We start from the raw sequence: 63,287 nt of genomic DNA on the forward strand, positions 1-63,287 counted from the left end.
CCTGTTCACCTTCTGCTCGGTTAGAGGATGTGCATTTCTATCTCCTTCCCAGAAGCGATCAGTGTTACGGATGGAAGACCCAGGTAAAAAAATATCCTCAGCACAAGAGGGAATGGAAAGTCTCTGGCTCTGACTCTGACAGGAGAGCCTGGCTTAAAGTTTATAAAGGTGATTGAATTTAACTTGCTTTTTTCCAAGGAGGAGAGAGACAAGCCAGAGTGGCCGAGGGGCCCAAGGCGAGGGGCCTGGTTTTGCGTCTCTGCTGTAAAGAGGAGCCTTTCTGCTCTGCCCCTGGGCCCAGCCTTCCCGGCATGGATTCCCCCCCGGGAGGCCAGATTGTGGATTTCTTTTACACGTGTGTGGAATTGACAGCTGCTAACCCTTCCAGTGTTGCGTTCCTGTTGTGACCAATCCATTAAGCACCCTATTACTTTTAATCTTTAAAGAATTAAAGTTTATTTTTTTTAAAAAGAATGTTCCCCATTTGCCAGCAGGGGCACAAATCCCCTGAAGTTTGCTAGAGCCTAAGAAGAGTTCTAGATGGCCTGACCTCTGCTGATATTTTTTTTGTAATACTCTTGCCAAACCTTCAGAGATTCAACTGGAATTGAAATCATATTTCAGCACACTGATACCTTAAAAGAAGTGAAAAATAGCAGAAGTGTATAGTCTTTTATGCAGTAAACAGCAAACTTAGAGGAAATTTTCATTTATTTAACAAATTGTTGTTGAACACCTACTGTTTGTCAAATGCTAAGAATATAAAAAGGGAACAAGTCCTGCCCTCAACTTGTGCAAAGTCTGTTTGGGAAAACGATTATGCAGCTGTTGAAAATCCTGCTTTCAAAGAATTTGGGAGTCCAGTGTGGCACTGGATACCAATTACACTTCAGCACATAAAAGATCAGAATAACATTCTTCCAAATGTTAAAACAGAGTATTTCTGAATTGTAGAATTGCAAGGTCATTTCCTTTATAGTTTTCAACATTTCCTACAGTTTCTAGGGCGAGTTGCACGATTTTGATAATTAGGAGGGCAAAAAGGTGTCATTAAGAAGTGATTGCACCTGATTAGCTACAGCCCTGCTCTCTGTTGTCTGCTGATCCTCTGCCTTTGGCAAGAGATGAATTTCATGAGCCTGGAAGCCCTGCCAGGAAAAGTGCAATTAACCAGCATGAATCCGCCCTGGGGCCTGGCCAGCCGGGGCTGGAGGGAGGGAAGGTGCACAGAAGCCCATCTGGAGAGGGGCTGCGTGGTTTCTCAGGGACGCTCTAAAACTGAGCTGTGCACACCGATGGCGTCCCAGAGCCCTAACCAAAGGTTAATCGCTGGTGCTGGACTGCAAGCCCAAACGCTGTCCGGACTCTGGGGCCGTGTGCCCACCGTGAAGTGCGAGGAAAAGCGGCTGGCCAGGAGAGCTCAGGGGATCTGCATCCCCGGAGTCGCCAGGGAGAGCATCACACTTCCCTCCAAACAACCATCAGGCTGCCTGCTTGGGGTCCAGGTTTCTGCCAGAAAGCGTTTGAGATGAAGTACCTCCTGCTGTATGTCTAGCGCCTTTCCACTCTGACCAGTAACATTTACATCGCCAGGGGGAAATGCAGAAGCTCAGGACCTTGGCCAGATGGGCTGAATCAGAATGCTAACGAATCCCCAGGTGACTCAAGAGCTCACTGAGTGCATAGCAGGGCTAACTCACCTGTCAGGTGGTTGAACCTGCAGGGAGCCTTGTGGGCAGCTCACCTTCAATCAGGTGGGCTAGACTAGAAGCTTCTGAGACCAGGCCAGGGCAGTTGGAGAAAGCTCGGATTAGGGTCTTGCTTATGCCGTTTAGGGCAAAGTAGGCCCAATAATAGCCTATTCAAGGGCAACCTTCTCTAGGAATGTGGGGCTTAGTGGCTAATCCCTCCCTGTCCCTCACAGGGTCCCTGGAGCTCGGTAGGAAGCAGAAGATATTATTTTCATTTTCCAGATGGTTTTGTGGGGGTTGGGAGGAGGGAGCTGGGATGTGGCCAGCCTAATGAGAAAGCTCAGAGCCTCCTTTGTCTGAGGTGCCAGCTGGCTCTCAGGCAGATCTGCAGGCTGCGTCCAGGCACACCATCATTCCAGCCCTCCAGTTGGGCTGCTGGGTTTTCTCCGGGCCGAAGCCCTGCACTGGGGCTGCTCACAGGTATAGAGACACCCCGGGCATTTTCTGAGGGGTGGTGATGGTTTCAAATCTATTATATGTAAACTGGCTGAAATGTTGTAGTCTTTGTAAAATATTTACATTACAAATGAATGTTTAAAACACATACACTGTGAATGTAAATTTAACATTGTATTAGTTTGCTAGGGCTGCCATAACAAAGTACCACAGACTTGGTAGGCAGTGGAGGGAAAGAGGCCACACAGAGAGGTGATCTCTGAATTCGGCTGTGAAGAGTGAACAGAAAAGACAAGTAGGGTGCAGGCCTCAGAGCTGCCCCCAGCCCCTCTCTGCCATGTGAAGGGAAAGCCTGGTGGGAGGTGCCTGCTCTAGCTTAGTCACTGAGGGTGGGATCTGTGATGGATTAAGCACCAGGGCATTGTAAAGACTAGGCCAGGTCTGGAGAGTGGCAGGAAAACAATGAAATATTAAGTATCTCCCCACTATGGCCCCCACCTCCCTCTGAAAGGGGCTGATGGCTGACTCGCAGGCCCTTTGCCGCAGGTGAGGAATGTGACAGAGGAGAGCAAGATCTGGCCTCAGACTCGAAAAGCCTAGTATCACCGCCCCCCCCCCCCCTCAAGGACAGGACTCTGGATCTAGCCAAAGTATTCAGGTTATGGGGGGTTCGATGAGAGGGTGGTTTCCTCTGGACACAACAAAAAAGGATTCCTAAAGGGCAGGGGAAGGGAGGAGGGAGGAAAAGCCAAGACAGTGTAGGAATGGTGGCTCCTATGGTGTGAGGGGAATATACTCTGCTCTGAGCCTGGACGGAGCCCGGGAGGCCCCAGAGAGGAATATCTGGTGCGGTGTGTTCAGACAGAGGTTCTCCTCCTGGTGTGGTTCAGAGCTGAGCGAGCTCCTTCCTGAGACAGCCACAGTAGTGGCAGCCAAGCTTCAGCCTTAAGGGGCCATGACTTTGAAGGGTATTGATGTCTCACTGGGCGTGGGGGGCAGGGTCTGTGTGGTAGGCTGAATTTCAGAATCCCTTCCCTCCCCTGCGCCATTCTCCCATCCCCTGGTTATACAAGGAAACACCTTTTAGTACGTATGGCTGGGCAGGGATTTCGCAGGTAGAATTAAGGTCACTAATCAGCTGACCTAAAATAGGGACATCAGCCTGAATACCCAGGTGGGCCCAATGGAGCAGCAGAAGGGGGAGGCGGAGTCTCGAGACGCAGCAGGAGAAGCCAGAGGTCTTCCAAGTGTGAGGAGGCTTTGCTGCCCCGTAGCTGGAGCTGAGGGGCCCTTGTGTGTGCAGGGGCCAGAGAGAGACCTCTAGGAGCAAAGGGTGACCTGGGCGGACAGCCAGCAAGGGAACGGGACCTCAGTCCCTCGGCTACGAAGAACTGAATTGGACCAGAAGCCTGATGATCTTGGAAGACCACAGAAGTCCTGCTCAGCTGGCACCTGGTTTTAGCCCCGTGAGACCCGTTAGACTTCTGACCCACAGAAACCGTGAGCTAGTATCTCTGTGTTGTTTTAAGCTGCTAAGTTTGTGGTCATTTGTTACCTTAACAACAGAAAATTTTGGGATGGTGCACCTGAGGTTGTGCAGGGCACAAAGTAAGTGACAATAGGTGACACCCTATGGACACATGGGCAACCAGAAGACACTGAAGACGCCATCAAAGCTCGGACAGTTCGGGGGGATGGGCAAATTCCAAACTGAGGCCACGTTTCTGCTAAGTCAGTGGCGTGGGGATAAAAAAAAAAAAATCAGTGATAGGAAAGGTTTGTTTTCTGAGCACCTGAATTTGTGGCCTGAAATTGGGACCCACTTCAGGAACGTTTATAGAGATCTCATATTCGTGGAGTTAGAATGAAGGTTTCCTAAACGCTGAGAACTTCTCTGTCCACATCAGTATTTTAAAGGAAAGGAGTAGGAGAGAGAGACAGAAAAGACAGCGCTTCGAGGCGGCCTCACCCGACCCACACCTGTGCCTGGGAACCTCCCAGCAGCCCAGGTGCTCCTGTGTAACTGCTCTCCTGCTGGGGAAGCACGGGGTGGGGTTTGGGGGGCTTGTCTGTTGTATAGGGGGATCCCCAAACTTCCCAGCTCCTGCTCTGCCTGGCTTCCCAGCTGGGAAAGAGCAGGGGGTCCTCTCCCACAGCCTGAGCACACCTGGGGGCAGCCCCTGAGTGAGGTGTGAGGAGAGGGAGGGGCAGGATTGGTGGTTGCCAGAGGGGGGGGGGGTGGGGAGGATGAAATCGGTGAAGGGGGGTCAAAAGGTGCAAACTTCTAGCTATAAAATAAGTGGGTATGGGATGTAATGTACAGCATGGTGACTGTAGTTAACAAGAGTATTACTTGTTTGAAAGTTGCTAGGCGAGTAAATCTTAAGAGTGCTCACCACAAAAACACTTGTAACCGTATGTAGTGACGATGGTAACTAGACTTATTGTGGTGATCATTTCACAATATATACAAATGTTGAATCACGTTTCACACCTGAAATAATATATTCATATATGCAATGTAAAAGTAATAGTGATGGGGAGTGCTGACCGCCTTCCTGTGGGTGACCAGGGTGCCAGGGGCTCTGAGGCGAATGCTGCGCACGGCTCTGCTGAGGCTCCCACGGCCATCGACCCACCTTAGGTCCTCTTAGGGCCCAGTCTGCTGGGCACCTGGATCTCTGGGAGCCCTCGGAACCTCCTGGGGGAGGGAAGCATGTAAAGTCCTGTGTTGTACGTATGGGTCAGGAGGCAAGCCCCATGGTCAGATGAACTCTGCGCAAATCCTGGCTTTCCTCCTTATTCGTTGGGTGAAATTGCTTCTTAACCTCTCTGGGCGGTAGTTTCCTCATTTGTAAAATGGGCGAGTAAGAGTATTTTCTTTTTTGCTTGGTTGTAAGGCTTGACGTAGATAACCCATGTGAAGGGCATGCACAAGAACCCTTCCCCAGGGCGAGATTTTACGTTTGATAAGCTTCTAAGATCCTCTGTGAGGTGTTCTATCAATAGAGAGAAGAATGCCTGTTTCCTAGGCGTCAACATGTGCTCCTGTTTGGTGATATTTGTAGTTCTGGGCTGCCCATCATCTACCCCTCACTTCCTAAAGGCACCTGTCACTTCCCCTTGGGGACCCCACTCCTGGGTGTGGCCATGTTGGAGGCAGTGTCCTCGCCCTTTAGAGCCCAAAGGGGCCAGATCCTCCCCTCCCTGCACTACTGGGGGCGGGCAGTTAAACGCTGTCCTGAACATTGTCTCTGATCTCTCTTTCTGGACTTCTGTCAGGTAGATATTGATATTCTAATTGGTCTTTTTTTTTTGTCTCCCATTTTCTATCTAAATGTATACACACTTTAATAGCTGATAGCTCAATTGTGAAAATGAAATGTGAAATGTGTTTTAATAAACACTGCCTTTATAATTACTCAAAGTGTGTGTATACATTTTTGGGGGACACCCACCCTATATTTATTTTGTTTACTGGGTCGGGTCCTCTATCTTCCAGAGTTTCTGGTGAATTTATTATTTTAGCTATCAGAATCCTAACTCCCACGAGCTTTTTTTCTGTTTTCTGATGATTCCTTTCCCTCCCTAAATACAGCCTTCTGTTCTTGTTTATGGATGCATATTGTCTTAGTCCGTCTGGGCTGCTAACACCAAGTACCATGGACTGGGTGGCTCATAAACAGCAGAAATGTGTTGCTCACCGTTCTGGAGGCTGGGACGTCCAAGGTCAAGGCGCCAGCATAGTCGCCTCCGGTGAGGACCCTCCTCCTGGCTCATAGCCGGTCCTTTCTCTCTGTGTCCGCACTCGGTGAAAGAGGCAGGGGCTTTCTTTCTTTTTTTTACAAGGCACAAATCCTGTTGATGGGGGCTCCACTCTCATGACCCAAGTACTTCCCAAAGGCCTCACCTTCTAAGACCATCTCACCTTTGGGGGTTAGAATTTCAACGTATGATTTTTAGGGGGAAGGCACAAGTATTCATATCTTCTTATATTTCATGGGGAATATTACTTATGGGGTTTTTTATTTCTTTTAAGTATTCCTCTAATCCCTTTATGGCCTCTCCCCTCTGAAGTGCTTTTATTCTGCTTGGTTGGTCCGTCACCTTTTAAAATGAAGCACTAAAAAGCAAATTGAGGCTCCCTGGATATTCCTACCTTACCACCCCTTAATTTACAGCAGTCATGATGTTGCTTTCTCTGTTCCCCTTCTTTCTGCTGACTATTATAACACTTTCCATTGTTTGATATGTTCCATTATGTTACTGACTATATTAACTTATAATTTCCCAATTGGCTTGAAAATTTTTTATTTTCACTTTGAGAGTATGTTTATGAGAGCCGGGTCAGTGAAACAGGAAGGGCTTAGGACAGAAGACGCAACAGGAGAGCCTGGGTGGGGCTGCTTTGGCGTCCAGATGGCTTAGAGCAGTGGTTCTCAACCTTGGCTGCACATTAGAATCACCTGGGAATCTTTTTAAAATCCTGATTTCTGGGCCTCATCCTCTGGAAATTCTGTTTCTTTGTTATGGGGTGGGGCCACAACATTAGTAACAAAGAAACAGAATTTCCAGAGGATGAGGCCCAGAAATCAGGATTTTAAAAAGATTCCCAGGTGATTCTAATGTGCAGCCAAGGTTGAGAACCACTGGCTTATATGAAAGGAACGAACCAAGGTGGGGCTGCTGGCTCACCAGAAAAAGGGCCTTGGAGACCGGTTCAGGGGTTTTGCTGCCTGCTCTTCCCCTAATTGCAAGTCCCATGGTGGCCCCAGGTTTTTGTGTTTTTTTAAAGAACGTGCCCTAGAGAAGGGCACACTCCAAAGAGGGCACACCTAACTTCCCAATTGTTTAGCTGGGCATTCAGTTTTTCCTCTTTTTCTCTGAGAGGTGAGTTTGCTAGACTGTCTTTCCACATATGGCTTTCATTTCCATCTACCCACTGACTTGGAATCTGGGAATGGAATTATCAGGTCAGGGGCTTGTGGGTACTTTCATCACTCTTCCCTGTGTGCTGCCAAATCTCTTTCTAAAGGTAGTGCGTGCAGGCCCAGTGTCAGCAGAACAAATGAGCACAATCCTTGGAGCACGTGATTTTTGAGTCTTTATGGTTGCGAGCTTCAAAAGTACAAAATAGCACTCATTATTGTTTTAATCTCATCCTTGTTTAAATTCCTTTTTCTTGTGTCACTGGTGAGGTTGAACACTCTTGCGTGTGGAACTGTAAAAGTGTAGCCTGGGGGAACATGAGGACGTGGAAAGGGACTTCCAGACTCCACGGCAGCCTGTTCTGTGGTGGTGTGTTGGCGGCGGTTCCTATCCCGTGCGCCAGGGGCTGGAGTCGGTTGACTCCCTGAAATTATATGCAAAAATTTGGGGCCGTATGCACATGGGTAAGGGGAGGGTTCTTGGCTTTCTTCACAATCTCACAAGAATCTGGGTCTACACAGGCTAAGTCATGTGGTGGGAGATTTCTGCCCTGGATAAGAAAAGGGCAGTCCAAGAAGGCCTGGAGGGAGACCTCCTTTGTTTGAAATCTCATTCTGCCTCTTGTCAGCTCTGTGATCTCGGGCAATCTGTGAACCTCTCTGTGCTGAGGATGGTAACAGGGCAGCTAGTTCATGGGGTTGGTGTGGGGATTCAATGAGTTCATACAGATGAAGCACTTTTAATAGTGCCTGGCACATAGTAAATGTTTAATTAATGTCTGTTATTAAAAACTATTAATAATTAGAACCTCCCAAGGATAGGGTAGGCTACCTCATGGAGTAGTGAGTTTCCTGTCGCTTATTGTTTGTGAAATGGATGCAAACTGCCAGGGAGACTCCTGAGAGGATCCCTGAATCGGGAGGGAGTTTCTGTGAATGAAGTTTTCCCTTTGGCAGGTGGCAAGGGTGAGGCCACCAATCCTCACTTAATGAGCCAGCCGCCTCCACAGGGCGACAGCTGCGCTCGCTGCAGTGGCGCTGCACTTATCAGCAAGCAGGCTGCTTCGAGAGCGTGCTCCTGGCACCCTCTCCTGAAGATGCAGAAGAATCATTTGGGACAAGCAAGTGCAGTTTCTGCGCCATTATGTGTGGAGAGAAGGGGTGGGGCGGGGCGCTGGGAGCAGAGGTTACCTGCTTCCCTTGGCTTCTCTGATGAGCAGATGTAACGAGTACCTATCAAGGTCTGTGGGCTTTTCTACCACTATTCCCTTATTGTTCTTGTTTTCTTTTTACTCATTGGATTCTGGGCTATTCATAGCGGGCAGTGGCTGCCGGATATGGATGTCTTTGGGGTGGTTGGTTCAGAGAGAAGTTGGAAATGTCCGAGTCTCTGTGTGTGTGCTCACGAGCACAGGGCATCCGTTCAAACATCAGATTCCCGAGCTCTGGAGTAAAATCTGCGTGGGCCAGTGCTGAGGGGGGTTCACTTCTGCTTTGTTTACCCAGAAGCAGACCCTGCGATAAGCATTGTAACTTGTATACGTGGAAGGAACCCTTGGTAGGGGAGTGGAGATCAAGGCAGAGATGGGAGGCAATGACACTGAGGCCATCAGCTGGGGGTGATTACAGTACATGGCTCAGGGCATTCCCACAAGGTGAGGGGCTGGTTCAGGACATGGCTGGGGGCTACTTGGGCAGAAAAAGTGGCCTCAGGCCCAGAGACCCTCTGAACAAAGAACTGCAGGTGCCGGCAGTTTGACATCAGTGAGTGACAAAGGGTAAGAAATGGACAGGCCACCCAGAGCATCGGCGACAGTATTTTTTGTGGGAATGAGTTTCCCTGCTGTGAGCAAGGCCATGTGTGTACTGGGAAGCAAGATGGAGCCCAGTGAGGTCTTCAGGTCCTCTGTGTGGAGTTGTTGGGTCTGCCCTGGCCGGTGTGGCTCAGTTGGAGCTTCCCATGCACCAGAGGTCCTGGGTTCAATTCCGTGTATGGGAGGCAACTGATCTATGTGTATCTCTTTCCCCCCTCCCCCCTCCTCCTTCCTTCCTTTCTAAAAAAAAAAAATAAAAGTTGTTGGGTCTTGTCCTTCATCAAGGCCACTGGCCAAGGAGGCTTTTGAAGGAGAGCAGTCATCTCAGGCCTGCCGTGCACAACTGATGACAATTTCTGTAGGATGATTTCAGAGCCAGGGACACGGGCTTTGAGTCTTGCCTCTGCAACTCGTAAAATAGGTGTTATTGGCCAGCCCCTTTACCATCCTGCGCCGCAGTTTCTTTAGTTACAAAGGGAATCCTCTTGCTCCCCGGCCCCTTCCCTGCCCTTACAGGGTGTTGTCAGGATCGGAGGTGATGTGCACAAGTGGACCGCTCTCCAAGTCTAGACATTACTATTATTGTTAGTCTTCTTTCCTCCTGTCCTTGTTGGCAATGTGATCTTTTTTTTTGGGGGGGGGGGGTCCAGTGCTTGAGGTGGAGGGCCCTGTGGTGGAGCCTAATACATGCACACCAGGGTCTCCTTTGTCCTGGGGCAAAAGTGGGGCCCACCTGCCTCCACTCTGCTTTCTGTGGGAGGGGCTGGCATGAAGGTTTGGCCCGCACCCTGGTTCAGCTGAGCGTGAGTAGTGGGGGAGGGGAGAGGATTGAGGCTGGGTTACTTATCCCCTGGGTTCCTTCTCCGTGGGGCTTTGCAGGATGGCTGTACCCCTCTACCCAAGGCCACAGCTTTGCAGGATGGCCCTCACTGCACCCCGACCCTCTTCAGGAAGATTGACACTCTTTCCACTTGCTCAGGGATGGTGGGAACAGCTCCCCTCTTGTGCTTGGTGGGTGAGGGGAAGGGGAATGTAGTTTCCTGAAACCTGCCCTCACCTTCATAACTAGCCCCTTTGTTAAACTCTTCTCCATCACCCAATTTGAGCCCCCCCCCCACACCCCCATCTCTTGTTCATGGAGTTAGGACTCCTGGATTAGAGTCCAGGCCCTGCCACTCACTAGCTGTGGGACTAGGGACAAGTTACCTAACAGCTCGTCAGCCAGAAGAGTAGAGTCCAACCTTTCCATTGCTCCCTGTAGAAAGCCGTGGGCGTGTGGAGTGGAGGGTCTCGGACTCAGGCCCTGAGAGGGGCCAGGCAGGAGACGCTGAGGAGAAGGGGGCTTGGGCGTGTAAATGACATAGCAGCCTGCAAGGTTCCTGTGCAGGAATGCAGAGAGTGTGGCCAGAGCCTTTGATTTTTTTTTTTTAAGAGAAGCTGGAAATACAGATTTTTATGTGAACTTTGCCAAGTTTTAAATGTTTGTTCAAGTTAGCAAAACAAACAGAAACCCAACAAGAATGAGAACACTGTGCAGACCAAACGGTTTCTGACTCAACTTCTGTCCAGCCCCCATGCTGGCCTGGGAAGCTGCTCTCTGGCCTGGAAAATTGTTCCTCCCGGTGGGACATTAGGACAAGGCCTGTTGTGACCCAGCTGAAAAGTGTCAGGATTGGCCAGGTGGCTCCGCTGGCTGGAGCATTGTCCCTGACATCAAAAGGTTTCGGGTTAGATCCCGGTCGGGGCACGTACCTAGGTTGTGGGTTTGATCTCCCCGGTCTGGTCATGTATGAGAGGCAACCGAGCAATGTCTCCCCTCTCCCCACCCCCCGCCCCTCATTTTCTCTCTTCCTCCCCCCAACCCCTTCCTCTGTCTCTAAAAAAATAAAAATCAATAAACACATCCTTGGGTGGTGATAAAAAAAAAAACACAAACCCAAACTCTCAGGATTAAGTAGGTGGGGGTTCTAATAGACAAATGCTTTATAAATAGAGTCAGAGAGAAGGGTATCTAGAGGTCCAATTTTAAATTCTTTAAAAAAATATATTTTCATTGATTTCAAAGAGGAAAGGAGAGGAAGAAAGAGATAGAAACATCAGTGATGAATCATTGATCAGCTGCCTCCTGCATGCCCCCTACTGGGGCATGTGCCCTTGACTGGAATTGAACCTGGGACCCTTCAGTCTGCAGGCCGATGCTCTATCCACTGAGCTGAACTGGCTAGGGCTAGAGGTCCAATTTTAAAATAAGTGGTACTTTTGCAGTTACGACCAGTATTAGAATGAAAATAGTTTTCACTCACACAGAAGCCTGGCCTAAGTGTACCCTTTTGGATCCCTCACATGGCCCAACACAATGCCTGGCACAGAGTAATTGCTTAGTGTGTGTTTGATGAATGAATGATGAACCGATAGATGAATAGCTCTATGCTTGGTCTCACAGAAGACTGTCATGTGAATTTAGGTTGAGGGGCAAGGAAAGAGCCTGCTCTAGGCAATTCCTAAAGAAAATGAAGTTTCATGTTACAGCCAAAGGGGCCTGCTCTGGCGTCACTTGTTATGGCCAAAACTCAGGCCCTGGTTCCAGAACTCAGTCCCTGGTCGGGCACCACTTGTGCCGCGCCAGCACAGCCAAGGGTGATCCTGAGTGGGGGGGTGAAAGGATTGAGAAAAGACAGACAAGAGAATGAAAGCTGGGTCTCGGTGGGACGCTGCTCCCTGATGAGGAGACAGCGCCAGCGCCCACAAGCCGTGTCTTTATTTTATAGCAGATGCCATGAGGCAAAGTAGGGGCGTGATCACGTTGTTTACAGCATTCTTGTGAGTTCCAACCTCATTCAACTACATGCACCTGAACTCTAGCACAAGGCACGTGGGGCCAAGTGTTCAGACCATAGGTTCAAGCTTACAACCACAGCCGTTGGCTATAATTGTGCTGGGAGGGCCCTGCCCTCCAGCTGGGACTTGCACGTGGCAATGAGAGGACCCTGTCCTTTCATTAGTCCGAGGCTTAAACCTGGCCAAAACACCGTAACCGTGCTCCACAGTTTCAGTGTTCATTCAGAGAATAATTCACAATAATTCAAATTAGGTTGTTTTGTGGGTGGTTGTTTTTTGGTTAGTTGTATGTTTTGGTAAATAACAGTTCTTAAGCACAGAACCATTAGCAGTTAGCTAGGAGTAGAGGAAGTGTTTTACTTTTCATAAACTTTAGAAGTCATCTCAGCTAAAGGAGAGCAGCTTGTTCAGAATAGGGCTATTTTTCTTTTCTCATTAAACTTTATTTTAATGGACCTCAAAATTCTGTGACAGATTTTTGGTTGTTTCCATTAAGAGGTACTGATTTTGAAAACTAATAACTTTAAAACTCCCCCCCACACAAAAAAAACCCCAAATGGTCCACAAAACATTCTCCTTTCTGAAGATTTTCAATGCATTGAAATCAATAACCAGTCTTTTACTATTAAACAATCAATTGAGACAACCAGTTGTAGATTGTTCTTCATTACTGATTAAGACTGGGGTGGGCCATAGCCGGTTTGACTGAGTGGATAGTGTGTCAGCCCACGGACTGAAGGGTCCTGGATTCGAGGCTGATTGTAGGTTTGATCCCCTGCCCTGAGGGTGTGTGTGGGAGGCAACCAATTGATGTCCACATCGATGTTTTTCTGTATGTCTCTCCCTTCTACTCTTTCTAAAAAAGCAATGGGAGAATATCCTCAGGTGAGGATTAACAACAACAAGACGGGTGGAAGGTGTTGGGAATAACATTCATTTAACCTTCTTGGTGACTTTGAGAATAGGGCTATTTTTAAGGGATTGCTGCCCCCTACTGGATTCCTTGGAGAATTTGAAGCCGTCTGCTATTGGTCTTGTGCCTTGGTTTTTCGAATCAACATACAGTATACTTGATTGAGGGGCTGAGGGTGGGGCATGCAGATGAATATTGCATAGTCCTAATCCTCCAGGAGCTCATAGAAACTACAGGACTGAAGGGACTTTTGAGATGTTATTTCTCAACCCCTGATCCTCAGAATTCTGGTGGGAGCAGATGGACTTGTGTGAGGATAACTCATTAAAATATACTAGTGGAAAAAAATATATTTATACTAGTGAAGAAACTTTTCAATGAAAATTTTCTTTCTATACATTTGTTTTAGACATTGGCAATCTGCTGTGGTTTACTCTAGGGCAGTGATGGTGAACCTATGACACGCGTGTCAGAGGTGACACGCGAACTCATTTTTTTGGGTGATTTTTCTTTGTTAAATGGCATTTAAATATATAAAATAAATATCAAAAATATAAGTCTTTGTTTTACTATGGTTGCAAATATCAAAAAATTTCTATATGTGACACGGTACCAGAGTTAAGTTAGGGTTTTTCAAAATGCTGACACGCCGAGCTCAAAAGGTTCACCATCAGTCTCTAGGGGGTGCTATAAAATAAGCAATTAATATTTAGAAAAAAATCCCAAAATGTGGCAACAGATGCTCACACTTGGACAACTCTTGTTTTGTGGACACATATGCTCCTGACAGTGATTTTCTATTGTGTTTTATGATGTGTAAATTTGATGTTATTTAGTGACTTAAACTTAGTGAAGGGGAGACTTGTGCGCTGAGCACAGGTTAGATAGAGTGAAATGAATCCTTTTCCCAGGGTACTTTGCACTGGAGCTGTGACTCTTCCTGGCAGTGTTGGGAGGGACCGAGCTCTGCCATCCATCTGGAGCACTCAGCTGTGGAGTTTATTATTTTAAACAATCATTTTTTAACTTTTTTCCTATCCATCTCCTCCCCCCACCCCCCTCTCACACAACTATCAGCTTGTTCTCTATATCTATGGGTCTGTTTCTATTTTTGTTTTGCTTATTTGTTTTTTAAAAAATATTCTACACCTTAGTGAAATACAGTGTTTGTCTTTCTCTGACTTATTTCACTTAGCATAATACCCTCTAGGTCCATCTATTTTGTTGCAATGAAGATGGTGATGCAGGAGATCAAATGTCCTGAATACGCCTGTAGGCTTTACACGTGAGGGGGGTGTGTCCTGAAATCCTCCATATCTCGTACTGGCCATGCATATGCCATTGTATTTTCTGACTACTGAAATTATAAAACTGTGGTGAGAGTGTTTATCCTTTATGATTTAAGATATTTCCAGGAATTTTGGAATAGGAGACAATATTACTACCCAGCAATATTCTTTGAAACAAAATTCTTAAAGAATTTATAAAAATTGGCTTGAATCTTTGCCTTACAGATGGAATGGAAGAAAGGCTAGTACACAAATTAGGCAAGTTTCTCCCCTGTATATATAGCGATGCTACTGATATTACCATAGTTAAGCATATGTTGGGAGCAGCTTTTTAAATTGTAGGCAGGCTTATGTGATCCATCCACACTAATGTCCTTGTTATTTGAGGCGTTTATCGATGCAGTCAACATTTACTGGATATCTACCACATTCCAGGTACAGTCACCCCTCTGTATCCACAAATTCTGCATCTGTAAATTCAATCAAGTCAATCAACCACAGATTTAAAGTATGGGGGCAGGGGAGGAGGTGGGAGGAGGAGGGAGGAAGGAGAGTTACATTGTTGCTGTTGTGTCCTATGTAGTTAGGTCTATGATGGTTGGGTCTGTACTGAACATGTAGGCATTTTTTCTTGTCATTAATCCTTAATACGTTGCATTAGGTATTATATAAGTAATATAGAGATGATTTACATTATGCAAATATTTTGCAATTTTATTTAAGGGACTTGAGCATCTGCAGATTTGGGAATCTACAGGGAGTCCTGAAATCAATCCCCAGTGGATACCAAAGGATGGCTATACTGTTAGGCATTTGGGTCTGATTGTCCTTTATGCCAATAAGCTTATGTCCCACTAGGGGGAGCCAAATATACATATAAATAAGCATAACTGTTGCCCGTGCGGGGATAGAAGTCGCTGTGGAGGTGTGTGTGGAGGAGGGTATCAGAAAGAATTAGGCCCCAGGACTGGTCAGGAAGAATCTTCATAGGGAAGGTGCCTCTGAACACATTTCCGGGTAAGGAGGCTGCTGAGGTGAGCATGGAACTGTTAGGTTTTTGTGTGATGCCAACTGGAGTGACCGAAAATGAGATCTTTGGCCCTGGCCTTGTTTCCCGCACATGCTCAGTCTTGTTGACTGACCTGGTCTGAGGAACAAAGATCCCCCTGCAGGTTCAACGTGGATGCCTCAGGACAACATACCTGTGGCCCAGGCTTTGATGGTGTGTAAGTGATATCTGAGTAACAGTTTTTAGAAATCATCTCTTCTTTATTGCTACGTTCATATAAAAAGTTTGATACATTTGGGGAGGTAAAAGAAAGCCACAGTGTATATAAAGAAAGTTGTGGGAAGTTAAAAAAAATATGGCTTTAGTGTTTGGAAAAGCAGTTATGAGTTGCTCCTTGGGTTTACTTATCCAGGCGATCGAAATTCTGGGTTTGGAACTCTTGGAAGTCCTCTGGGATGGTGTCTGCGAACAAAAACAGGCACAGGGGGTTAGAGCAGGTCCTTACACAGGAATGCTGCCCCACCTCACCCAGCGCAGGCGGCCTGTAGGGGCCCCAGCAGCCATTTCCTACTTTAGGCTGCTTGGGGGACCATTGCCTCGAAGCCCAGGAGGGCTCATTCACAGGCTGAAAGAAAATCAGCAGGCAGAGTAAATGCTGAGTCTGATTATGTTTGAGCTGTATGCAAATAAAGGCTGCCTGAAAATCAAACCTCAAACCCTATGCCAAGAAGTTAAATTCCATGGGTCTCAATGTCCTCATCTATCAAATAGGAAAAATGAGGTCTACCTTTTACTTCAGTTACAGGGACGACCAGGTTTTAATGAATATGTGGCATAAATGTTGGACTTCTGGGAGGAAAGTGTGCTATAAGAATGAGGTGGCATTAATTGATTACTTCTAGTGATACTGTGCAGTAACAAGAATGTACGTTACCATTGCAGCGATACTTCAGGTTGGACCAAATGATGTTTTCTTGGGAGAAGCAGAAGACGCCGAGCCGGCCTCCTCGCATGGTGGTGTCTATGGTGACTCCAGAGTCAGCCACCAACTCGGAGCCTTCATAGAATCGCACCCTGTGGACAACACAGCAGAGCAGACCCATGAGGCTCAAACCAAGGTGAGGTGACGTGCCCATCCTGAGGCCGGGGCCCCCTCTTCTTGGACAGGCGCATCTTCGCTCTGTTTCCTATTCTGTTTTTCACAGACCTGGATTGTGCCCTAGCTGTTCCCCCTTCCCTACTAGATGGGAAGCTCCAGGAGGTCAGGGACCACGTCTTCCCAACTTGTCTCTCCAAAGGCCTAACAAGACACTGGGCACAGAGTCCCACTCAATGGGTACTTGTTAGTCAGTCACAGAGAAACCACAATATGACCCAGGACCAAGAAGTTCTGTGGCTTCATTGTTCTGAGAGTTACCTTGGCTAGTTGCCATGCCTAAGAAAAGCTGCTTTTCCTTAGGTCTGATTTATTTCTTTGGTGGCACCTCAGAGCAATGACTTTCATTAGGAGTGACACTCCCTACAGCAGGGCTTTAGAAATTTGGCTGTCACTGTGGCATTAATGAAGCCAGGGTTGCTGGGTGGCTTACAAGGCCCTGGAGAGAGCAATCAACACTTGTCCTTCATTCGAGAGGACACGTAGGTAGGTGAGGAGCCTGTTTAATCATTACCGGGGCCTAGATTCTAACTCCCTTTTACTTGTGAACATGTATTCTCTGCCCTGTTTTGATACAGGGATGGGCAAAAGTTGGTTTACAGTTACTAATAATTAATAATACAAGAATAAACTGTTCCGTGCACTCACAACTGTAAACCTACTTTTTGCCTGCCCTGTGTGCACTGAATTTTCCAGGGTAAGTTGAGAAACTGTTGAGTAAAAAAAAGCTGTTCAAAAACAAACTCATGGCCCTAGCTGGTTTGGCTCAGTGGATAGAGCGTCGGCCTGTGGACTGAAGGGTCCCGGGTTTGATTCTGGTCAAGGGCACATGCCCAGATTGTGGGCTCAATCCCCAGTAAGGGGCATGCAGGAGGCAGCCGATCAATGATTCTCTCATCATTGATGTTTCTCTCCTTCTCCCTTCCTCTCTGAAATCAATAAAAATATATTTAAAAAAACAAGCAAAAAACCAAACTCATGGATACAGAATAAACTGATGGTTGTGGGACAAAAAGACGAAGGGATTAAGAAGTATAGATCCAAGGTGGAGAGTAGTTACAGTTACAAAATACTAGTAGTTACAAGGATGTAAAGTACAAAATAGGGAATATCGTCAATAATATTGTAATAACCATGTATGGTGTAATTGGGTACTAGGCTTATGGGGAGCTCCCTTCGTAAATTATAGAAATGTCTAACCACTATACTATACACCTATGTTATACTATGCTACCTTCACAGTGATTCTAGGGATGGGTGCAAGCATTTACATGATTTGGTTATAAAGTATTTTTAAAGTGTTTCTCTATTGTTAGGGATCAAATTGCCTTTCTAAAACTATATGTGCAGGTTATGTTTTCTATGATTCCATTTGAGACAGAAGAGGGGGTTAAAAATGTGTTATAAAAAAGGGGCCTTGGACTTAACAGGGCTGAGAACAAGACCATGTTACTGTGAGACAAACAGTACATTCTACGTGAGGTCTCGAAGAATTAGCCTCATGATTTCCTTTTCCCCACTAGGCTGCCGTATCAGGAGCCTGTAATCCATGCCGCTTCGTAAACACACTGCATAAGCTGGAGGAACGAGAAAGTGAGTACACTGTCTAAATTCCACAGCTATAGTCCTAAGCCATCCTCGCTTCTGAGAATAGTTTTTAGTTTGTTTTAAAAATAGCCATATAGGGAAATAAGGCAGATTACATTGACTTACATAAAGACTGGTGCATGCCGCGTGTGGAACATGCCAGGTGCTGGTAGACTAAGATGAAATAAGACACAGGCACAGCCCTCGTGGAGCTTATGTCCAGGAGGAAAGACAGACTCTAAGGGACTCACTGCAGTGTGAAATATTCACGAGTAAGTGATCACACAGGGCGCAGGGGATCACGGGAGGTGTGGATGGAGACTCAGCCACACGGGTCAGCCTGAGTCCTCCTCCCCGCTCCTTTTGTGAGCCATAGCCCAAGGTCTCAGAAACCCTGGTCTGCGATGCAGAATGAGGGTGTGCTTTGCGTCCGGCGCAAGGTGAGATGGGTCGTCCGCCTACCTGATGTAGCCCACCTGGGGCCTGTGCTGCAGGAACCAGCGGTAGGACACCTTGTCCTTCCAACCCACGTTCCTGGAGTCCTTCCACAGCAGCCTGACCTGGTCGCTGGTGTCCCCAGTGTGCCACAGGGAATTTCGGAGATGCTCCCCTGGACCTGTCTGAGACTTAACAGCCTGGACAATGACAGGGGCAGGGTTTTAGAACAGAACACACAGGCCACCCTCCCTGGATCTGTGGGGTGGTGATGAGGCAGGGAGTTAGTTCATGGTTACAATCTGGCTGCCTTGGATTTGGACAAAAGCATAAATTCTGTAGATGCCATTTCTACTGAGGTGATCCTTGCCCTTTAATAACCAGCACTGGCTAATATTCCACTAACCCATCCCATATTTTTCCTGCTATACATCCACTGCTCCCCACATTTGCTCCAAGAAGGTTCTGAAATACACCTTTTCTCCAGCAGGAGGGAGAGGCAGCTCTCAGCCCTCCTGTATAAAGTTGGCCCCATCGAGGAAACAGCTTCCAACAGTGTGCCTGAGATGTACCCCCAAATCTTCTCCACCTCTTGGATCCTACTAGGACTGATGGTCTCACCGCTAGAGCCACCCAGAAGTTAGAAGGTAGCTTGTACATAGGAATGAAGGCAAGGACCCGGGTGGACTCTACTGTTCTCTGACTTGAACACTAGCAAGAATGCAACCATTGCCACATGGGAGACGATGGAATTTAAGAGGGCGAGGGCACAGGATTGAGATGAGTGACTTCACCCATACCTTAAGCTGAATGCCAGGTTCTGCAACAGCCCGGAACGGGGTGGCCTGCCAGTACGTCTGCTCTGTCTGCTTCCACATGACCACGTAGAAGCTGGAGCTGTCCTGGTAACCAAAGATGAAGCCGGCATAGTCATCATCCGTCTGGGTATTGACGTGGAAGGTCCCTTCGAAGTCAACTCCATTAAAAGCCGTGTATCCTGTAGAGATCAGAATACAATTAGAAAAGCAGACAAAGCCACACGGGTAGCTGGGAAGAATGAATTCTACACAAGTGGTACTGAAGGCCCTGGACATACCGACTGCCAGCCCGGGGTCGCTGTTCATGGTCTGCACAATCTCCATGCCCTGCGGAGAGAGTTGAAGGAGTGAGGCGCATTCTTCAAAGGGGCAGAGCGAGCCCCGAACCTCAGGCATCGGGGGTGAGCAGCGGTCAGCGACGTCTGACCCCCATGTAAAGATTGCATTATCTGAGGGGTTGTTCTTCCTTGTTTGGGCTCAAAGCCGAATAGAAATAATTTTGCTAAAACTGTCACTTAAGCTGACTCAATAAAGCCTTAATTGGAGAACATACACTTCTAATGAATGTCTTGCTGGGTGGTGTTGGAAAATCTAAGCCTCCATGTGCCTTCCTTCTTAGTTACACGGGGAGGCAGTCTCCTGGAGAAATCAGGAGCTTGGCTGTGGGGTCAGACTGCCTGGGTCCCCATTCAGCAATCTCAGCCTCTTACCTGCAGTGCTACCACGAGCGATCAAGCTTTACAAGCCTTGATCTCATCATCTGTACAATGGGGCTAGTGAAGCGCTTTGTCATAGGGCTACTGTGAGGAGTAACTGTGACGTGGAATGTGCCTGGCTCGCAGTCAGCACTCTCTGAACATTACTTACTACCCTCAGGGGGCCTGTGTCTGTGTTCAGGCAAAGCTGAGACATTGGCAACCATGCGACCCACCTGGTTCAGGACCACCCAGTTGGGATCGATCTGGGCGTCCCCTTCAGGGTCCAGGACCACGGTCTGGTAGGCCCTGAAGTCGGTCAGGGTGACCTCAGCATTCTCCGGGCAGACGTCGATCCGATCGATGACCTTGTCCTGGTCAAAGTCTGACTCACAGAGGTCTCCCACGCCGTCACCTGAGCGGGTTGGAAGAGGGGAAGGGGAACTTGTAAGGCCTGCACCCACCATCACTCCTGAAGAGAAGGGGGGCTGGACAAGGAACAGAAGCGAGCCCAAGGTCCACCCCAGGACAGGGCTTTCAACCCAGTGGGAAAGGAGGCCTTGACATCAGCCACGTCTGAGCCTGCCCTGGCCCACCCTGTAGTCCTGGTGAACCCAGGTGAACCCACTGTATGTGACCAAAAGAAGTACCTGGGGACTCAGTGAAGGGGAACTGTTCAAAATGGGCCTCACAAGAAACCCTGGGTGTCCTCTGAAACAGTGGGGTTCACCACCTGGTGGGTCTTAAGCCTGACCCTACATAAGCAAATGCCTATAGAACAGTGATGGCGAACCTTTTGAGCTCGGCGTGTCAGCATTTTGAAAAACCCTAACTTAACTCTGGTGCCGTGTCACATATAGAAATTTTTTTATATTTGCAACCATAGTAAAACAAAGACTTATATTTTTGATATTTATATGCCATTTAACAAAGAAAAATCAACCAAAAAAATGAGTTCGAGTGTCACCTCTGACACGTGTGTCATAGGTTCGCCATCACTGCTATAGAACTTACTACACTACACAACTCTCTACACTATAACGTATGAAAAGCATGGAAATTGTTACCAACATTTATCTCTAAGACCATGGTGGTTCTGAGGCTGAATCTGGCCCATAGTATGTTTTGTTCAGCTGATGGTACTAAAATATAGGAATCTGCATGGCTGTGGATGGGTGGGCCCTCACGGCTCACCACAGTCCTCACCGCTGTCTCATTTCTGGCTTAGTGCACACCTTTCCTTATTGGCTTGGCCCTTGCAGACATCTGAGTTTGTGACCCCACCTAAGCCACAGGCTGCTGTGCCTTCTCTCCTCCTTTTCTGTGACTCCCGGCGAGGGGAGTGAGATGGCGGAGCAGCTTTCCAGGCTCCTTGAGCGGGAGCATGTGGCTGCTCCCCGCCCACGTGCTCTCCTCCTAGGGCTCCTCAGAATTGCATAGCAGCGTTTCTCTGACAGTTGGAGAATGGTATCTACCAGACGTCTACTGTCCACACAAGCTGTGGCTACTCAGAGAAGCTGGTGCCCTGGGAGAGGTGTGCCACCTTGTGCCTGGCCGAAGGGAGCCCAGAGTCCCATGCAGTCCTGGGCTGAGCCCACTTACTGTTGCTGTCCTCCTGGGCTGGGTTGGGGACCAGCCGGCAGTTGTCCGGTCCAGGGGGCACCAGGTCTGGAATGCCGTCATTGTCATCATCATCATCACACTCGTCACCGATTCCATCCTTATCAGTGTCCAGCTGGGAACTGTTAATGACGGTGGGGCAGTTGTCTGTGCTGTCCTGGTGCCCGTCTCCGTCACTGTGGGAGGAAAGAAAGGCAGTTGGAGTCACAGGGCAGCGAGGGTCCAGCTGTCAGGAGGGAGAGTCTGGGTTGGGGGTTTTAGCCAGGCCTGGTCTTTGACCAGACACATGTGTCCTTAGATGAGGCTGCCTGTAGGCCTCAGAGACCATTTCCCACCTCCTCCACCTGATAAATAATAGATCACTTCCTAGGCAAGAAATAAGGGCCAAGTTTGTGATCTTGTGCTGAGATGCTCCTATCAGTTCCTGGAGGCTACGAGCTGATCCAGGACTGAGAGAATGTGCCAAGGGAACAGAGTGAGGGGTGGTCAGCTCCCAGACTGCTCAGCTCCTTAGCAGCATGTGGGCCCCAGGCAGGGTACTGGACCCCTCTATGGCTCAGTGCCTCATCTGTAAAATGGGAATAATAACAGAGCCTCCTTCATAAGGCTGTTATGAAGATTAAATGATTAGAATTTTGCATATTCAATTTTAATATAGGAAAAAAACTCTTCTAAGTACTTGGTCTTAGGGAGCCCTACAATGTTTTCTTTTCTATTACTCTCCACCGTCCCTGGCCAGTAGACCCAAGAAGGATCAGATGTGAATGGCAAAGGAAATAGGGAGCCCCTTCCTGAGAGGGGAGCATGGGGCTCGGCTCAGTCCTGGTCTACAGCACTTCTCAGAGCCCTCTCTCTCTGCCCACCTGATCTCCCTTCCAGGCCTAGTGCCCTGTCCCCAGAGCTTTCCCTGCTTGACAGAGACACCCCATGGCTATCCTGGATCAGAGCACATAACTCCTTTCACCTGGCTCCACCCAGGGCCTGTCTTGGGCTGGGAACTGTCCCTATCTCGTCCAGGATGGGACAGGGGAGGGAAGCCAGGGACCAGTCTATGGCCTTCAGGCCAGGCTTCCCAGCTGAGACCCAAAGAAAGTGAGGCCAACCTGGGCAAGCAGGAGATGACACAGCTCACATGGTGGGATTCCTGTGCAGGTAGCAGGGCTGCTTTTAAAATCATAAGACAGACTATTTCCATTAGCAGCCATTCTATGTAGCCCCAAACATTTTCATGCAAAAATGTTCCTAGCCTCCTCCCCAAGGTTCAGAATTGTGGGGATTAAAATGTAGCAGAATGAGTCATTTAGTTTATGCAAATATCTAGAGGCTGGTGGGACAGGATATTCTAGAAATTATTTAGATGGCACTCAGAGTGCAGGATGACCTGCAACAGGGAACATTCCTGACATCATTTAGGGAAGTTATCAGGGTACCAGTTCCACCTTCCACCCAAAAGCGGACACGTCCTATGTCAGGCTGTCTCTGACTTGCCTCTCCTCGTGCTGTGATAATAACAGCCACCTTTTCCGCAGGGCACCTGAGGACCAGCACTGTGTCGGGAGCTTTACCTTCATTCTCTCATTTCACCATAACCTTCGAGAGACAATTATCTCTCCTTTGCAGATGGAGAAGTTGAGACTCAGAGACTGAGCAGTACGTTTAAGTTCTGGTAGCCAGTGTGTGCTGTGTAGCAAGGACACTGAGCACAGGGCGAAGATGGGACTTTACAGGAACTGACCCTGAGCAAGGTCCGCCTGTAGGGCCACCTCTGGGGAGAGGTTGAGAGGGAAGCTATGTTTCCTCCTGCTCTGCCTTTTGGAGTCCTCTCCCTGCCCTGCCGCCTGTGCCATGCTTCCCCGTGGAGATGGGAGGGGTTAGAGCCTGCTTCTGCAGGAGCCGCTAGGGCAGAGCTGCACATGTCTGCATTTTTGGTGATGTTTCTGCAGTATCTGCTCCAGCCCTTGACCTAGAACTCAAACCATGTGGGGCCAGCAGGGTTGACAAAATTCATCTACAGTGAATAGTTCCACTCAAATAAGGGAAGTGGAATGAAAAATTCCAAGGGCGATGAAAACAGCAACAACAACAAACACAGTGGTCCCGCAGCAAACAGACAGCTTTCTATTTTGGGATGTGGGTGAAGCTCTCCAGAGCCGAGAGAATATAATAGTAGAAGAACTAATATCTATTGAGTGCTATCTATGTAACAGAAACTGTAATGTGCACTTTTCGCAAAGTAATCATCATAGTAGTCCTATGAGCTACATGCTATTGTCATCCCCATTTTACTAGTATAGATGAGAAAATTGGGGTGCAAGAGATTAGGTAACTTGCCTAAGTTTGTAAGTGAAGGGTTGGGATTATCTCTAGCTGTGTCACTCTGGAGCCCATCTTTGAAGTATGATACTAGACTGCCTCTCCTGTAATAAACTTTCCCTTGCTAGAGTGCCTAGTGGCACTCCTGATACTATCCCCCCCCCCCAATACAGAACTTTCAAGGAGGTGAGGTGACCCTGACCAGGGTCGGGGCTACTGTCCCACTGGCAGCTCCATCGACCCAGAGAGACCCCAAAGCAGCAGAAAGCTCTGAAGGAGAAACTCTCCAGATGTTTCCTCTGGCCCTGTGCAGCTGGGAGAGGCACCATACCTGTCCTGATTGGTGTCACAGGAATCCCCAACCAGATCGTTGTCCACATCAGACTGCAAAGAGAACAGAACATGTTATTTATCCCTGGGCCTGTGTGCACAGAATGTTCCAGAGAAGGCAGACCTGGCCCATCATCACTGGGTCTCAGGATTATTTCTCTGGAATCAGGACAGTGCAAAACTGCAAAAGGACAACACCATATTGGTGTAGGCACAATGCAGAATTTTCAGAAAAGCTTCCAAAATATCAGGCTCCACGGATGGGCTGCCTACACACCAGATGAGCTGATCAGAAAAGGGCGCCGGGGCCGCCCGGTGGCAGGTGGAGACGCGGAGCCCTGGCATGGGTCGGAAGGGAGCCAGCCATAGGCACGGGGACAAGGCAAACGGGCTTTGCTTTGCTTCTGTAGTTTGGAATTGAGCCAGAGTGAAAGCCGAGTCACAGAGGGCAACAATGACTCCCCTCTCTCAGGCTTTAAAATACATGACACATCACCCCCAATTATCCAGACAGGAAGGAGGAGTGGGAAGGGAGACAGCACGTCACTGACTGAACTTAGTCTGAAATGTCCATACACAGTCGGTGCAAGGGTTTGGGGACTAAGGGGACACGAGGTTTCCCATGGTTAATTTCCAAGTTATGGTTTGGGTGTCATTAAACTCATAATCCAACCTCATAGGCACCCTACAGCCTGTGAGATTCGTCCAGAGGGGCTCAGATCTCCTGTAATGGTCTTCCTGTCCCCTCCAGGCCCAAGTATGCAACTCGCCACCTCTGCTCTGGTAGGCATATGGCAACAGCAAAGAACTGAGCTGCTGGGCTCTGCTACTTGTTCGAGACACTGGTCTTACAGGCATCTTTGCATAGGGGCGTTCAGCCAAGAGTTCAAGTTCCCCTATTGTCCCACTGACCTGGTTAGGGTTGCTGACATCAGGACAACTGTCACAGGCATCCCCCACGCCATCGCCATCCCTGTCCTGTTGGTCACGATTGGGAACTCTCTGGCAGTTGTCCAGAATGTTTTTTATTCCTACGAGAAAGGAACGCTTCTCTGAGTCAGGCGAACAGCACAGACAGGTCTGGAACACGCACTTCCAGGGGCTGCAGAGGTCAGGCCTTCACAGGTATGTGGTGAGTGACTTCTGCCTGGGCCATCCTCGGAGAGCCACCACTTTCCCAGCAGCTGTCTGGAGGTAAGGTCAAAGGATGGAGTGTGTGTGCATGCGTGTGTGCGTGTGCGCGTGTGTAGGACAGTGGGGAGTGGGGAAAGGTATAATCTGGAAGACAGATAAAGGTATAATCTGGAAGACAGATACCCTACAACAGGAACCATTTGGATATTTATAACATCTGCCAGCCATACAAAATTATCAACTTAAAAATCAGCCTGCTAGCCCTAGCCAGTTTTGCTCAATAGATACAGCATCAGCCCTGGGATGGAAGGGTTCTGGGTTCGATTCCAGTCAAAGGCACATATTTTGGTTGCAGGCTTAATCCCCGGCCCCATTCAGGGGCATGTGCAGGAGGCAACTAATTGATGTGTCTCCCTTACATCGATGTTTCACTGTCTCTCCCATTGCCTTCCACTCTCTCTAAAAATCAATGGAAAAATATCCTGGGGTGAGGATTAAGAACAACAAAAAAATTTAGCCTGCTATATTTGGTCAAACGTTTAATTAACTCACCCCTAATGCCTCGGCAGGGTCAGCCACATTATTTAACAGGCCTTAAACAGCCTGTGGGCCGGAGGTTCCCTACCCCTGCCCTACAAAGACACAGCCCTGACAAGACACTGCTAGAAGTACTTCCTACAAGGTTTCCGGCAATGATACAGAGTTCCAGAAACACCCAGGTTCTTAAATAGGGGCGTGGGCTGTGGAGTCTCCTCCCACAGACACCAGTGGACTTTGGGTCCCCAGATGCAGGCTGCATGGAACCACCACTAGGAAGAAACCCTCCTAGTCAGAAATTCTCTTCCTGCTCCTCAAAGACAACAGGGCAAAAGGACCAGAGTCCCAAGTACGATACAAAACGAGCCAAACCCACCGTCTCCATCCATGTCATCATCGCAGGCGTCCCCTCTTCCATCCCCATCAGTGTCTTTCTGGTCGTTATTTAGGATATCCCGGCAGTTGTCACAGGCATCCCCAAAGATATCTTGGTCGCTGTTTCTTTGGTCCACGTTGTGAGTCAGGACACAGTTATCCTACAGGATCGGAAGACCGAACACTTACTCCGACTGTTACTGCTTCCCTGCCGTGTACTTGGTTCTGTGGTGGATGCTGGCCAGCCTCCACCTCATGGTCATGAGCTGTCAGAACTTGGGAGGCCCAACTTTGTCAGTTTTATATTTTAAACATTTGATGATCTTAGAATAAAAAGTTGCAGTGCTGTGGGAATGCAGCGTGGAAACTAACATTTGGGATGATTAATAGAAATGGTTCAAGGGCTTTCTTCCATCATCCCTGGCATGTGGCAATTCACAGGCCCTCCCCACAAAGCAGGTACCTGCTCGTTCAGAATCCCGTCGCCATCAGCATCCTCATCACAAGCATCGCCAATGCCATCTCCGTCTGCATCTTCTTGGCCAGAGTTTGGCACGTACTTGCAGTTGTCCTAAGGGGGAAACACAGCTCAGAGAGACATCTACAAATGTCTTTTTTAAAGCTTTATTGAGGATAATTGACAAAACTGAAGATATTTAAAGTGTACAATGTGATGATTTGCATACATAACATATTGTGAAAGGATTCCCCCATTGAATTAACAGATCCATCACCTCACATATTTCCCCCTTCTTTTGCTGAGAACATTCAAGTTCTACTCTCTTAGCAAATTTCAACTCTATAATAGTGTGATCAACTATAGTCACTATATTAAACCTTAGATCCTCTGACCTTATTTATCTTATAACTGAAAGTCTGTACCCTTTTACCAACTTCTCCCTATTTTCCACATCACCCGTCTACATCTGTTTTAAACTAAATCTCAGGACAACTGTGGCTGCCTGACTTTATTACTGATCGCTGTTTTGTTACAGCTGAGAAGTAGCTCCTGGAACAATGCAAATTTCAATGGAACCGACAGAACCTCTCCCCTGTATCAGTCATGGCGAGCGAGAGAGAGAGAGAGAGAGCGAGCGAGAGAGAGAGAGAGAGAGAGAGAGAGAGAGAGAGAGAGAGAGAGAGAGAGATTCCTGTTTGCCCCCCGTACCTTCTTGCAGTTCCTTGCAGAGCATGGCAGTTCTTCGTCTGGGTAACTGTCAATGTCCACATCCTTCCCACAGAAGTAGCCATCGCCAGCCCATCCGACTCCGCACTGTGAAGGGAAAGCCTGTCAGAGGCCTGGGAAGCGGAGCCTGGCGGGAGGCTGGTGGCTGACAAGAGCCTCTGCTCCCGTGTGCACCTCCCCAGAGTGGGGCCCAGAGCCAGACAGCCTTGTTGGGAAGGATTTTAAAACGATTAAATTGTTTTTTCAATTGTCTAATGGTTCAAAATTCAATAGGTGCGAAGGGGCTACAGTGTAACTTCCCCTCCTGTTCCCTTAGCTCAGGCAAGCAAGGTAATCGGTTCCCAAGCGCACGCCGAGAGACAGGCTACGCACAGACAAGCAAATGCACATCATTCTTTTCCTCTATCCCCTCACACAACTGGTAGCATATATATATATATATATATATATATATATATATATATATATATATATATATGCCATTCTGCATCTTGATTTTTTAAAAGTTAACATTATATCTTGTAGGTCTTTCCATACCACTTCATGTAGAGTTGTCTTTTTTAAAAATGGCAACAGATATATCATACATAAGGTGGTATGCATGTGCCTCAATCAATTCAACCAGTGCTCTACTGGTGGGTGTTAGGTTTTAAACACTTTTTTAGATGGAAAATTATGCTGCAACAAGTAATTCTAGTATGCGTGCTGTTCTACACTGGTTTCTTAGTGTGAAATTCCTGGTTCAAAGGTGTCTGTAATTTTGAGTTACTGTGAAAAGTTCTCCATATGACTGTCCAATTTCTTTTCTCAGGGGAAACGTGGCACTTTCCTTATCCTTCGTGAACCACAGTCCTCTCTCTGAATCTAAGTCTTCTAGATCAGTTTCCACCAGAGGAGGGACCTCCTGAGGTGCTTGGCCTCTGCTTATACCCTTTTACCAGGAGGTTTCCAGAGGCACAGTGCTGGGTCTGTGTGTCGTTCACTACTTCCCTGGAAAAGTCTACCCAAGTATCCCGGCCACCACCAGCCACCGAGAGCAAGCCTCCCTGTCAGCAGAACGGGCATTAAAACGCCAGTCCTTCCATACCAGACCCTACAGCCACTGTCTCCAATTGTTACGATGTTGCTGCAAGGTCTCTGTTATCCCATTCACACAAGCAGCAACCAGGCTCAGAGTGGTTCGGTCCCTTGCTCAGGGCCTCAGAGCTGGGACTTGAACCCAAGCCCAGGGTCTTCTGCCATGTATATTTGGTTAACAGGCACTTTGAGTTCTTCCTCTGATAGTCCACAGCCAAACCAAGGAGAGAAGAAATCATTCCGTAAGTGGTGTCCTGGGTATGAGATGGTACCTGGGAGCTCAGCCCAAGCAGGCTGGGCGCCCATGGGAGGGGCAGACAGAAGAACATGGGAGAAGGGACCTGGAAAACCACCGGGAGCTAGAGGGGCAGGGAGAGGAAAGAAGTCTGAGGAACAGCGTCAGGGCCAAGGGAAAAGAAACTTCACATGAGTAAATGCTACATTTCCTGGCCTCGCTAATCAAAATAAGGTGATTTAAGACCCGTGACTGCCTAAGCAGCAGCCTGCCTGTTCTCAATCATCTGCACTCTCCTTCTGCGACCAGAGATTTAAGGCAGGTTTCCAAAACCCCCTCCCGCAGCTCCCCTATGTCTGCTCAGTTGCTTCCGCGGGGCCTTCAGAAGGCCTGAAAAGCTCAGTTGTGGGGTATGGTCCTTGACTCATTTTAATGAAGAAGAAATTTCCTCTAGGAACAAATATATTTTTAATGAGCTATTTTCTGGCAGATTAAATTATTTTAGTAGTCACACCAAGTGTATTAATCTTTTACCATCTGTCATTGTGCCTTATTACAAATTCAAAAACATATTAAGAGCCCGATCACCCACCACCCCAGGGAAATTGTTAATTTGTTCACAGAAAACGAGGATTTAAATATAGATATACACTTCCCTCTCGATGATGATAATCGCGCCCAATCAGTGGGAACTGGGGAAACTGGTTTTCCCCCCTGACCCGGCTTGTTCCTTCATCAGCACTTTGTATTGCCAGAGAGAGCTGATGGCATCATATTTATTTCTTCAACTTAGTTTTGAATCTTCTCATTTCTCCTATTTGAAAAGTGGTAGAAAATTTTGGGGGCTCAAGGAAGTCAAGTTTGAGGTATAGAGAAGAGGGAAGAAGTCTCCGAGATCCATCCTGCCCCTCGGACGTGCTCACTGTGAATGTCAGGCTCAGGGTCGCCTGCCAGGGCCTGGCTCACTGCAAAGGGAGGAGGAGGTGAGCGGCTGAACATGGCTGATGTCTCAGTGCCTAGAATCCCCAAGACTCTGGAGCCTGAGGTTTGGGAGTGGACGACAGGAACAAGCCTTCCTCACCAAGGGCCCAGGACACCAGCGTGGCACGAAACTCACGTCAGGCTGAGACTGCCCTGCCCTGCCCAGCCGCCACCTCCCCGGATCGGCTCCAGGGTTGGGAAACACGCAGGAAGGCGAGTGACCTCCACTGGGCTAGTCCCGCACCTGGTGAAGGTAGACACAGAGAATGGCTCTGTCCCCACCTTCCCCCTCCCCCGGGGGAGACAGGCGGTTTCCCTCTGAGGGTTTACAGCAGCCCACGACCTCGCCCTGCCACCCACCCCTTGGGCCAGATTTTGAAAGTGGATGTCTTAAGGGTGAGGACAGTTAGAAATGACAGCAGGAGGCTCAGAAGTTATACACAGAAATCACCAGGGCAGTAGATGGAAGGGAGGGAAGGAGGCTCCTTGGCCTCCTGCTGCTCATTTCTCAGGCCTTCCACAGCGGTGCTTGGGAGCGGGGGCTCCGCCACTGAGCTGCCCAAGGGGGTAGTGTCAATCCACGGCCAACGGGGAGAGAAGAGGCAGCTGCTGGTTAGAGGAGCTTCCCATTGCTCCTCACAAACTCAGCTGACCCTCCTACTATTACATTCTATGTTGATCTTGATGGAAATGTTTCCATGTTTGAGTACTTTTGCCCTGAAGCAAGTAGAAACAAACCAGGGTGGTGTTTAAAACAGAGGAAGGTAAAATGGTAAAGCAAGTGACAAACAACTTACCACGCACGTCACATCCCCCTGCCTCTCCTCGATGCACTGCGCGTTCACGCTGCAAGGGTTCAGCTCTGGGTTTCTGCAGTTTCGCTCCGGTTTGCATCCCCTCGTCTGGTCACCAGTGTACCCGGGTTTACAAGGCCCACAGCGATAAGATCCCTGAACGGAGCAAAGATAAGATGATGAGCCAGGAGCTCAGAACTGTGAGCAAAGAAAGGGACTGTGATTGTGTTTACTTTCACGTGTACTCAATGGTGCCTGGATTAAGGGAGACCCATGCTGTCTCTCTGCTTGCGTGTATGTCTTGTAAGATGGCGGGAATATTGGGGAAGACGTCACCAGATTGGAAGCTGCAGCAGGCCCTGTCGGCCTGAAGGAATAGAACCACCACTCTGACTGCGGGGGAAGGGAGAAGGGCTGAAAGTTCCATCATGTTCTGGGAGGTGAAGTTAGAGTTTGCTCTGGGACAAGGGAGATGGTTTGATTAAAATACAAAAACAATAATATTTGTCATTAATATTTATCTAAAAGCCCAACACTGCAACTTTGGCAGAAGAGTAAAAAAACAAGTTTGGCAGTCATAAAATTATACTTATAAAATCACTTTACATATTGAAAACTGTTTTTCAGCACAAACTCATTTGCCAATCAAATAAGTTATGCCCATATGTTCTATGTGTGTTTTGGGGTTATGATTTATAAACATACACTTGGTTTAATAACTGGTCTGCTTTGATCACATCAGCCATGAAAAATACTTACCAAAGTGTTAGTGCATATAGAGTTGAGAACACACGCTCCATTTCGACACTCATCAATATCAGTGCAGACCTAGTGCAGAAGGATTTAAAGAGACGTTCCTTTAAGTAGAAATGCAAATAAATTTTGCTGTGTTTTGATACTTGTCTGAAGTGAAGACAGGAAATTTCAGGCAGAATGGAAATCGGGGTGCCATTTTAGCCATCCCCCTGTGTTTGTATCAGTCTGTACTTAACCTAATTTTAAGTGATAGTTGCCTACTTGGTATTTAAAGTGGTTCCACAACCCTTTTAGTCAGGAAATTTTTCCTTTCTCCTGCTTGGGACTCAATGTACTTCTACCTCAGAATTTTTGGAAAATTCTCAGCTTCCCTCTGCTCCTATTCCTTCTACTCTTTCTTTTCTTCTTCCTTTTTTTTTTTTTTTTAAATCTTACCCGAGGGTATTTTTTTCCATTGATCATTTAGAACCTTTTTTCTGCCAAGGGCCATTTTTCACATTTAGTAGTATAACATCTTTCATTCATGGGCCATACAAAATTATCAACTTAAAAATTAGCCTGCTATATTTGGTCAAACATTTAATTAACTCACCCCTAATGCCTTGGCAGGGCCAGACCAAATGATTTCTATGGCCTTATACAGCCCATAGGCCGGATGTTCCCCACCCATTTTAGAGAGAGTGGAAGGTAGGGAGGAGGGGGAGTGGGAGAGAGACATCTACGTGAGAGAGACACATCGACTGGTTGCCTCCCTCATACTCCCCAGCTCAGCCTGTAACCCAGGTACATGCCCTTGACTGGAACTTGAACCCAAGACCCTTCAGTCCCTGGGCTGACGCTCTAATCACTGAGCCAAACCAGCCAGGGCCTTCTACTCTTTCATTAGAACTACAACTAAATAAATATTGGACTTTCTCATTAATCTCTTCTTTTAACTCAACCTCTCGTTCATATTTTCCACATCTTTATTTCTCTGTGCAGCATTCTGGCTAATTTCCTGAGTTCCACCTTTGAAATCTATAAACTCCCTATTAGTTGTCTTGCTCGTCTATTAAGTTTTTAATGCCAATGGTTATCTTTTTCATTGAATAAATTTTATTTGGCTATTTCTCAAATGTGCGTACCCCCCCTCCCCCCATTGCTCTATTATTTAATATGGTGTCTACTGCTTCCTTTTTTCTTTATCCTTTTGAACTTATATTTATCACATTTTCCCATGGTAGCATCTTCATATAAATTCCCATTGTTGTTTATGAGCACATCCTCAGTGGCCCTGCCTCTGCCTGTGGGTGTTCCACTGGCCCTGAGTTTGGAGTCTCTTCACAAAGTGGTGTGGCTTTGGTATTAGCCAGGGCTCTGGGGATTTTACTGCCCCAGAGCTGGTTTTCATGTTAATGTTTGGCTTGTATATCTGTATTTTATGTGTGCAACACAGGTGTGGAGCTCACAACTGTATGTGATATAAGCTTGGAGCTTTGATTTGTTGTGGAAAGTTTTCATTTGTGTTAACTTTGTCCCCAAACTACCATCAGGCTTCCTTGCTGATTTGGGGGGCTTGGAAAGTTTTCACATCTCCTTGTAACGGGGAACATAGCTCTCTGAGGCTCCTGGCTTTGTTCAGGGTTGTTAGATCTTCCTATGGTTCAAGACTACATCTACTGTACTCTTGTAGGTGCTAAAACCCCAGACCCCCACCCCTGGGACCTCTACCCAGTGCTACCTCCCATGAGCTGCTGTGACATTAGCTTCCACCCATAGCTCTGGTTTTGAGTTCCCTCTTCGTTTCTAGAACCTGGGAACATTTCTTATTACTTCTTTTGATATTGGTGATGCATTAAAATTTCTTGTTAAATTTTATCAAGGTGACTCCCTTCTACTTCAGTTCAATCTACCACATTGCTGGAAATCTACTGGGAAGTGCTCCTGAATAGCTTACATAAAGCACCTTCTATTTCTTTTTGTCTATTTTCCTTGGTTTAGTTCTGGAGATTCTGTCTTTGGAGGAGAGGAAGGAAAACTCCGGGTCATTACTCTAATGGCTTGTTGTCATTCCTATCTGTCTGGCTTGCCTCCCCTTTTCTACTCTAAAAAAATGATGCCCTCTGGAATCCCTTGATAGGCAGCTAGGAGATAATGAACCTGCCCTTCTTTAAAGCTAATAACTTCCCTAAGGTAGTAAAATATATTTATAGACCAGCCATTTTTAAGGGCTGAAAACATCAAAAAGAATTTCACAGTCAGCCAGTTAAATAATGACCAGGATATAGAGCATTTGGAAATAAATGGAGACTGTCACAAAGTATCCAAATGCTTAGGGCAATTTATAGCTTATATAAGAAGAAGCAGGGGTGAGGGGTGGGGAGGTGGGGGTGGGGGAGTTTTCTCAGGGAATTATTTCTACTCTTGAAATCCTCTCATCTCTAAAACAGCTTCTGATCATGGCCATCTTCAGAACTACCTCATTCACTGTTTCTCTAGTGATGCTCTGTCATCCCAATTTAAGAGTTTCCTCCCTACTAAACTTTACAAACGTACTCAGAAATGAGTTAGTAAATGCCTAATTTGCTCACTGGCCCCAGGAGATTCGACATGGCATCGCCTGCTCAAGGAGGTAAAGGCTTATACAGAAGGAGGTAGGAACCAACCAGGGTTTCTCGGTTGGCAATTAGGGTAGAAATGAACGTCAGCCCACCTGTTTATTTGACTTAGCAAAGCTGATCCCCACACCCTGCACCATGGACCCTGTGAAGCCCACCGGGCAGGCGTCACATCTGAAGCCGGGAGCTAAGTTCACGCAGCGCACACCCGGGTAGCAGGGATGGTATCTGCACTGGAGAGAAAAAAAATTCAAAGTCATTAGTCCCATGGAGAAAACACTCTCACACTTCCATTTATCTACCTGCACAGCTTGTTTATTCATTTAACTACCAGTTTTTGGTGATCAGAATGGTAAAAGGAAATAAAGGCTTCCAATGTCATCGTTACCCTAGGAATCCCTGACTCACACAATCTGGAGTTGTTTTGCTGGGTTACAGAATAATGCACAGCCAACTGGAAAGGGTCTTAATGTTAATCCCTCCGCTTCCCAGGGTCAAGTCCCTGATATTCTAACTTGGAATTTACAGATCAATGAAAGGACAGTGCTCTCAGACCACTTGATGGCTGGCTGTTAGGTGAGTCCAAAGGCGCTATTGAACCAACTACTCAAAAGAAAAGACCCTGAAAACACAAAGCTAGGGTAACTGTTTCCTCAGTTGGATGTGATCCATCAGAGTCTGGGCCTGTCTCTGCACCCTAGCAAGCCCATGGCAGTTCCCAGGCCCTTGGAGTCTAGGAGATTTTTTTTTTTAACCAGTTCAACTAATGTAAAAAACATGACCACTTCTGGCCCTTTCAAAAGGAGAAATTTCCAGCTCACGGATAAAAACCAGATGCAGTTCTGTGAACTGTGTACAGATGTTTCTGCAATTGAGGGATTACTAGAGGCCATCTTAATTGCTTACTACCTGGGGCGGTAATCAGTGGAGCTACCACAAACCTACAAGGGGGTGGTGTGTGTGTGTGTGTGCCTAAGGTCCTTGCATGTTCCTCACCCCCTCCACGTCTCCTTCTGACCTTCCTCTGGCTGCTGGGAGGGGAAAGCACATTCTGATGGCAGCCTTGCTGCACTACTTGGGGACTAGACTACTGACTGGCTAGTCATGATCTTGCAACAGTCTGCATCGGCAGATCTGGCAGCCATCCAACCAGCCGATATTTGTTGTGTGGGTCTTTCTGGCTCCATCCCTGGCACTTTTGGTTACTCACAGGTTATGGGGCCTCAACAGGTCTCGTTGGTTTGAGACTCCCCTCTGCTTTTCTATTTTAGGAAGTTTGAAGAAATCAGTTGCAACCTCTGGAATATACCCTTACACAGATCTCCCCCCTTCCACATTTGCAAAAGTGCAGAAAAAAATCACAAGTATAACACAGACTGTTTAAGAAAAACAATCAATGTTAGAGTATAAAGCCGAAATCTCAGTATTGTAGCAACATGGACAACGAGAAGAACTGGAGACACAGAGAGATGTATTACGAACACGGCCACAACCATGTGTCATGCCTCCTTCCTCCCACTGCTCATAGTGGCTCATGGTCTCGAAGGACTCATCAGGAAATAGTTTTTAAGTGGCCTGGAGGACAACCCAAGTCATCCCTTAGTCATCAGCCTGGCTTCTTTTTCCATTAGCTGCATGGTGTGCAAGGTATTTAGGGAGCCTCTACCCTGCGCAGTTGAACTCTTACCTCATCAATGTCAGAGCAGGTGATCCCATTTCCTGTGTAGCCCTCGGGGCAGGGCCCACACTGAAAGCCATCTCTGGTGTTGGTACATCGGACTCCGCGGAAACACGAGTTGGAGTCACACAGGCGCACTGGGGGTGCTGGGGGTGCAGGGGGTGCCTGGGGCACCAGTGTGTTTGGGGTTGGAGACTGCAAGCTAAGAGGACCTAGAAGAAAAACAATAGGCTTATTCACCACCAGGGAACATAACTGACACAAAATAAAATTTGGTTTTTCAATGAAGTTCTCTTCCCTCCACCTCTGTGCCAAACCTCCAGAAACTGCAGCCAATGTTGCCTCACCCCAGCTTGGGCCCTTCATCAGTCTGCATCTGCTCGTCCAGCTCAGAATGAGCCAGTTACTAGAAAAGCACTTACCGCAAGCCTGGCATTCGGCTATGGTGTTTCGCAAAAATGATGTTTCCTTGACCTTTAGAAATGGGAAGAGGAAAATAAAAGATTGAAAAGGAGCACCTGATACACAATCCAGGAATGAAAGAATCCATGTGTAGCAAGCTGTTAAATACTTCTTAAAGTAGTTCTAAAGTAACCCTTGATGGCTCCCCCTCTGCCTGGAGCCCTGGTGTGTTTAGCACATGGTTGCCCCCCATTTCCAGAGCCTTGGTGTCAGAGTCCCAGGGTGGTGGGCTGCGTGGGCCGGGCTGCACGAGCCTGGCTGCAGGTCTGCCCGCTGCCGTGCTGTAAGCCTGCACACAAGCTCACACACAGAGCTTCTCGGGGCTTTTCTGATGGTATGTCTTGGTTGTTACCTGCTGTCTCAGAAGATCCTTCACCTCTCCCAAGAGCTGGTTTAGTTGTGTCATTTGCCCCAAGAACTGTCGATTAAAGTCTCCTATAGCAACAACGAAAGGTAAGGAGCATTCAGCCAGTGACAGCCATTTCTACAGTCACTCAAAAGCAAATGATTTCCCAGAGAACAATCATGACAAAATTCTAGGGTGTAGGAATTTAACTTGGTGTAATTCATCTCAAAAATAATGGTCATGATGCCACTGGAGACTTCAAAATCCATGTGAGTTATAAAAATAAAAAAAAAGAGCAATGAAAATATTCCTTGCCCTGGATTTTGGCCGAAGAGCCTGATTTCTGGAGATACCTCCCGTAGGACCGCTTTGTGGACAGCCCACCCTTTGGTGACGGGACCCAGCCCATTCGGGGGCATGGGGGTTTGTCTGTGTTGAAGAAGGTATGCAAAGTGCCCAAGAGCCCACACCTGTGCTCGCGGTGGCCAGTGGCTCGCTCTGCTGCAGGAAGCAGTCTTGCAGGCTGGCCACCTGGAACAGCGAGCCTCTCACCACCAGCTTCAGCTCTTCCAAGAAATCCTGGAGAAAAATCAGATTCATACCACACAGTGCTAGTGCATTCAAAGCCAATGTGTCTGCATATTCACACAACTTTCATAACAGACTAGCCCTGTATACTTGGACCCTGACATCTTATGTAATGTTGTGGGTTTGCATTTTTCCTAAATCCTGCCAGCCCTATCCTTTTCACTGAAGCAACTTTGAACTTCCGCCAGGAGCTGAGGAAAATGCTGACATTCAACTTGGCCTCAGAGTTCATGAAAGTGGCTCTGAGAAGAAGACAGGCTTTTTCCTTCACGGTAAACAGTTATTTTGAGGAGCCGCTTAAGAATTATCTGGAATTTGTTTATGAAGTTTAGACTGTAATAAATATTTTACTTATTCATTCCGATTTTAAAGAGTATTGTTTTTAGAATGTCCTGGCGTCAGGTTTTAGAACAGTCTCGGATTTTGTTGGCTTATGAAAATGAATAGACAGTATATTCTATGATTATTAGGTAGTTGACATCATATTTTCACTTTACTGGTTCATGTCAATCATTCATTGTTAGTTACAAAGCCAGTTTCCTCACTCCTTTATTTTGTAACTTACTCATATCCATTATTATATCTATATATGACAGAGAAATGTTATATTATCTGCAAATGTAAAGTTATCATTTTTATTTTAAAAATGAGTATGCTAAGGATTTGCAGGGGAATTCTACTTTTTAAAGCTAAGTTAAGATGTATTCAACATGTGCTACACAACAGATAGTGTGTTGGACATTGGACTATAAGGTCTATGGAGGCAGGACTATGACTGCCACAGGGCCTGGAATGTGCCTATTTGTTGACTGACTGAATGAGTAGGTGACTAAAGATAGAGCACTGTGGTCCCTGCTGATAGTCTAAGGAGCTAGGACTTCTGAGAAATTTCCAATAAGCATAGTTTCTGATGACCCTTGTCATGGCTGACTCCTGGCTTTTAGAAATTTGACTTATTTGGTGCTAGACACTAATTTCTGAAATGGTCAGTGACATAATTTCATTTTGATTTTGGCTACTTAGGGAGTTCAGAAATAAAGTTTAGTATTCATTTTTTTCTCTTATAAAAATCTACACTAAATATATATGCATAGAGCTATATCTATCTCTACAAAAATAAAAAATGTGGATTTTAATTTTCTTGGAATTTCTGCTTAAAAATGCTTCCTATGTTTTAAGCACAAAAGTCTAGTATCAGAGTTATAATTTTTAAAAAATATTATCTAAAATGTTTCAGTATTCTTAGCTGTAATGGAAATTATTGCTTACACCCTGCCTATTTGCTCAAAGGGCTCAGTGCAGCTTGTAACTAAAGCACATGTAATAAAATAGAAATGGAAAATGAGACTTGATAGCGAGAGGACAACAATATTATGGGCCACAACAGATGAACATAGTTACTGATTTTGGCACTGACTTTCATATCAGATAAAATTCAGGAACTATGACCAGTTAGAGTTATAATTAATGGAAAGGACAAAGAATAGTAGTTTTTTTTATAGGAAATGAAGTATTTCCTAGCACGCAATTCTAAAATAAATACATGTGGCAATTTCTGTAGTAGGTGCAGTGATATAATGAAAAAATTACCATCATCATGGCATAAAAACAAAGACAGAAGAGATGGAATTTTTAAGGGCACATGGAACTAAGTTGGCAATAAGATCCTGTTTGTTAGGGATGTTCTGATAAGACCTTGTGAAAAATGTTCCTATTGCTTGGCATTTTCCAATCATTCTTTTAAAATTTTGTTAAAAATAATAACTATAGAAAAATTAAAAATAGATCATCCTAAGATAGTCTTTAAATTTTTGTAATTTATTTCCAACTTGAAAATTGTATCCACAAAATCTCTGTTTATCATCAAAAGCAGTTCTCAATTTTTTTAATTCTCACATCCTTACCCAAGGACATGCATTGATGTTAGAGTGAGAAGAAGGGGGAGGGAGAGAAACATCTTCACAGCCAAGGTATGTGCCCTAACCGGGACTTGAACTCACAGCCTTTCAGTGTGGGGAATCATGCCCAACCAACGGAACCACACTGGCCAGGGCAGAAGTTCTCAATTTTAACTTCACATTAAAATCGGTATTTTAAAAAACACTGTTGCCTAGGCATCTCCCCTATAGCTTCTGATTCAGTTCATCTTCAGGATTGGCCCTCTATCTGTGGTTTATCAAATTTGGCAGGCGATTCTACCATGCAGCCAGAATTAGACCTACTCATAACCTCCCTCTGTATCCCCTGAGCCTCAGCAGCTCATCTTTTCACTTCGAAGAACCGTTTGTGGGTTCCTACCTGTGCCCTCCTCTGGAAGGTTCTCAATTCAATGGATGCAGGACTCTGCGTGAGGCCAGAAAAGGCTCTGGGGAGATTGTGAACAGAATCCACTTGGGTGCAGTCCACATAGAGCTCTATGGAGCCAGCCCCTCGCTGCAAATTGCTCAGTTTCAGTAAGACCCTGTGCCGCTTGCCGTCAGCCAGCTGCAGGTTGTTGAAAACCACCAAATGGATCTTCCCATCATTCTTCAGGTAACGAAGGATGGCTGGAACCAAGCACAGATCAGTAAATGATGAGATAAGAGGGACGGGTCGGTTCTGTGCTGAAGGGCTTCCAGGTCACAAGGCTGGGTCACTGGAACCATAAGTATTCATCATCTTGTGTGCCAGAGGTTATTCTCCACAGGTGTTGTGCTCATGGAGAGACAGACAATAAAGTAGCTAATTTGAAAATAAACAATATAATATCAGATAGTGATTAAGTACAATGAGCAAACAGAACCCATGAAAAATCCACTAAATCGAAGTGAGCTCTTTAGGGCGTGAGTTCATCACCAAACGCTTACTGAGTACTACCATGGTTCTGGGGGCTGCCCTTACTTGCTTTAAACACTTAATTTCTACTCACTGCAATCTTAGGAAATTAGTATCTACAGAAGAGGAAAGTGAAGGAACATGCTCAAGGACACAGGAAGTGGCAGGACTAGTATTTGAAACCGAGGTGGTTATTTCATGACTAAAAGAATGCTAGGCATGGACAGTCCTTTGTAAGCATATACTGAATTGGGTGTAATCTGTCATACTGTCCCTCAGCAATCCATCCTCAATTTAATAATGCTCAGCTTGAACATCAAAGGTATCCATGGTTGCAAACAAAACAAAATAAAACAACAAAAGCCGAGGAGTGGGATCCACTACCTTATCTTCTGGTGGTTTTTTTCATTGTTTTTTTTTCCCCTATGCATGTAGCTATCCATTCACATATCTTGTTAAGCTCACTAAATAAATATTCATGCAAATTTTAAAATTCTGGTTTTCTCCCTTCCTTTTTACTCCATTATTGTGCTGAATATATTGAGCCCTGAACTAAAATTTGCACTTGGATGCTGAGCCTTTGGGAGTGAAGCCCATTGGGTGAGGTTTGCTATAAAGAGCAAAATAATTTGCTTCCAAGGCCTTGGCGAATCCACCATGAACACCTCTAGGTCCATCCACAGATACCAGCGCCAAGCTCAAGTTCATCACCAGAAACAATCCTAGGAACAAGGTCAAACAGAGTGTAAATGTCACTGGATAATTAATGTAGTAAACACATAATTGCAGCTCCAAAGGTCAGAGTCAAAGTCTTCAACTGCCCAGGGTGTAATAGCCTTAAATTAGTATAACTTTTCTTCAGGCAATTCAGCGATGTGTATAAAAACCTTAAAGCTGTACAGACCCTATGGCCCAGCAATGCCACTTTTAGGAATTGACACTAGGGAAGAAAATCCCAATCTGTATGGACATGAACATTCACTTCAGAAATATTATAACAAACATTTGATACAGTATGTACATCCAAAAAGGGCTGGCTACTTAAGTAATGGTATAACCATAACATGGAATGCTATGGAATTATTACATATTAAAAACACAAAAAGAGAGTAACCGCATCATGGCAGTGTGTGAGAACCTTTTGGTCTCTCCCCTGAAAAGTTACAAGTTGGACAATTATAATTCAACAGAGGATTCCCTGCCCAACACACAAACACGTCTGAGAGATACACACATTGAGACATCTGATGGTGGGCACATTAGAGCAAACGGGTGAGGCAGAAGGCAGAAACATCTGATGGTGGGCATATCAGAGCAAGCGGGTGAGGCAGAAGGCAGAAACATCTGATGGTGGGCACATCAGAGCAAGCGGGTGAGGCAGCAGCAGTAGAGGCAGGTTGTGAAGGGGCAGAAGTAACTTCAGTCATAAAGATGAATGAAATATTGCTATTTGTGACAACATGGATAGTTCTAGAGGGTATCATGCTAAGTGAAATAAGTCAGAGGAAAAGGGCAAGAACTATATAGTTTCATTCAGACGTGGGATATAAAATAGAAAGCAACAAATGAACAAAACAAATTCATAGACACAGACATCAGTATGGTGGTTATGAGAGGGGAAGGGGCTGGGGAGGATGAAGAAGGTGAAGGGGGTCAAGTACACGGTGACAGAAGGAGACTAGCCTCTGGGTGGTGAACATACGATGCAACAGACAGATGATGTGTTACAGAATTGTACACTTGAAATTTATGTTATTAACCAATGTTACCCCAATAAATGTAATTACAAACACGAAAAGACATTTTCAGTATTTTGTTGAGTGCAAAAACATTATGAGTCATTGTAGTTTCATTCAGAAAAATAATACGTGTACATATATAGATGTCTATACCTATACATAGAAAATCACAAGGAGATAATGTCAACGTTAATATGGTCAGTGCCCGGGATGATGTGCTTTTTTTCTCTTGCTCATCTTCATTGACTATTTTCTACAAGAAGCATGCATTACTTATACAACAACAACAACAACTAAATGAATTACATGTGTATACCCAGAATGTGCTGCTGTCTATCTGTATGACTTATAGCAAGTATTCAGACCATTCTTCCTTCGGTACCTTTTCTGTAGAGTGTAAATGCCAACCTGGTGCTGCCTCACTGAGTAGCCAGCCAGGAATATTTGTTTATGTGGCAGTATTGCCAAAGAAAATAATCCCTACTATGAAACCTTAAGGCTTTTTCCACATCAGAATTTCTAGGTTGATGTTCCCACCTCTTTTAAACTCTGACTAAATTTGTTTTTCCATTTGACCATGACTGGAAAGGGCCAGTTGGCATCAGGATCTGTGTTGTACAGAGATGCTGAGAGGAGTCACATAGAAGATCTCTTCTGCATCTGTGGTCACCACTATTTGCTTATGGAGAGACTAGTGGCCCAGTGCACGAAATTCATACATGGAGGAGGGGTTCCCTCAGCCCAGCCTGCACCCTCTCCAATTGGACATCCCTCTGGGACTGCTGGCTCCTAGCCACTCACCTGCTGCCTGCCTGATCGCCCCTAACTACCTCTGCCTGCCTGCCTGATCGCCCCTAGCTGCCCTCCCCTGCCGGCCTGATCTCCTCCCCAACTGCCCTCCCCTGCTGGCCTGATCTCACCCCCAACTGCTCTCCCCTGTCAGCCTGATTTTGCCCCCAACTGTCCTCCCCTGCAGGCTTGATCTTTCCCCCAACTGCCCTACCCTGCCGGCCAATTTGGTTCTGACTGGTCAGTTTCTATGCCAGTCAGCGTCAAAAGCTCCACCTCCTAAGCAGCCATTGGCTCCTCACAGTTCACCCAGATTTGGTTCTGATTGGTCAGTTTCTATGCCAGTCAGTGTCTCTGGGCCTATCTCCGGGCCTGATCAGAGAGGTGGGGCTGATCAGCAGTCCCCTTGGGGCCTGGAGAGAAAGAGAGGCACAGCTGCTGGCAAAGCCTGGAAAGAAAGAGAGAGGCAACAGCTAATCAACAGCTGCCCCAGAGGCTTCGGATCAGACCCTGCCTTTCTTCAGGCCTGATCTGCAGCCCCCTCAGCAGTCAGTGCTGGGTCACTGCAACCCAGCACTGACTGCAGGACTAATTTCCAGTGTTTGGTCGAGCCTTTGGTCAGTCGTTATGGACCCTGGGTTTTTATATATTAGGATAAGGTTTGATAGGACCTGGCAGGACAGACTAGCTAGATCAAGCATGTCAAACACTCGGCCCATGGGCTGCATGTGGCCCACAACGAGTATTTTTGTGGCCCAGCCAATATAACGGTATGTAAGAAACGTTTTAATAAAAATGTGTAACTTAATTTTTATAATATCCTGTTATTCATAATTATGAAAAACAAACTACAACGTTCACTAATGACTGATTAACATAATCGTGTTGCATGCATTTCCCTTACGCACATTACGCACAGGAGCATCATTTCTCTCCACTAATACTAGCAGCGAATATTTTAGCAGCCAATTGCCATGTCATTAGTCTTGGACTGACTTGTTTGGTGTGTGCAACAGGAAATATTTCACTTTTGGAGAACAAGAAAAATATTTGTTTGTGTTATGCTTATTAATTTGTGCAGTTATTCAGTGTCTGGTAAGTTAATGTTCAAGAAAAAATATTATTTTTTATTAAAATGTTCTATTATTTTATGTTAACAATTACTCATTTATTTCAGCCCTTTGTATTCAGCATGTCTCTATTGAAATAAACCTATGTTTCTATGAAAATTGAAGCTTTTGTTTTTTTGTGGCCCATATAAACTTATACCTTGTTTATTTGGCCTATGTTAGCCTTTGAGTTTGACATGTTTGAGCTAGACTATAGAATAATACTATGTTTCCTGAAGTAAAGCATTGGTAAGACTTAAATAAATATGGTATATTGAAAATAAAGATGTTAAGAGAAAGAATAGTGGGAGGGAAGAAAATAGACATGAATTAAAATTCTTGAGGTGTTTTAAATATGGGCTAAACAGAAATTTTACCCCTTTATTGAATACTAGAGGCCTGGTGCATGAAATTCATGCACGGGGTGAGGGGGTCCCCTCAGCCCAGCCTGCACCCTCTCCGATCCGGGACCCCTCGGGGGATGTCAGACTGCTGGTTCAGGATCGGGCCTAAACTTGCAGTCGGACATCCCTCTCACAATCCGGGACTGGTGGCTCCTAACTGCTCACCTGCCGGCCTGCCTGATCGCCCCTACTGGACCCCTGCCAGCCTGATCACCCCTAACTGCCTCTGCCTGCTGGCCTGGTCACCCCCAACTGTCCCCCTGCCAGCCTGGTTGCCCCTCACTGGCCCCCTCTGCCGGCCTGGTCACCCCCAATTTCCTCCCCTGCCAGCTTGGTCGCCACTCATAGCCCCCCCGCTGCCATGGTTGCCCCCAACTGCCCCCCCTGCCGGCCTGGTCACCCTTCACTGCCCCCCTCTGCCAGCCTGGTCGCTCCTCACTGCCCCCCCCCCTGCTGGCCTGGTTGCTGCCAACTGTGCCCCCTGCCGGCCTGGTTACGCCAAACAGCCTGCTGTTCAGTTGTTTGGTCGTCCCTCACTAACCCCCCTGCCGGCCTGGTCGCCCCACACAGCCTGGTGCTCAGTCGTTTGGTCGTCCCTCACTAACCCCCCTGCCGGCCTTGTCACCCCATTCAGCCTGTTCGGTTGTCCGTTCGGTTGCGATGGCACCTGGCTCTTTATATATATAGATTGTTGAAAATTTGTAATACTAACTGCATGTCTGGAACTTGGACACATATACAATACCCAAAGAGGGACAAATTAAATCCAAACATGCACTGATTTAATTTCTAAACTGGTATTTTTTAACTCTTTTGAACAGTTCTGCAAATACCTGGAGTTTTTAATAGGTCAATAAAAATACCACTTAGACCACCAAACTTCAATTAGGTCATAGACATGTATATTCAGTATCTCATTTCTCATTATGGCCACAATCTCTGTTCCTCATATTAACAGTTTAAGAGGATACATAGAGTGGCTTAAAACAAATACTCTTGGTTTTGCTACCCAAGCTGAGATTTCTGTGAAATTCAAAGAACACATTTTCACGGGTATCTCACTTGCTTTTATAATAGGTTTTCCATGGCATGTGGGTGTGATTTATGTTCATAATTGAATAGCTAAGTTTAATTTTATAACTAGTACCTAGTGAATACTTTATACGTAACAGGTGTACATTAAATGTTGTAAATATGAACTTTCAATGAATAATTAAATGATTGCATTAAAGCTTTTCACATATAAAATATAAACGATTTATAGACTGGCAATTCAAGATTTATTGCAAGTAACAAAACCTACTATTGTGTTCATGCTACCATTTAAGGGTACTTGTGCCTTGCTTTGTGTTGCAATGCAACACTAAAGTGACAAATTCCTTTTGCTCCTAGGTCTTGTGACAATAGCAAGAAGGAAAAAAAGGAAAAGAAGAATTATGGAAACTTCCATCTTCACAACGTCTGTTAGCAAATGCTTTGACATTTACCATTCTTCATACTTGATCCAATAATTCTCATTTCTCTTATGGCTCCCATGGCTCCCATTTTTCATTTTTTATTGCAAATTCCTTACTTCAGTGCTTCTATACTTATTTTATCTTCAGAGCAGTAAAAGGGCAGATAGGCACCTGCTCAGAAAACTCAATATTTTCACATCAGTCATACTGAATGCAGACACAGCTTAAGCTCTGGCCCAGGAGCCTGAAGCCTACTGGGTGACCTTCTCTGAGGCAGCACCTTCAGAGTGGAGACAACAGATGTGGTGCCTTCCTCTCCCCAGGTCTCCCTTTCCCAGTGCTCAACTCTCCTTGTCTTAGCCCAGCACACACACAGAGCAGAGGGGGACCAAACAGAGATCAAAATACGACAGAGTGAGGCAATCATTTCCCCCTCCAAGGAGAAGAAAGGCCAGTGCCCTGAGATTGGAAGGAGTGGTCTTCTGGGCCCACCACACCTCTGCCCATCACCTCCCCCAGAAGCACCATTCTCAGGAAAACAGTCACTGGGTACAGCACTGTTTCTTCAGCTGTGGCACATTCTGTTCTGCTCGCTTCTCATTCAATAGCTGAAACAAGTTTGTGTAGTGATTTCCGCCTGGTTCTCCCACAGGGCGAGTAAAAAGAACTCAACACATCTGATTAGAACTGAAGGCTGTAGATCTTCAAATGGCATTTCTGCCTCTGCTCTGTTCCATCCCTGGGTTTCTCTGTCAGATTCCTGACTCACCTTCCTACTTAAGGTCTCTTTCTGCAGTTTTTCTGGACTGATAGCCGGAGCTTCTTATAGGCCTCTTCTGACCAAGTTATTGCCTTCTCAAAGCAACATGAAATCAAGTAAATAAAATCCTTCAATAGCTCCCCGGTGGTTCCTAAATAATGTCTAAACCCCTTATCCTAGCACTGACCCCAATGTTCTCACCACTTTATAACTCTCCATGCTGCTGATGCCCAGCCAAGATGAACAATCTGTTCTGTTTTCCCCCCTCTCTAGCTTTCTCCAGCCTCCCTCATCCTTTTCTTCCTGTGTGGAATGTTCTCTTCTCCATAGGTCTCCTTCCTTCTCCATATCCCTATGTATCGGAAGCCAAGATCCAGCTCAAATGCACCCTATGCCTCGAAGTTTTCCTTCTTCCCATGGTTGAAAGGTATCTGCCTCATTCATATTCCCATTACACTTCCTTGGTACTTCCCTGGGTGTACATTTTCAGGACTCAGATTCCAGTTATGGCTCAGATACTTAATAGCTATGTGAGCCTGGGCTTGTTCATTTTACTCAGTGTCCATTTCTTAAGCTTCTACGTGGAGTTAATAAAAGTTGCCCTTCTGACTTCATTTTGTTTTCAGTGGTGGTCAAATAAGAAATGCAAAACGAACCACAGAAATACAAAAGATTATAAGAAAATATTACAAACAATTATATGCCAACAAATTGGACAATTTGGACGAAATGGATAAGTTCTTAGGTACATACAATCTCCCAAAACTGAATCAAGAACAGAAAATATGAACAGACCCAATACAAATAATGAAACTGAAGCAGTAATTAAAAAACAAACCAACCCACAACACATCCTACAAACAAAAGCCTTGGACTGGATGGTTTCACAGGAGAATTTTACCAAACATTCAAAGAACTAATGCCTCTCCTTCGCAAATGATTTAAAAAAAATTCAAGAGGCGGGAAGACTTCTAAACTCATTTTATGAGGCCAGCATTATCCTAATTCCAAAACCAGATAAAGACACCTCAAAGAAATAAAATTATAAGCCAGTATATCTGATAAACATAGATGCAAAAATCTTCAACAAAATATTAGCAAACCAAATCCAGAAATACATTAAAAAGATCATACACCATGATCAACTGGGATTCATTCCTGGGATGCAAGGTTGATACAATATCCACAAATCAATTAACGTGATATACCACATAAACAAAATGAAGGATAAAAGTCATACGATCACATGAATAGATGCAGAAAAAAGCTTTTGAGAAAATCTAGCATCCATTTATGATAAAAACTCTCAGCAAAGCAGAAGTAGAGAAAACACATCTCAACATAACAGAGCCCATATATGCAAACCCACGCTAACATAATACTCAAGGGCAAAAACTAAAAGTATTTCCATTAAGATCAGAAACAAGACAGAATGTCCACTGTCACTACTCTTATTCAGCGTAGTACTGGAAGTCCTAGCCACAGAGATCAGACAAGAAGGAGAAATAAAAGGCATCCAAATCAGAAAGAAAGTAAAACTGTCATTTGCAGATGACATGATACTGTATATAGAAAATCCTAAAAATTCCACCAAAAAACTACTGGAACTGTTAAGTAAATTCAGTCATATAGCGGGATACAAAACAAATATCCACAAATCAGTTGCATGTTTAGACACCAATAATGAACTATCAGAAAGGGAAACTAAGAAAACAATCCCATTTACAACAGAATAATAAAAATAAAATAAGCCCTAGCCGGTTTGGCTCAGTGGACAGAGGGTCAGCCGGCGGACTGAAGGGTCCTGGGTTCGATTCCACTCAACGGCACATTCCTGGATTGCAGGCTTGATCCCCAGTAGGGGGTGTGCAGGAGGCAGCCAATCAGTGATTCTCTGTCATCATTGATGTTTCTATCTTTCTCTCCCTTTCCCTCCCTCTTTGAAATTAATAAAAATATATTTTTAATAAATAAAATAAAACACCTAGGAACAAATTTAACCAAAGAGATCAAAGACCTTACTTGGAAAATTATAAGATACAGAAGAAACAAATTGAAGATACAAAGAAGAAAAAGTGTATACTGTGCTCATGGATAGGAAGAATTAACATTGTTAAAATGTCCATACCACCCAAAGCAATTCCTGTCAAAATAACAATAGTGTGGCTCAGTTGGTTGGGCATGCTCCCATGCACTGAAAGGTTGCTGGTTTGGTTCTCAGTCACAGCACATGCCAGGTTGTGGGTTGCGGGGTTGCAGGTTCTATCCCTGGTAGGGAGCCTGCAAGAGGCAGCTGATCGATGTTGCACTCTCACATCAATATTTCCCTCTCATGTTGATGTTTCTCTTTCTCTTTCTCTTTCTCTTTCTCTTTCTCTTTCTCTTTCTCTCTCTCTCTCTCTCTCTCTCTCCCTTCCTCCCTCCCTCCCCCTCCCTTTCCTTCTCTCAAAAAGATAAATAAATAATATTTTAAACATATCAATGGTGAATATCACAGAACTAAAACAAATAAATCCAAAAATTTACAGGGAACCACAAAAGACCCTGAATAGCCACAGCAATCTTGAGAAAGAACAACAAAGTGGGAAGAATCATGCTACCTGATATCAATTTATGCTACAAGGCCATAGTCATCAAAACAGAATGGTACTGGTATAATAACAGACATATAAATAAATGGAACAGAATAGAGAGCCCAGAAATGAACACATACCTTTGTGGTCAATTAATATTTGACAAAGAAAGGAAGAACATACAGTGGGGTACAGACAATCTATTCAATAAATGGTGTTCGAAAAATTGGACAGATATGTGTAAAAAAAATGAAACTAGACCACCTTCTTACATCATATACAAGAATAAATTCAAATGGATTAAAGACTTAAATATTCAACTTGATACCATAAAAATCCTAAAAGAAAATATGGGCAGTAAAATCTTGGACATTTGTCTTAGTAACATTTTTTTCTGATATATCTTTTAGGCAAGGAAAACAAAAGAAAAAATAAACAGATGGGACTACATTAAACTGAAACATTTTGCACTGTAAAGGAAACCATCAACAAAAAGAAAAGACAACCCACTGAATGGGAGAACAAATTTGCCAATGATACATCTGATAAGGGGTTAATATCCAAAATTGATAAAGAACTTAAAAAACTCAACACCAAAATCCTCCACAAACAATCCCATTTAAAAATGGGCAAAGGACCTAAAGAGATACTTCTCCAAAGAGGACATACAGATGGCTAATAGACATATGAAAAGATGTTCAACATCACTCATCATCAGAGAAATGCAAATTAAAAGCCATAATGAGATATCACCTCACACCTGTCAGAATGGCTATCATCAATAAATCAAAAATTACAAGTGTTGGCAAAGATGTGCATTGTTGGTGGGAATGCAGATTGGTGCTGCCACTGTGGAAAGGAGTATGGAGTTTCCTCAAAAATTTAAAAATGGAACTGCCTTATGTTCCAGCAATTCCACTTCTGGGAATATATCCAAAGAAACCTGAAATACTAATTCAAAAGAATATATGCACCCCTATGTTCATTGCAGCATTATTTATAATAGCCAAGATTTGTAAGCAACCCAAGTGTCCATCAGTAGATGAGTGGATAAAACAGATGTGGTACATTTACATAATGGAATAATACTCTTCTATAAGAAAGAGGTAAATCATACTCTTTGTGACAGCATGGATGGATCTGGAGAGCATTATGCTAAGTGAAATAAGTCAGTCAGAGAAGGACAAATACCATATGATTTGACTTATGTATGGAATCTAAAGAATAATGTAAATGAATAAGTAAAACATAAACATACTCATAGATATGGAAACCAGACTGATGGTTGCCAGAAGGGAGGGTGGTTGCAGGGCTGGTTGAAAAAGGTAAAGAGATGGTAGTTACAAAATAGTCATGGGGATGTAAAGAACAGCACAGGAAATATAGTCAATAATACTGTAATACTATGTATGGTGCCAGGTGAGTACTGGATATAACAGGAGAATACTTAGTAAAGTATGTGATTATTTAACTGTTATGCTATATACCTGAAACTAATACAAAATAGTATTGAATGCAACTGTAATTGAAAAAAATTTTAAAAATTGAAATAAAACAAGAAAAATCACTGAAGGAAAATGTTAAACTATAAACTGCTGTACAAATGTAGGTATATTTGTGTTTATTTCTTATCTTCTCTATTAGAAGTCCATTTCTTACTAATTTTCCCATAGCATCTGAGAGTACCAAATACAAGTATTTATTTAATAAGAAGTAGATAAAATAGAGTACTCATGTGTCCACTCTGATTGTTTAACCCACAATCCTTTTTAAAACGTGGGGAACAGTTTCTATTGGTTTATTTATATAAACCCTTTTCTTATAAACTTAGCACTTTTGTGTACTTAACAATTTGGGGCCTGATTTTAGGGCAGCATTTCCATGTCTGAGTACCAGCCTGACACAGGAACTATGTAGTCGAACCTGATTAAATCCCATCTCAGTGACTGGCAGGAGATGAAAAAGCAAACCCACGCAATAAAGATGTGAAATATTGCTGTCTTGGGGATGAATTTTCAAAAGGGGATGTTTATTTTTTTTAAATGGACCTGGTGGTAAAAAATATTACGTGTTGAATGTCAAAGCAATGAAGCAGAGTGCCAGCTATAAAGAACTGGAAATGATAATATTTTGTCTGGTGGGCAAAGAAGTTCAGAGTGACCTGGCTGCAGGCAGCAAGCTCGGGATTTCTGCTCTGCCTGGCAAATGGCTTTGCTCTTTCACACTTTTAAATACATGATGAAAGCCACTGGTGTCAACCTTTCCTCTTCTTTTTAAATAATTGTACATTTTTAAACAGCCTTCTTGCCATTAATGTCTCTTGTGATGGATATTCTTGTTCACCTTTGCTTATTTATCTTTATGCCCTATACACTAGGTCTTTGTAACTTTAGTGCTTTGGAAATATATATAAAAAGTAAATCATCAAATTGCTTTTCCTGAAAGTACTCTGGGTGAGTCCCAAGTGTGATAAATGTAATCTGTGTGTTTTAAAAATTTCTTAAAGTGGTTTGAACAAATGCAAAGTGTACAGAACACACACACACACACACCAAAGAAATCATCCACTGAAAAGAAGCACAGCCATTATATTAAGCATCTGCCGAGAGCTTTATATTTTGAGAAATTATGAGACTCATCACTGTAAGAACTATCTGGTAGGTGACAAAGCAGTGTGTAAGCACAGAATCCCAAGGTCATGTTATAGGAGAGGGCTGGAAAGCAACTTCTTAAGTGTCCACAGACCTCATTAGCCTTAGAAGAGCCACAGGATATTGTCATTGTAAGTCATCCAGCTTAACATCTCACTTCACAAATTCCCTCAATACAAATGCAGCCTCTACCACCCCATTTCCAGTAACAAGGAATTCATTACTGTGTGGAGAAAACCGTTCCACTTTTGGATTTCCCTCCAAGATTTGTCTAACACAGCCAGTATTTGTTTCCTCTGACTTCTACCAAACGGTCCTAATTTTACTCTTCAGAGCTATAGACAGATTTAATCTTATTCTAAATCCAAATGATATTCTTCAAATATTTTAAGTCAACTTTTATCTCTTTCACTTCCATAGCACCAAGTTGTTCTTCTGTCTGGCTTTTTTATTTCTCCATTTTCTTTCACTTTTTGACTAATAATGTGGTGAAAAATGGGGCTCAAGGGTGTGCTGTTTGGGTGACTCTCAAGGTAATCTTTGGCTTGTTAGTGCCCCTGTGAAATGTGTCCAGAACTAGCCACAATATCCGAGCTGTGGCCTGGACAATTCAGAGTACAGTGGGACTATTGGCTCCCTTATACGGTCACATCTATGCATTAACAAAACTATAATTAAAGAAACTTTTTAAAACCATTGCTTCACTGTCTCCGTTTGTCCATTCAATCAGCAAACATTTTTGAGCAACTACTATGTCAGGTGCTGTGCTCAACACCGATTGGTTCTTAATGTTGTTGACCAGAACTCTTGGGATAGATCTCCCACATCCTGCACTTCTGCAATTTACTTTTCACTCCTAGATGGTAGATCTACATTTTTTCTTGTTAAATTTCATCTGACTGATGGTGGCATATTTTTCCAGTCTGATAGGGCCTTATAAATCTTAATCATAGCATTCAATATATTCAACCGTCTTTTCTAGCTTTGTGCCAATTACCAACATGATAAAATACTATCCATGTCTTCATCTAAATCACTAATAAGTTGAACAGTTAAATGCCCAAGATAGAGACTTGTCAAAACCACTAGATACTTTTCTATAAGGCAACTTACCAACTCCTAACAGTACTATTTATCTAGCTCATTCTTTTTTATATTATTCAGAAAGGTATAATGAGTAACATACCTTTTCTGAAGTCAATATACACTGAGTGGCCAGATTATTATGACCATCCCATCAGTACAATGAAGTGAATTAGTTTTGCAAATAATAATAATAAAGCCTTGAGAGTGTTTGCGTAGGAAGATTTCAATATTCAGTATTTTTGGAAGTGTCAATGAAGTACTGATGGGGTGGTCATAATAATCTGGTCGGTCATAATAATCTGGCCACTCAATGTATATTATGCTCACAGCATCTTTTTGATCTGTTAGCTTAGAAACTTTACATACAAAAAACGGTTGGCATGACTTACTTTTAGTAAACCCATGTGTCATCAAATAATCCCAGCTTTCCTTTCCAGGTAATCATAAATACATGAATAATTATTTAACCCTCTGGGCATTTGTCCTAAAGTTCACTAAAATTCTTTCATTTTCTGCATATAATCACTTTAAAATTGAGCTCATTCAAGGGTACCTCGTAAGAATACTGTGAAAGTTAAAAGGGAAAATGAGTGTTGACAAGTCTTTCGCACTGTCCTGGTACATCATAAGGGTGTCATGAATATTATTGTAAATATTTGAGGTGCCTCATTTTTTACCCGTCATTATTGGGTTCCAAATTCTAATTTTTAAACTGTTACATCTCTCCAAAGCCCTGAACTATCTGACATCTCCTACCCGTACGCTCACTTAGAAGCTTGACTGACACTCTCCAGTAATTACTGCAAAATCCTGGGCTCCCTTCACTTCCACAGCACCAAGTTGTTCTTCTGTGGAGATCAAATTAAGACTCAAGAAGCAGTTCTTAGTACAGATTGGTAATTACAAAGTAGTCATGGGGATATAAAGTACAACATAGGGATTATAGTCAATTGTAGTAACTATGTGTGGTGCCAGGTGGGCACTGGAAATATCAGGGGGAACACCTTGTCTAACCACTATGTGGTACACCTGAAATTAATACAAAATAATATTGAATGTAAACTGTAATTGAAAAAGAAGTAAAAACAACAAATGAAGCAGTTCTTCTCACCTGTTTTTTCTTAAAGGGGAAGCTTTCATCAAGAGTTCACCCAATCATCATCTTTGGAAGACAGCTGCTTAAATAGTACAGAGATATCTATCTCTCCCTTCCTTCTTCTTTCCTTCCTTCTAGAACAGTGGTTCTCAACCTTGGATGCACATTAGAATCACCTGGGAATCTTCTTAAAATCCTGATTTCTGGGCCTCATCCTCCGGAAATTCTGTTTCTTTGTTATGGGGTGAGGCCACAACATTAGTAACAAAGAAACAGAATTTCTGGAGGATGAGGCCCAGAAATCAGGACTTTAAAGATTCCCAGGTGATTCTAATGTGCAGCCAAGGTTGAGAACCACTGTTCTAGAAGAAACTGACATTTCTATTGAGCTTCACAATATAAAAAAATTATTATCCTTCATATAAGCCACTTATTGCAATCAACCTGTGAGGCAGCTCTTATTTCATCCCTACTTCACAGAGAGCAATCGAAGCTAACAGCAGAGATGTATTCATGGTGGCACAGCCATAAGATTTTAACTGTAACTCAAAAGCAGGATACAAATTGGAAATTTGCTTCCACGCCAGATACTAGAAAAGCAGCAACCATGTCGATCTATTCAGTCAGATGCTTCTGCAGAATGCTTATTTCTATCAAGATTAGACCATCCATGTTACTAATAATCTGATAAATAATTTCTATCAGAAGTACTACCTATATTTCTTTTCTATTCTCATCCAAATGGTATTCAACACTCATTCATTCAAAAATGAATCTGAATCAGACCTCAACATGACAGACACTCTGTACTTCCAGAATTTGCACAATAGTGTATGTCTTCTTTAACAAACAAGGCTATTCTTCTCAGCCTCTATTCTGTTCAATCTGCTCACGAACCACGTCCATGTATGAGGCACTGTGCTCGGTGCAGCAGTAGACACAAAGGTGATTTAAGGGATGCTCAGTCTCTGCCTTGAGGGGGCTTACAACCTACTAGAGAAAAGACCTAGACGTGATTCAAGTTACAAGACAAATGAAGATTAGTGCCTTCCACAGAGATACAAAGTCATATCAGGAAAGGTGTCAGAAGGAGATTGAGGTAGGTCTTGCATAGATAGGATTTTGGTATCTGGTGATGTTTCAAAATGTGTATGGAGGGAGCAGAGGTCAAGAGCAAAATGATGGAGAAGGAAAGACAGCATGCCTGGGTTCAGGGATTGGCAGCCAGTCCATCCAGCTGAAGTATAGGCTGCATGGAGGGTTGGAAGGAGGAAAGGCTGGGTGGGGGTCATGCAGGGGAAAGCCCTGAATGCACAGCTGGGGTGTTTATACCTTAATCAGTTTGGAATGGGAAGCCACAAAAGGTCTCGGGGGTCAGGGCTTATGCTCTGCAAATAATAATGAGGCCACCATGGTAAGATGACTTGGAGATTGCCCAGTAACAAACTTATTTTTCACAGTCTTCATGGGATACACTTTAGTTTATTGTAGGAGCTCTCCAAGGGCCCTGCTCTTTGACACTATCTGTGTAGTCACCCACTCCCAATTCATTGCCTTTAATGGAGGGAAAGACGGGTCCCATTTCCTACTCATATGCTTTATTTCTGACTGTTTCACTGTGCTCCATGCAAATCAAGAGGACAGATCAGCTGAGCCTTGCCAGTTGAGTAATGACGGGGGCTCACCTGCTAGGAAGATGATTCTTTCCCCACCCTCCATAAACTATGTCAGGCCACCTGAGTACCACAATGGGGAGTCACAACCATATGTCATGTCTTTTCCTTGGACCTGTTGGACTCAGAGACTTTTTCTCATTTCAATCAGAATGGGCTGCTGCTCCTTCCTAGAACTTTCAGATTCACCAGTGATGGTAAGTCTCTGTACTTTTTCCTATTGCTCCAGTGAAACTTCTCTATGTGAAATTCTTCAACTCTCCAAAGTCTAATACTAGTATAAATGCCTCTTTGTTTTCTGAGAATTTTCATTTCTGGATTCTTTTCAAACTCTTTTTAAAAATATTTTTTCTAAGAGCTACCGATTGCCTCTAATAGGTTGGAGGGTGCAGAGGTGCTCAGCATTCCTCTTATCGTCTCCTCTAACATGGTGATCAGCTGGGATTTACAGCTGAATCACATGACTGCTGGTTCTTCAAACAAAACACACTAACAATCCCCTTACCTATCAATCTACCTGCCCATATAGTATCTAGCTTTATCCCTGCTTACCAAACAGAAAGAATCAGTTCAAGGTAAGCTGCTTCCTTGTGTTTCCAGGCAATGGACTTTCCACAATGGGTTTATACACTCTGGCCAGTTCAGGAGTAGAGGGTGAGATTCAGTGAGGGGGGAAAGCTAGAAGCAGAGCTTTTCACTCTACAGACAGCCTTTTAGCCACGAGGCTGAGAGAGCTAAAAGAAAATCTTCCATGCATTTAAATAGACAGTTTAATGAGAAGCTACTGATCTTTATATGAAGATGGGCAACGTTTACTAATCACAAACTGAGTAGCTGGGTTGTTAGAAGATAAGCAGTTCCTTCAACAGATGTGAGGCAAAATGGGGCTGATTCAAGGCAGGGAGATGGGTGAAACCGCCTCCCATCAGGGCTGCTGATGGGGCAAAGGGAGGAGGAATGGTTGAACCATGAACCATGTAGAGCCATGAACCTTGTCCCCAGACTCCATTATGGGAACCCTCACCTCTGAGAGGCTGTGAGGCACAGAGAAATCAGACTTGTGAGTGGAGTGGGAAAAGGAAAAGAGGATGTTGGCATCTGACATAAAAGAAGGGTTTAAAACCTCATTCTTCTTGCTTTTAACTCTATCGTCCCATGAAAGCTAAGAATTAGGCATGTCTTCCAGCTCCTAACGCCTGCTGACTTAAGTGTTCCATCACAATTAGAAACTAGGAGTCTGGAGCACTGTAAGTATCTATGTACTTTGTAACACAAACCGAAATAAATATAAAATCTAGCCAGAAGGACTGGTCCATTTTTTATTATTAAAAGCAAAACACATATCTGTCTCATTCCTCAATAAGCAGGAACAGGTGTTGTCCCCAAGGCATAGGTGGAAGGGAAAGAGATGAAAAAGTAGTGATCTTATTCTTTGAGAGTAATTTTTTAGCGCTTGTAGTAACTCATTTTGACAGTAAAACATTTGACAGTAAAGGGACCAAACAGATGACAGGTCTGTGTAAATTGGCATGAAACGGTGGAAAAGAGCAGTTTATTTAGTTTTACTGGCTGAGGTATAGTCTCTTCATCAAGTCCAAGAAGGTGCTTGCACAGCTAGGAGTTAGGTCTGCTAAGCCATATGCTTCCAAGGGAACATACAAATGGTTATGCATTGAATATTTGTGTCCCCCCAAATCCATATGTTGTAGCCCTACCCCAATGTGATGGTATTAGGAAGTGGGATTTTGGGAGATAAATGGATTTAGACAAGTCATGAGAGTAGGACCCCCATGATGGCATTAGTGTCCTTTTAAGGAGAAGACAAAAAGCTCACTCTCTCCCAGTGGCACGCAATGAGGAAGGGTCATAAGAGGACATAGTGAGAAGGTGGCTGTCTACAAGCCAGGACCCAGGTTCCCTAACCTGGAACCAAAGCTGCTGGCACCTTGATCTTGAACTTCCAAGCCTCCAGAACTGTGAGAAATAAATGTCTGTTGTTCAAGCCACCCAGGCTATGGTGTTTGTTATAAGCAGCCAGAGCTGACTAAGATAATGGCCTAATTGTCCTGGCTCTTGTCCCTTCCAAACTGGATCCAGAATAACAAGAGGGACAATATCAGAGGGCATTTTGGCCACAAGCAATCCTTCATTCTTTCTCCTAACATCAACTCGCTCTCTCTGTATAGGTAAATGTACAATGAGAAGAATTTGGTATTGAAAACAAATAAATAGTGGATGAGAAAAAAAAAACTGTACAAGGGAACCATCTTAAGAAAAGTAGACCTCAAATCCTGGAATAGAAAAAGAGGATTTTTAAGAAAATGATTTCTGCAAACGTGCTTACCTTTGTTTAAGCGTCCCATCACAGTAAATTCAAAATATTTGCTGTTGTCAGTTGAAGAGTAAAGGCCGAAGATGGTGGCTGAACTCTTAGTCTGCAGTTTGAAGGTGGAGATCACATAGAGCTCATTCAGGGTGGGGTCGGTCAGGATTGGCCGCAGGGCACCTGGGTTCAGCCTCTGGCTGGAGGACGGAAGAAGGTCAAAGACTGGGGAGAATGGAGAGAAAGATATAATCAGTAAAATATTTAACTTTGGGGCAAACACCTTTTTTTGAGAGGGGACAAGTGGACAGAAAGCTATAAAGTAATGTAAATGAATGTGGTCATTTTCCACATTGCCAAACTCCCCAGGTCTTATCACTCTTACAGTGGCTGCCATTTGGAACCAGAAGAGAGATAGCACAGTATTTATCACTAGGTTATAACCTCCAAGAGAAAACTGAGTTTGCAAGTCCCAAAGTGCATTTGGCTGAAGAAGTGGCTCTGAAAATGCCCACTGGGCAAAGCACTGGAGGCTTCAAGTACAAGGGAACAGGTGAGAGCATCCAAGTCATTGCTTTCTTAGGTCCCCACCTAGTGAATTTCTGGAGTCCTTGGGGTTCCTCATGCATCTCCTGGACCAGAGCCAACTGTATTTTCCTGGTCAGTGATAAATGACACAGGGGATGCAGCAGAAAGCATGGATGTGGTGGGAGATAGTGTCAGAAAAATGGTTTGCTTCCTTTGTGCGACTTAAGTTCCCTTCATGCACGTACTGTTCTCCAATATTTCTGTTAAAAAATCCCAATGCAGAAACAAGACAATGTGGTCTCTATTTCCTGTTACCTGACTGATAGAGTTGGTTTACAAAAACTAGATGTTCACACCAGCAGCACTTTCTTTCCTACTTTTTTTAAAAATATATATATATATTTTATTGATTTTTTATAGAGAGGAAGGGAAAGGGAGAGGGATAGAGTGTTTGAAACATCGATGAGAGGAACATCAATCAGCTGCCTCCTGCACATCCCCCACTGGGGATGTGCCCGCAACCAAGGTACATGCCCTTGACCCGAATCGAACCCAGGACCCTTCAGTCCGCGGGCCGACGCTCTATCCACTGAGCCAAACCGGTTAGGGCTCTCTCCTACTTTTTAATACTTAAAGGTATGAGAGAGTACATCTAGAGTTATTTAAAAGGCAATGGCCAAATTTGGGTCTAACTCACTATAAGTTACTTAGTATTGCTGTTGTTTTATGCAAATATTGTTTGAACAGTTCCATAGCTGTCTCCTGGATACAATAATCTGGTTACTAAAAGTGTAGTACTATTCATAATTATAAATAGCTCTTAAAATCAATAATCATCCTTATAGAAAAATGGGCAAAAATCATGAAAAATCAATTTACAGAAAAAGAGTTACAATGGCAAATAATTATATACATAAATGTTCATATGTTTAACTAATGATGAAGGAATTACTAACTTAATAATACTTTCACTAAATTGCATAAACAATGAATACAATAATACCTAACTGTTGATGTGGGTTCAGGAAGTGGAAACTCATATACTGGTGGGTAAGATCTAATTGGTATAACTATTCTGAAGACAGTTTACATAACAGTATCAAAGGCCCTAAGACATACATGCTCTTTGATTCAGGAATTCTACTCACATAAATTATCCTAAGGAAATAAAGGATAGCATGGTAAATTACTTAGGTACAAAGATATTCACCACCAGTAGTAATTCTAGAATTTCTGTGAAGGAAGAATTATGTCAGAATTCAATGGAAGAGGTGAGAAACCAGAGACTCTGTGGGCACCGCACTTTGTTATGAAAACAGTGTCCTTAGTGGAGAAAGAAGGGCTCAACAGAGATTAAGCCATCCTATGGCATTGCAATTGTTCGACAATTCATTATTTGTGGGTTTTAAAAATATATATTTTTATTGATTTCAGAGAGGAAGGGAGAGGGAGAAAGAGATAGAAGCATCCATGAGAATCATCTATTGGCTGCCTACTGCAGGGATCAAGCCCAAGCAGCCTGGGCATGTTCCTGGACCCCAACTGGGAATCCTGGTTCATAGGTCTACACTCAACCACTGAGCCACACTGGCTGGGCTGTCATTATTTGTAATATCAAAACACTGGGAACAACTTATCTTAGAGCCCTGGATAAATACATTTTGGCCCTTTCAAAAAGTGGAATACTATGTAATAAAAAAGGAAGTGTAGCGGACTACTTATAGACATGGCAAGATGTTTATGAATAAGGGGAAAAAAGAGAATATAAAACTATACATATAACAGGATCCCATTTGAAATATGTATTTTCTTTGAAAAAGATTTGAAAGACAACACAACAAAATACTAACACGAATAGTAGCTGTCTCTGGGTTGTACAGTTATAAATCTTTAAATTTCCTTCTGTTTACCCAGTCCCCACCCCCATTTTTTATTTTAACAGTGAACAGGTATTGCATTAGTAAAAAGAAAAAAGAAATAAAATTTATAAAACCAACAGGCAAAAATCAACTTAAGAATGTCTACTCTTGCTTCCATTTGCTCTTTAGGCAGCCCTTTCAATTTTTGGAAAATTTAGGGGAAAAAAAGAAAAAGAATGCCTACTCTTTTTAAAAGACAACCTGTCTTCAGACTGAATCTGTATTGTTTCTTTCACGGGTATGAAGAACCTTACGCAATAATGAATTTACTACTAGATGTGTAGGAAAGCATAATATTATGTTTCCCCCTAGCACTCCACTTTCCCCAAACATGAAGACTTCTACTATACTTCAAAAGAGAAACAAATTTTTAAACTTGCAGAGAATGGAAATGTTACATTTCCACCAGCGAGGGCAATATGGCAATATGTTTAAAAGTTCTTTCCAGCACAAGGCATCTTTGGAAAAGGGATGTGTGTTTAAAGTGAGAGAACTGCATTCATAACTAAACTCAAGAACTCCTGATTCTTGTTTTGACTATGATCATTTCCATAATTTAGCTCAAGCTAAATTTGCCGAACTTCAATCTGTTTGGTTTGTCTAATCCACTGGCTTCTCTCTCAAGAGGCAGAGTTGGAATTAGTTAGTAATGAATTTGGAGAGTGTTTTGAAAAGGAAATGAGATATATAATTTTCTTTTAATGTTATTACATTTTAGTAATAGCACCAGGATCTAAGCACAACCTTCTAGTGTTAGAGGTGAAATCACTGCTATCAATGAGCCCGACTACCATGGTATGAAAATTGAATGCATACATACTAATAAGATTAACAAGGTTAGCTCAGAGGAAGGAGATAAGCAAATTATCCATTTGAGCTGATAATTGCAAGAGTAATTAACTCAATAAAAGAATCTATCAGAAACTTGACTTAATCAGATAATCTACAGCAACTACATTAACCAGATAATTTAGAAAGTACAGCTTAATTTCAAGTCTCCACAATACAGGTAGCTCTTTCTAAGGATGAGCAAAATCCGTAGTGGTAACACACTAGGAAGTTGTGTGTTCAAATGTCAAAAATTCACATAACACAAAATACTATACCCATAAATTCAAACCTGCCTAATCATGTCTGCAATAAGAAAACTTTTGAAATATATGAAAAAGCAACTTTTCTGACACCAAAAAGGTTGTGGGTTCAATTCTTGGTCAGAGCACATACCTAGGTTGTGGGTTTGATCTTAGGTTAGAGCAGGGGTGGGCAAACTTTTTGACTCGAGGGCCACAATGGGTTCTTAAACTGGACCGGAGGGCCGGAACAAAAGCATGGATGGAGTGTTTGTGTGAACTAATATAAATTCAAAGTAAACATCATTACATAAAAGGGTACGGTCTTTTTTTTTTTTTTTTTTTTTTAGTTTTATTCATTTCAAACGGGCCGGATCTTGGCCTCGGGCCGTAGTTTGCCCACAGCTGGGTTAGAGTGTATATAGGAGGCAACTGATAGATGTTTCTCACATCAACATTTTTTTCTCTTTCTTTCTCCTCCTTGTTCCTCTCTCTCTAAAATCAATAAACATAACCTTGGGTGAGGATTTAAAAAAAACACAAACTAACTTTCTCATAAAATAAAATGATTCTTCACAGCAAAGGAAATTTATCAACAAAATGAAATGGCAACTTATTAAATGGGAGAACATATTGCAAATCATATATCTGACAAGGAGTTAATATCCAAAATACATAAAGGACTCATGCAAAAAACAAAACAACCCAATCCAATTTAAAAATGGGCAGAAAATCAAAGAAGATATACAGATGGTCAATGGGTATATGTGAAGATGCTCAACATTAGTAATCAAATGCAAATCAAAACCATAATGAGCGATCACTCCACACCTGTTAGAAAGGCTAATTAAACAAATAAGAAACAGTTGGCGAGGACATGGAGCAAAGGGAACCCTATGCACCATCGGTGGAAATGTAACTTGGTGCAGGTTGAAAGTTCCTCAAATTTAAAAATAGAACTACCATATGATTCAGCAGCTCTTCTTCTGGGTACTTATCTAAAAACAAACACAAAAACACTAACTTGAAAAGATATATGCACTCCCATGTTCATTGTAGCATTATTTACAATACCTGAGATATAGAAACAACCTAAGTATCACAGATGGATGAATGGATACAGAAAATATGGTGTACATACACAATGGAATATTATTCAACCATAAAAAATGATGAAATCTTCCCATTTGTGACAACATAGGTGGACCTAGAGGGTATTATGCTAAGTGAAATAAATCAGTATGATCTCACTTATATGTGGAATCTAAAAAAGTGAAAAACCAAGCTCTTAGATACTGAGAACAGATTTGTGGTTGCCAGAGGTCAGAGTTGGGGGAGGAGGGGACCAAAAGGTAAAAACTTCCAGTTATAAAACAAACAAGTCCTGGGGATGTAATGTACAGCGTGGTGACTACAGCTAATAATACTGAACCACATGTTTGAAAGCTACTAAGGGAGTAGATTTTAAAAGTTCTCATCACAAGAAAAAAATCTGTAATTATGTATGGTGATGGGTATTAAGTAGACTTATTGTGGCGATCATTTTTCAATATTACAATTTTTGAATATACACCTGAAATTAATATGTCAATTATACTTCAATAAAAACTTTTTCTTACCTTCTTAGAAGCAAGGTCACAATGAATAAATATTATAGACTATAGCATTTCAAATATATCAATGCAAACTAAAAGCAGTACAGTACCTCCTGAAACCACAATCCTGGTTGCCTGATCGGGAATCAAAATGCGTTATTTGGTGAAATGCAAAGTTTAAGGGGTGATGACTGCAATAGAGGGGAAGGGATTTGCGAGTGCCCTCACAGGCGTTCTTCATTCTAGCTTAGTGAGGACTAAGTTTTAAATTGTGTCTCTTCCAGCTGTATTTCCTTAATCAGTAATAAATAACCCAGGGCACCAATTTCAAACAGATGAAGGTCATCACCTAAGATCTTTTCTTGCTAAAACAGTTTCTTCCTTTCGTCCTTTACAAAAAAATCTGTTAAAGCTTAAGTGCTTTCTGCCTAATGGTTATTTTCACCCCATCTCACACAGAGGTTTGAGGTTTATCCAGATGTCTTTTCAATTATTGTATTTATCGAATGTTTACTTCTTCATAGAGAAAGATGGATTTCTCAGCCCTTCCTGTTCTGTTTATCTCAGGAATCAAGAGATGAAGCCAACCCCCTAAGGAGGTTTTGGGGTCCAAGCAAAGTTAGAGCAAAAAAAAAGGCGAGTGGCAGGGCAAATGGAATAATGCTGCGCCTTTCTCCGGGACGTAGGTCTCAGCCTGGGTGAACATCGCTCTGGCCCCACAAAGGATTTAGGGGGCAAGGGAGAGGGTGGTCCAGCTGGACTGAGACTCAGGGGACAGAACCCGGGTTTCACCCCACTCCGGGCGGGTATGTTAGAGGTCTGGGGCCATTTGGTGGGTCAGCTTTGAAGAAAACCCCACATTTTTGCATAGACTGAAAATAAGGTTTGGACCCCCCCCCCCCAACTATTGTTTAAGGAATTGATTTCATCGTTGGATAATGGAGTCTCAGAAATACTATACACAGAATGCTTTGACTCAGGCCCCAGAGGGACAGAGAGGTGCCCAGCGAGGCCCCGGGAGACAGCGCCGCCAAGCTGGTCCCTCCACTCGCCCAAGCGGAGC

The 63,287-nt window shown here is 44.2% G+C and overlaps 1 protein-coding gene and 1 long non-coding RNA gene across 2 annotated transcripts; one reads left to right on the forward strand and one right to left on the reverse strand.

The window, feature by feature from the left end:
• Positions 1 to 14,613: 14,613 nt before the first annotated feature.
• LOC106696188 lies at positions 14,614 to 19,495 on the forward strand. Its single transcript, XR_001347088.2, has 4 exons — positions 14,614 to 15,151; positions 15,881 to 16,056; positions 17,618 to 17,687; positions 18,604 to 19,495. It is a non-coding gene; the product is annotated as an uncharacterized LOC106696188 (long non-coding RNA).
• On the reverse strand, positions 15,178 to 57,344 carry THBS4 (thrombospondin 4). The gene is made up of 21 exons (XM_023750406.1): positions 57,134 to 57,344; positions 38,937 to 39,184; positions 36,521 to 36,629; positions 36,057 to 36,139; positions 35,665 to 35,716; positions 35,252 to 35,454; positions 33,660 to 33,797; positions 30,971 to 31,039; positions 30,215 to 30,367; positions 27,107 to 27,211; positions 26,402 to 26,509; positions 25,940 to 26,099; positions 24,805 to 24,923; positions 23,894 to 23,946; positions 21,232 to 21,425; positions 19,866 to 20,044; positions 19,213 to 19,261; positions 18,917 to 19,113; positions 18,144 to 18,316; positions 15,873 to 16,012; positions 15,178 to 15,400 (listed from the first exon to the last, which is right to left on the reverse strand). The coding sequence occupies exons 1-21, from the start codon at positions 57,150 to 57,152 to the stop codon at positions 15,339 to 15,341; spliced, it is 2,613 nt and encodes an 870-aa protein (XP_023606174.1). The 5' UTR covers positions 57,153 to 57,344; the 3' UTR covers positions 15,178 to 15,338.
• Between the last annotated feature and the right edge of the window lie 5,943 nt (positions 57,345 to 63,287).

This window comes from Myotis lucifugus, unplaced genomic scaffold (genome assembly GCF_000147115.1).
Source record: "Myotis lucifugus unplaced genomic scaffold, Myoluc2.0 scaffold_0, whole genome shotgun sequence".
In the NCBI taxonomy this organism is placed as follows: domain Eukaryota; kingdom Metazoa; phylum Chordata; class Mammalia; order Chiroptera; family Vespertilionidae; genus Myotis; species Myotis lucifugus.

Bases quoted from the DNA above. Each gene is read 5' to 3' on its own strand.
- THBS4 (XM_023750406.1), bottom strand. The intron at 33,798-35,251 runs GTAAGAGTTCAA...TTTTCTCTCCAG, and splicing joins CCTGCTCTGACATTGATGAG to TGCAGATACCATCCCTGCTA. The intron at 16,013-18,143 runs GTAGGCGGACGA...TGTTGTCCACAG, and splicing joins CCCCAGGTGGGCTACATCAG to GGTGCGATTCTATGAAGGCT.